Genomic DNA, 72,089 nt, shown 5'->3' with positions numbered 1-72,089 from the left:
CATTAGGTCATTCTTAAACTAAACTAAGCACAAAATGTTTGATATTATATATATGGAAATGAACAACTTTAACAGATCAAAATGTAGACTTTTTATTTCATTTAAATGTGCCGTGATTTTGTTTGTATTTTTGTTTAGTTGATGTCTACTTTACACTCTCTGGTGTGTTTCTCTTGCATATTTTATCTCTGCCTCATTAGTTGAACTGTTTTGCATCATTTTTGTGGTCAACGCCTTCACACGTTTGACCAATCAGAAGATCTGATCATGTTAGACGTAAATGTTTACGTTTTATTCATGATTTGTGAGGTACATTCATTCTCTGTATTTGATCCATCCTTCAATGAGGAAAGCTATCAGGAGCAGAAAGCAACTGCCCAACTCAGGGCTTGGTCAGGACTTGGTCAGGACTTGTGGTCGGGACTTGTGGTCGGGACTTGTGGTCAGGACTTGTGGTCAGGACTTGTGGTCAGGACTTGTGGTCAGGACTTGGTCAGGACTTAGTCAGGACTTGGTCAGGTCTTGTGGTTAGGTCTTGGTCAGGACTTGTGGTCGGGACTTGTGGTCAGGACTTGGTCGGGACTTGGTTAGGACTTGTGGTCGGGACTTGTGGTCAGGACTTGGTCGGGACTTGGTTAGGACTTGTGGTCGGGACTTGGTCAGGACTTGGTCAGGTCTTGTGGTTAGGTCTTGGTCAGGACTTGTGGTCGGGACTTGTGGTCAGGACTTGGTCGGGACTTGGTTAGGACTTGTGGTCGGGACTTGGTCAGGACTTGGTCAGGTCTTGTGGTTAGGTCTTGGTCAGGACTTGTGGTCGGGACTTGTGGTCAGGACTTGGTCGGGACTTGGTTAGGACTTGTGGTCGGGACTTGGTCAGGACTTGGTCAGGTCTTGTGGTTAGGTCTTGGTCAGGACTTGTGGTCGGGACTTGTGGTCAGGACTTGGTCGGGACTTGGTTAGGACTTGTGGTCGGGACTTGGTCAGGACTTGGTCAGGTCTTGTGGTTAGGTCTTGAGGTCAGGTCTTGGTCAGGTCTTGTGGTTAGGTCTTGAGGTCAGGTCTTGGTCGGGACTTGTGGTCAGGACTTGGTCGGGACTTAGTCAGGACTTGGTCAGGACTTGGTCAGGTCTTGTGGTTAGGTCTTGGTCAGGTCTTGGTCAGGTCTTGTGGTTAGGTCTTGAGGTCAGGTCTTGGTCAGGTCTTGTGGTTAGGTCTTGAGGTCAGGTCTTGGTCGGGACTTGTGGTCAGGACTTGGTCGGGACTTAGTCAGGACTTGGTCAGGACTTGGTCAGGTCTTGTGGTTAGGTCTTGGTCAGGTCTTGGTCAGGTCTTGGTCAGGTCTTGGTCAGGACTTGGTCGGGACTTGGTCAGGTCTTGTGGTTAGGTCTTGGTCAGGTCTTGGTCAGGTCTTGGTCAGGTCTTGGTCAGGACTTGGTCGGGACTTGGTCAGGTCTTGTGGTTAGGTCTTGGTCAGGTCTTGGTCAGGTCTTGGTCAGGTCTTGGTCAGGACTTGGTCGGGACTTGGTCAGGTCTTGTGGTTAGGTCTTGAGGTCAGGTCTTGGTCAGGACTTGGTCGGGACTTGTGGTCAGGACTTGCATCTTGAATCTTTTCAAAGTAGGAGTCAAAGTACGGTGTCTTAGTCAAAACTACTCCAAAAAGTACAATTTATTTTAGAAAGTTACCCAAGTAAATCTGCTGAAGTTTAAATTAGGGTATTTGCGGGAAGTGCTAAGAAACTGACTGTAACTGATGATAAATGTCTTTGTTTTGAGGTCAAATCAGACCAACAGACGACAGATGTACAAATGCACCTTTTCCCCAAAGAATAAACCAGTAATAATCTGCCTGTTCACATTCTGTTCATGTTCAGCTGCGCCTTGTCTGGATCACGCTTTTATCTGATGATGCCTGTATCCACACGTCAAAATAAACAATTTCAAAAGGTAAAAACACGCAAAATAACTTACATTTTAAGACGTTGCTTCACTCCACGGTAAACTTTTTTCTATAATAGACCATTTCAACAAAGACGCACGTGGAAATCTTTCTTAAAACGCACACTATAACCTTCAGTTTATATGCTCTGAATAATCTGACAGACTCCAGAGCGAGCTGCTAATACTGACATGCATTTTCACTTTCAATGTTCCCAAAAGCTTTGACCTGTATTCTACAATCCAAAAACTACTATACTAGATTTACAGTAGAAAATACTTGAACAATTACACCGATGTATGTTTGTTGTATATTTAGCCTAACTTAAAAGAGCAACTAAGGATGTCAAGATTATTAGGTTAATCGATACAATAACATCATAAGAACCAAATAATAATAATCATGACAATTTTAGAGGCAAAATTAAGTCTTTTTGGTTCATTGCCCAAAAATAGACTTAAATGTACATTTTTATCTGGCTGTTTTAGTCAAATTTAACTTTATTTTGTCTTTCAAAAGGTTATTGTTATAAAAACCTGAGGAAAAGTAACATTTTAGACCCTGGGAATCAAAGAAAATTGAAGTAGTCCCAGTTTCAATCATTGTAAATAATTGTAAATAATCATGAGGTTTTTCTGACAATAATTGTAAACCATAAACTTGATATTGTGACATCCCTGGGTACAATTTAAACGTTTCTGTTCAAGAAACGTTGGTGCCATCTGCTCATCTCCTGGGATACATTGTTTTACCTAGAAATCAATCAATCAATCAATGTCACTTGTTCCCAAGAGGGAAGTCGAGCACACAGAGCCGTTGATCGGAACAATAATAGAAACGCTCAAACAAAGGTCTCAGCAGCAGGACTCGTCAGGTTTAGGGTCATAAGATCCAGTTACTTGTTGTCCTGAGGGCTGTTACTCTCCTCCAGGGGGGCAGTCCAGGGTCAGCAGGTGAACTCTGGAAACACAACAGGAAAGTGCTCTTCCTCTTCCTCACTGAGCTCTGTTGTTTCCGCAGGGATGGAAGATTCAGGTATTCATACGAACGACATCAAGTACTTTTGGGGGCTACATTTTGATGAGGTTGCACTTCTTAATTGGATAAAAAAACGTATACAATTGAATTTTTTTAGGATAAGACAAATGTGTACAAAGCAATTGACTTTTTAAAACTGAACTATTCACAAACTGGGCTAAAAAGTGGAGGCAGTTTGATCTGAACGCATCAATGACCCGATGACGTAAGAACAGCGTGGATTGATTAACTCTTACACAATTAATGTAAATGTGGAGCCCACCATGTCATTAGTGAAGACTGCACTCGTCACTGTGAACTCACTGCCACGTGTTTGTGGTTGTCTGCTCCTGATTGTGTTTGTTTTCTTTGCTGCAGAACAGAAACCTCCCAACAACCAGCCTCGTCAAATGTGTGTTGAACCTTTCCTGTATAAAAAAAAGTGAAATAAAGTTAAAATTAAGATTCAAACTATTCAGATCACAGTATGGATGAAGTGCAAACATAGTCTGATCAAATCTAACAAATGACTATTTCATTTAAATTTCATTACAGATGCATTTTGTACGTTCATAAAGTTCAAGTTTAACTGAAGTGGCTTTATGACAAATATTACACACAGAGCAGGTTTTTGATTGAGTGTAATTGTCTGCGGTTTGTCACAGTGGTTATTTAAAGTCACAATGCATAAGAGGAAGGTTGATACAGTGAAGAGCTCAGGCATCCGTGTACGTGACCGTCCCAGGTGGAATCACTGCTGAACAGCGCCGCCAGGAGGACAGAATGGACACTGCAAGGCGCTCATGAAACTGAATTAGAGCTGGGAAATTGAAGGGGGGGAAATTGCACACAGACTGGAAAGGGACAAATTTGAAAAAAATCAAATAAATAAATAAATAATAACTACAGCTGGTTCTCTTTTGTTACAGCTGATCATTACATTTATCAATACTTTGATCCAAACCATCAATAGACCAACATTAACCAAAAATAAAAAAAATTGACGTATTATAGCCTCCACTTGATATGACTGAAGTTAAAGAAAAATATGATTTGAATGTTAATTGCGTGTTTGCATCTTATGTTTGTACTGGGAGTTGTCCATCTGTTCGACCCCTTGTGTGGAAAATGAATAACTAATAATGCACTAGATTTGCTTTTTTTGTCAAACACAATCAATATGCAATTTTGTGCTTTTGCCATTGTGTCATTGGGCAATAACAGCACATATGAATGAATATTGCATTTTGATTAACATTTTTTAATGCACTTATTAGGCGCTGATATCCGCAATCCCATGAAATGATTTTGTGTATTTGTTCACATTTGCTTGGACAAAAAGAAGGGCCAAGTTCTACAAGGTCAAACTTGTGAACTGGGTCACACGTTTATTAATTATAAAACGTTAACATCTTGTTGTCTCGTTCGAGAGAAATGTGTCTCATCCTTCCCCTAATATTTTATTTTAAATTAATGTAATAGAGGTAAAAGATTTAAATATATAATTGACACAACAGTTTAGAAACAATATTTTAGAACTGTGGAATATCCTAATTTTGATTTACCACAGGGACACAGAAAACAAATCTTAAATATTATTGTTACGCTTAGACAGCGTTCCGATGTGAAGAGCAATATATAACTTTACTCTAAAAAGGTTTAGATGGATAATAAAAACAAAATTTTAGACAGAATCTTTTAAAACCATTTCCTTGTAATCACAGAAAACACTCTCAAAACAAATCAATCGATGGTATGGTTTCATCTGTTTTCTCTGCACTTTTACCTGCATACATAAAAGGTAAAAGAATAAGATAAGATAAGATAATCCTTTAATATCCACACAAGGGGAAATTTCGTTGTTATAACGCAGTAGAAACAGGAGGAAAGGACAGATTATAGGAAGTTTCAAAACACACTCTTAATAGAACTCTTATGAACAAAAACAAAAAACTCTTATTAACAAAACTCCTCTCCTCTTAATAGGAATGGAGGGGGGAAATGAAATAAAATAGATAATAAAAATAAAGATAAAAATCAGATAATGATAATAAAATAATGATAATAGAATAAAATAAAAATAAAATAAAATAAAGTAAAAATAACTAGCACAAGACTAGGTAATACTGTTAGCAGGTAAGTAAACCGTATTAAAAAACAAAATAGAACACTCTTAATTACAGGTATTGCACATGGTTGATTCAGTATTGCACATGAATATGATGGTATTGCACATGGTTACATCAGTATTGCACATGTTCAGGGCTAGCAGTGTTTGTTATAAAGTCTGACAGCAGCAGGAAGGAAAGATCTGCGAAACCTTTCCTTCACACAGCGAGGGTGGATACAAACAAATATATAATAATAAATGTTAAATGTAGTTACATTATCATTTTGACATCACTGAGCCAAACAACACATGGCTCTGTGGTTTAATCTGTTATCTCTGTGGAGGTTTGGAGCAGCTCAGTCAAACAGAGCGAGACGTTTGTGATGCCGTAAACCAAAACACAGTCAACAGTGTTAATTGTCCCTAAGGTTTGTTTTTCAAATCAAATCAAATCAATTTATTTTTGTAAGGCCCAAAATCACAACAACAGTTGCCTCTGAGGGCCACAGGGAGAAATGAATCAACAATGTCTGTGGTGGCGATGAAGTCAGACAATGTCTGTGGTGGCGAGGGACGATGTCCCAGGGTCCTCTGTCCTTAGACTCTCCTTCTCGGCCAGGAAAAACTACCAAAAAACCTCTTTGGGAAAAAAGCGTAGAAACCTGGAGGAGTTCCAGTGAAGGAGAGATCCGACTCTCACAGACGGACAGACGGACACGAGGGAGACTGGAGCTGGACCCACTCTTCAGGCAGATGAGGGACCGTCTGAGTCGAGCTGGACCCACTCTTCAGGCAGAAGAGGGACCGTCTGAGTCGAGCTGGACCCACTCTTCAGGCAGAAGAGGGACCGTCGGAGGCGAGCTGGACCCACTCTTCAGGCAGAAGAGGGACCGTCGGAGGCGAGCTGGACCCACTCTTCAGGCAGAAGAGGGACCGTCGGAGGCGAGCTGGACCCACTCTTCAGGCAGATGAGGGACCGTCTGAGGCGAGCTGGACCCACTCTTCAGGCAGATGAGGGACCGTCGGAGGCGAGCTGGACCCACTCTTCAGGCAGATGAGGGACCGTCCACACAGGGCAGGGACCACTTCACCAGGGGAGGGGCATCTGGAGTACAAAATTACACCTGCGTCGCCTGGAAACGTCTCGGTCACTGCTAAGGCAACAGAAGAGGTAAGACTAAACATTAACTTGAACAGCCAAAAGTTTGCAGTAGAATTGGAACATATTTCTGACATTTTTAGAAGTTTTTTATGTTGGTTTATATTAAAGTTCATAAATATAACCAAGATTTATTCACTTAAGGGAAACCAATGAGGACCTTCTTGTTGTGAGGAAGGGGTCCAGACTTAAACGTACTATCTGTGCATGTATGAATAAACAATTCTCTTGAGTCTGGACAGTTCCTCACCTCCGGGTATCCTCCCACATTGTGCACATCGATCCCCAGCAGGTGTCCCAGACCATGGGGCATGAAGACGGAGCCCATGTGGACCTTCATCATGTCTTCTACGCGACTGGTCAGGATGGCGAGCTTCAGCAGCTCCTCCAGGTGAATACGGTCGGCGAGACGGTGCATGTCAGTCCACTTCACCCCTTCACAAAAAGAGAAGTTCTCGTGTAGTTTTGTATTAAACTAATAAAAAAAGAAAAAGTCTACTCCGGCATGCGTGGTATTCCAACTGTAAATGTTAAACCTGGTTTAAGGGCGGCCATGGCGGCTCTGGAGGACTTGAGGCCAGCTTCATAGATGGCTCTTTGGTCCGCGGTGAATTTACCGTTGGCAGGAAATGAGCAGGTGATGTAGCAGTAGTATTCTCCACCCACATCAAAGAGGCTGTATGCAAGACACAAGGCATTGGCAGATAAAGGACGTGTAATGCCAACAAGAACAGTTCACATTCATCATTTTAGATTTATCATTTATCTGTTTGTGATTTAATTGATAACAAAGCAGTCAAACATGTCTAACAGCAAGGCAGGGTATGTATGAGACAACAGCTCCCCCTCCTGGATACTATAGCACATGACACACATCTATCACACAAAAGGAAATTGCTCTGAATTGATTTACCACATGTCTGCATCCATAATGGTCTTGTCTTTTGGGGCTCCAGCATGTCCATAGTGAAGAATGGAAGAATTGTGTCCCCTATTAGAAATTATCAATTAATAAAACAAATTATTATATTATTAATAATTAAACAAATATTGTTAGAGAGACATCTGAAAGATCTCAATTTTATATGAGGGCTTCACTACTGGCTAGTTCAGTAGAGTTGTGATCGCGGAGTGGGCATCGGTCAGAATGCACTGAGGCTTTACTTCCTTTATTGATGATAATGAGCATACATGTGTCTTGATGTGTGTGTGTGTGTGTGTGTTTCTGTAAACAAACAGATAAACATAATATTAGAAACAATTCCCATATACAGTAATCTTCTAAGAATAATACAAGCAGTGCTCTAATACTAATACTAACACTGATAAGCTGTGATGACTTAAATAACAATGTATAAACAATCATAATATAGTTTCCAACAGCACATAAACGAACCCCCTGCAGCCTCGTGAAAAGGTTGGTTAGGCCTCAAAGCTTCTACTACTAATAATGTATTAACAAATAATAATCAAACTACCATAATGGCACCCAAGGAAACATATTTCAACAGAAATATGTTTAAGGCTGACGTAAGAATACAGAGACCCAAGTAATATCAGTGAGATAATAGCTAAAGAACACAGAATGATAGGGGTTAGTTTAGCATTAGCGTTAGCGCTTAGCTCTTAGCTTCCAGCTAATACAGGTCATATGCAGGTCAAACATCGGTAACAACTAGGGTTGCCAACCGTCCCAAATTATGGGTGGTTTTGATTTGTCCCGTCCGGGACAGCTCCAGTCCCGTATTCCAATCACAGCCTTGTCGGCCAATAATTGGCTACTGCAAACGCGCTACGCAGACATTTACCAGACATTTATTCATATCAAGAGGGAAACTGAAGGTAAAGCGCGTTTAAACTGAGGCGCACGGATTTTGGAGTTTGGCGTGAGGAGAAAAACCCATCTGCTGCTGCTGTGCACGGACAGGTGCAGACAGGTGCACGGACAGGTGCAGACAGGTGCACGGACAGGTGCAGACAGGTGCACGGACAGGTGCAGACAGGTGCACGGACAGGTAAGGAGAACGTGAGCTGATGTTGAACGAGCATCATTCTTGTGAGGGTTGAGTAGGAGAAGCAAACAATATCCATGGAAGAAGTAACTTTCTTTGTTAATTTAAAATTCTTATTTATGCCCCACACATAAGCTCATAGATTAGGGGCAGTATTTCTCAAACTAAGAATGATTTGTTTGTCATTTACTGCAGGGTAAGAGGAGGTCCATGAAACAGACAGAGACACAGACAACTGAGGATAACAACAGAGACACAGTCAAGAAGACAATACAGTGTAAGAAACAGAAACGGGTCAGGAGAGCAACACCAATACAATTATGTAGGAGAGAAAAACTGAAGACAGATGGATAATAACAACAAGTTCTACACCCGTTAAATGACATGTTTTAAAAGCTTAAATGTCAGATTTATAATAAAATGTTAATATAACTTACATAAATGTATTTTTTCCCCTTCAATATGATATGGCCTCATGTACTGCTCAGAACTGGGATAAATTCGTTTGACAGTGGTTGGTTTAAGCCTAAAGCTTTTCAGTATCTGCAGCATATGGTTTTAGTCTAATGCTAACATGACATTTGAGAGAAACTTGTAAAAAATGTCTTCGCTATTCCCATGAACAATACATCCAAGCAAGTACAGTAGTGGTGCCAACATTACACTGAATTAGTAGGTTTATGATATGACTAATAAAACCTTGCAATTTCCATTATTGTTGGTCAGCTGGCGCACCTGGGGTTTTGGGGTTGAGATAGTTGGCAACCCTACTCATGACTGGTAATGTCTGTTTTACTTTGACTAAAGACTACCACCTGGTGGGCATAGCAGGAAAATGCAGTTTCGGGGAAGTGGGAAGAGGAGGAGGTAATATATTATCTGGATAGGGTATTGCTTGCCTAAACATGTCGCAACCGGCCACCTGCAGCAAAATAAAATAAATCGAGCGACCCAGAAAGCTTTTTGCCATCGAGTGCAATGGAACGAAAAACAGCTCATGTTTGGCTGACAGGCACCTACAGCTTGTAGAAATGTAAGATATAGCGGCAACTTTTAAACCTTTTTTCCGGTCACTAACTTTTTCTCGGTTTAAAATTCTTCAGTTGTCTTTAAAACGCATGTTAAGATGTTAACTTCATCTACGCTCTAGCTCCCCGCTCCAACCCAGCTCGTGCGCTGACTCGTCAGAGCAGTGACCGTCCAGACCAATCAGCGTGTGTAGGTGAACGAGCTGAAGTGCCATGAACGAGCCGCAGGCTTAAAACTATGGATCCATCTGCTTCCGCTTATCTGGGGCCGGGTCGCGGGTGCAGCAGTCTAAGCAGGGACTCCAAGACGTCCTTCGCCCCAGACAACTCCAACTCCACCAGGGGGATCTCGAGGCGTTCCCAGGCCAGCCGAGAGAAATAGTCCCTCCAACGTGTCCACATGGCCGAAATACCTCCCCAGGGGGGTGCTCCCGGAGCACACCCTGAGGGACACGGTCGAAAGCCTTCTCCAGATCCACAAAGCACATGTGGACTGGTTGGGCAAACTCCCATGAACCCTCGAGCACCCGATGGAGGGTATAGAGCTGGTCCAGTGTTCCACGACCAGGACGAAGACCGCTCTGCTCCTCCTGAATCCGAGGTTCGACTATCGGTCGGATTCTCCTCTCCAGCACCTTGGAATAGACCTTACCCGGGAGGCTGAGGAGTGTGATCCCTCTGTAGTTGGAACACACCCTCCGGTCCCCCTTCTTGAACAGAGGGACCACCACCCCGGTCTGCCAGTCCAGAGGCACGGTCCCCGACCGCCACGCGATGTTGCAGAGACGTGTCAACCAAGACAGTCCTACAACATCCAGATACTTTAGGTCCTCAGGGCGGATCTCATCCACCTCCGGAGCCCTGCCACCGAGGAGTTTGCGAACAACCTCAGTGACTTCAGCTTGGGTGATGGATGAGCCAGCCTCTGAGTCCCCGGTCTCTACTTCCTCTTCGGAAGACGTGACTGAGGGATTAAGAAGATCCTCAAAGTATTCCTTCCACCGACCGACGACATCCCCAGTCGAGGTCAGCAGGCCTCCACCCTCACCGTAAGGCACTGGTAAGGCACTGCTTCCCCCTCCTGAGGCGGTTTGCCAGAATTTCTTTGGGGCAGACCGATAGTCCTAATTTAGTCCTGATTTAATCCTGATTTAGTCCTGGTTTAGTCCTGATTTAATCCTGGTTTAGTCCTGATTTAGTCCTGATTTAATCCTGGTTTAGTCCTGATTTAGTCCTGGTTTAGTTCTGATTTAATCCTGGTTTAGTCCTGGTTTAGGCCTGATTTAATCCTGGTTTAGTCCTGATTTAATCCTGGTTTAGTCCTGATTTAATCCTGGTTTAGGCCTGAATTAATCCTGATTTAGTCCTGGTTTAGTCCTGATTTAATCCTGGTTTAGTCCTGATTTAATCCTGGTTTAGGCCTGATTTAATCCTGATTTAGTCCTGGTTTAGTCCTGATTTAATCCTGGTTTAGGCCTGAATTAGTCCTGGTTTAGTCCTGATTTAATCCTGGTTTAGTCCTGATTTAATCCTGGTTTAGGCCTGATTTAATCCTGGTTTAGTCCTGATTTAATCCTGGTTTAGGCCTGAATTAATCCTGATTTAGTCCTGGTTTAATCCTGATTTAATCCTGGTTTAGTCCTGATTTAATCCTGGTTTAGTCCTGATTTAATCCTGGTTTAGGCCTGATTTAATCCTGATTTAGTCCTGGTTTAGTCCTGATTTAATCCTGGTTTAGGCCTGAATTAGTCCTGGTTTAGTCCTGATTTAATCCTGGTTTAGTCCTGATTTAATCCTGGTTTAGGCCTGATTTAATCCTGGTTTAGGCCTGAATTAGTCCTGGTTTAGTCCTGATTTAATCCTGGTTTAGTCCTGATTTAATCCTGGTTTAGGCCTGATTTAGTCCCGGTTTAGTCCTGGTTTAGTCCTGATTTAATCCTGGTTTAGTCCTGATTTAATCCTGGTTTAGGCCTGATTTAATCCTGATTTAGTCATTATTGATCCAGGTTTTCATTGTTTAAAACATTTCTGCATTGTTTTCATTGGGTGCGTTCACACAAAAAACAACTTTGAGACTGAACTCAGAACTAAACCTGGACTGGAACTGGATAAAACCGATTCAACATCAGGACTAAACTGGCCTCAAACAACACAGACAAGGAACTTGAGCAGCCAAAAATTACTACAATAAAAGTCCCAAAATAACAACTGCATTTTAGGGCATTAGTGATTAATCGCAGCTAATCGATTATTGTGTTTTTGTCTCAAACCTAATGGCTAATATACATTGAATACCAAGTTGATTGTTCTTGTTAACAGATTAGTTCTTTTTGCGGTGTTGTTTTAAGAGAGATTCACCACCACAAAAAGGGCCTATTGTCAACTAAATTAGTAATCAATCGATAATCGGTCTAAACAGTACATAGACCCCCACAACTGACCATGAGCTTAAATACGAGGTGTAAATTCAGTGTTTCTATTTAAAAAAAAACCTTTGTTTGTACATATACTTCATCAGGATGTCCTCAAGCGGCATCACTTTAGCTTCACCTGGGCCTAATTTAGTAACAACGCTTTTATTCACCATCTTTTACGATCCAAACAACTAATCAATTCATCAGAAGAGTAGCTAGAGTGCCGCGTTTACCATTTGACCTTTCTTTTTTCCAGCACTGTTTCTCCAAACAGCGGTGCTTTCCTGCCACCGAGTAAAGAACCGGCCTGGTCCAAATCATCAGTAATTAACTTTCCATTAAACTCAAAGGTCTGACCCTCCTCTTTCACAATAATGAGAGGATTTAGTGTTTATGTGCACACTTTGGCCCCCTTCACAGACCATCCATTCATGCACAGTAGACTATAACACAGCCTTGTGAGCGCGGGCCGGGCAGCGCTTGGCCAATATAAAGTAGGTGTGATTTTGGGCCCATGTGTTTCTTTTTTGGAGCAGGAAAAGAGGCAGGGATTTTGGGGGAGTTGGTCTTTTGCATAGACCAGTGTGCTTTTTAGGAGGACGGAGAAGGGGAGTGAAAGGGAAAAGGAAAGGGAGGAGGAGGAGGGACAGTTATGGAGAAACTGTACAGAAACGAGCTGACTTTACACGGAGACTGTTCGCTGTTGTAGAGGAATAACTTTGCCCCACTTCGCAGCTGTAGCTTGAACACAACATGCTGGATTATGGTGAGTTCAAGGACACAAAAACACGTGTGCGATTTCTGTTTCATTCAGTGCAGTATGTTTTTTTTCGTGCTCAAAAAGGAGTGAGAAGAAGTGTGAACGTATAAACTGTTTGTTGACTGCATTATAACTTTGATATGTGAAGCAGCGTTTTCCTATTTAGGGTTAGGATAGAAGTTTTGTGTTTTTACAGCTTTCAGTGCTACAGAAAATAGTACTCTGACTTTTTGTCAATGTTTTGCAGAAGAAGAACAGTTTCTTAAAGTTGAACTGGTTCCTTAAATGAAAGATTATATTGCAAAACACAAATTTAATGTTGTTTATGTCTTGCTTTATTATAGGTTTAAATTTGACTACAAACTTTAGTATTTTGGATTTGAAGATTAACATATGTGTCTGTATAAACTGCTCCATGTAGAATTCTCTTTTTGGCTTTTTGTAATTTAAATTAGGTTTCTGTGTTGGTGAGATTTATAGGTACAGAGCCGGTTTTGGGGGGAAAGCTGTTCTTTTATGTGTGTTAAGAGTTCTTAAGGATAAGGCTTTTTTAACCATAGCTCTAAACCAGAAGTTTACACTGACTAATCCTGAACTAAATGAATCAAATCAGACAAATCTTGAACGAAATTGCCAATGTAAAATGTTAAACTTTGAGAATGTGATTGTGTGCCTTGTGTGGTCCTGTACGGTATTTATTTTACACATTTTTTGCTATTTTATGCTTTTACTTTGATGGTTTCACTCTTTTGGAACTAGATTGACATGAGCAGTTATTATTGCTCTTGTTGTGCGTTTGTGCAGCCCTTTGGAAACAGTTTTTGTTTATAAAATGTGCTTTATAAAAATAAAGTGGATTCTGATGTGCGATTAATACACATAATTCTAATCAATGCTGCACAATCCACCACTTTAGAGTTGTGTCCAGCTTTTCTCCGAGCAGTGTCCTCAGATATACTCAGCATTTGCACAGACAGACTCATAAACGGCATAAAAGGTTTAAACTCTCCTTTGACCTGAGGGATTTGTCTCGTAATGCTAGAAAAATCCTTTTAGAGAGTCTGATTTTGTATTTGGATGTGGGATAATGTAATAAGGCTGTTGTGGTCGTTTCTGATGTTGCACTTCAGTATTTTTAAGGCAAGACACTACTATTTCTTTCCCAATGTTGTCGTTTTTTGATCCGTTGGCTCTCTCGACACGTAAGCGTTCACGTGGAAACAACAAAACTGTCAAATCTGAGCAGTGTTTTATTCATTCATTCATTTTCTGCCGCTTGTACCCGTTGGGGGTGGTGGGGGACTGGAGCACGTCCCACCTGCAGCGTCTCGCCATAAATGTTGAATGTGATATTTTCATACAAAACAGTGGAGATTATTGTGTGGTTTGGTTGTAAATGGGTGGGTTTTGGGGCGTTTTTAATACTGTTTGTTAATCTGTGACAGCAAACGGTAAAACCTTTATGAGATTATTGGTCCCTGTTTAGAAAATGAATAAGCTAATTAGAGCGTTAGTAAAAGATTGATGAGTAAAGACGTTCTAACAGAAATTGTTAAGGTAAAGGGATTTCTTTTTGAGTAAACGTTATATTTAATGCTCCAAACTTGCTTCAAAACTAAAATAACATCAGTATTATCAGTTAATACATTAGGCTGACAGTGGCCAACTTGTCGCAGACAAGTTGGCCACTGTCCAGGGTGTACCCCGCCTAAGGCCCGAAGTCACTGGCAAGGCAAGGCAAGGCAAGTTTATTTGTAGAGCACATTTCATACACAAGGCAATTCAAAGTGCTTCACACAGCAGGAAAAATGCATTCAAATCACAAAGAAATTACAGAAATACAATAAAATTAACTAAATTAAAAATTATCAATCCAACTGATTTTCTAAACTAATAAAATCACAAACAAAAGAGAAGAGTGCAAAGAAAAAATCCCTTCAGTCATATGCGCAGCTAAACAAAACTGTTTTTAGCTTAGATTTGAACATTGTCAGAGTAGAAGCCTGTCTCACATCTTCAGGAAGACTGTTCCAGATTTTAGCTGCATAAAACTGAAATGCAGATTCCCCATGTTTTGTCCTGACTCTGGGCACCAGCAAGAGGCCGGTCCCTGAGGTCCTCAGAGTCCGAGATGGTTCATATGGCACTAACATATCCAAGATGTACTTTGGTGCTAGGCCATGGAGAGACTTGTACACAAGCAGAGCTGCTTTAAAGTCTATTCTCTGAGCCACAGGGAGCCAGTGCAGAGACCTGAGAACAGGACTAATGTGATGGTACTTCCTGGTTCTAGTCAGGACCCGAGCAGCAGCGTTCTGGATGTACTGCAGCTGTTTTACAGCTCGTTTGGAGAGGCCAGTGAGCGGCCGTTACAGTAGTCTAATCTACTGGAGACAAACGCATGGATAAGTCTCTCTAAATCTGGTTTTGACACTATATTTTTGATTTTGGCAATGTTTTTTAGATGGTAAAAAGCTGCTGATGTTATTGATTTGACGTGGTTATTAAAGTTCAAGTCTGAGTCCATTATTACCCCCAGATTTCTAATTTGGTTTGTAGGTTTTAGAGCGAGACTCTGGAGGTGACCGCTAACACTTTCCCTTTGTTTCTGTGGGCCAAAAACGATTATTTCAGTCACTGGGATAGGCTCCAGTCACCCGCGACCCCGAAAGGGACCAAGCGGTAGAAAATAGATGGATGGACATTAGGCTTTGATGCTTTTTGAGTAGAATTATAGCTGCTGTCCTTATTAGTCTACTATTTTATATAATTTAGTGAGTTGTTCTTATGGTCTCTTTATATTCACACGGCTCAACTCAAAGATTAAAGAAAAGTGCATTTTTCTGTAATCTTAAAAAGGCTTAACAGTAATTCTCAGAGAAAACAGTCTGGAAACTGGCTTTACATAATACTCTTTTGTCAATTGTGTTTAACTCGAGAAATGTGAATTTGCTCAACGCCGCATTAACGTGAATGAAACGAATGTTCGCTTCACATTTGCCAAAACACAGCATTAAATTTGAGACAAACTGGGACTAAAACAGGGCTAAAGCAGGACCAGAACAGGAAGACTAGACTGGGGTCAAAACCAAGACCAAACCAGGTCAAGTGTGAAAGAAATAAAGAAGTTTGAGCTGAAGATTGTGAGGTTTTAGAGCTGCTGAGACAAGAAAGGTTCATAAATGCAGCAAATTCAGACGTGTGGAATAAACCAAGTGATTTTTAAACGCGTTAAGTTTGGAAACATTGGAAAATAAGACCATGAATTAAGACTTATAAAGAACTACAAATATAAAATGATTTAACAATAGCATTGAAATAGAGCACACCATTTACTAAAACATGCAAACTGCACTTTATGTGTATATTCACAATACAAAGATCATTTAATTTAAGGAGAAACAAAGGAAATATCTTCTTCTGTAGTAGAAAGAAAGAAAATACATTTCAAGTTTTGCATCTTGTTATAGTTTTTAGACACATATCTATCCGGCAAAATGACTTCTTCATGTCGTCCCAATACAAAAAGTCAGCGGTTGTATTTTGCCACCACAAAATATGAATGTTTTTAATGTTTAAAACAGCAAACTCTGAGGACAATGAATTGCAGCGCACGAGCGACTCAAACTACCATAATCCAAAGCTAAAAAACGGTGCATGAATCACCATACGACACGAGGCGCACCATGGAGCACGTCCAGAGTTCAGACAGGTCAGAGCCAGACCCCCGGACCTCTGCTGTTTACGCCACAGGAACAGCTCCAGAGACGCAGAATGAGGGGGGGGGGGGCGCTCTCATTCCTCACTGACACGACGACTTCACCGCTCTGTGAGAAGAACACGAGCTCAGTCAAGTTCAGGACCGACTCTGACTCAAACCAGCTCGGGTGAACTCACACTTCCAGGTATTTGTGGTGCGATTTGACTTGGAAGTACGTTTTTAGAGTTTCAGTGATAAAGGAGTTATGTGCACTTGCAACTGTGACGATCGAGCACATTTTCTTATCAAATAATTCGTTGTACTTTTAGTGTGTATGTTCATCGTTTGTTTATGTGGTTGATTTTGATGCTTTTCTGTGCATCTTTGCGCTTTTTGCACATGTCTTTCCAATCTGCAAATGGCAAATAAACTAACTATATGAAGCAGCTGTTTGTTTAGCGATCCGTTTACTAAAATATAGGCTTCTAAATCTACTTTTGGACATCTTAAGTAATTGATCTTTCACTCGTGTTCACAGCAGTATTTATGGTAGTTTTCACACCATACTTTTACTTCTACTTGAGAGATATTTCATAGCCGCATTTTACACACTGAAAATGTGTTCTAGTGACAATAATTTGACATGAAATATGAAAAGGTTCGAACATTTGCACTTCTTTACACCTTCAGACATCATTTTTTGTGTCTCTATTCTTGAACTCATAAATCTGAATTGAAGTACATTTTACATCCAGGGACATAAGGGGTTATTAACATTTTGAGACACATATCGAAGCAAAACGTACATGAACAATATGTACAATAAAGGATTTTACCAATTGACCGTAATTCCAGCAAACACCTCTAACTGTACCTTTATCATTTTTTATTTTATTTGAGAACTTCATCTAGTTTTTGTATTTAGTTTTTTTTGAGAAACTTGTGTTTAGTGACATTCATGTCCAGGTTGTGACTTAAGTCATTGGTAAAGAGTTCTGCCAAAGATCTTCATGCATTTGACTTAATTTCAAGATGAAAGGAATACAATATAATAAATAATCAAATTGTGAGTGGAGCTCATGATTCCATTTAGTGGCGGTAAGAAGAAGAAAAAACTATCCATGGATTTCAGTCACGTGACTTATTTGTTGTCACTGCAATTTTGAAGACGTCCCACCTCTCCGCTGTTAGATGAAAAACAGCATGACATTGAAAATGAAGCTGACACTTCAAGAAGACACCCGTTATGGGTTTGGATCTTTATCTACAGCAGCGAGTCACTGACAAGAAACTTTTGTGCACATTTTCATCTGCTCTTCCTCGTCCATGAGCCTTCTGCACCGGACGAGCCCTCAAAACTTTCAAGAGCACTTTGTGTCTGATCCTAAAATATAACAGCCGGACAGTTCTATCTGCAAATGGGCTAAAATGTATCATAGCCACACAGTAATGTGTAAACTAGCATTAGCATTAGCTGCTAAAGACCTGAAACAAACAGTGTCTGGAGTGATTTCTATAAGTCTACTGGTCCCTCCTGACCACAGTCATACATTTCTGGACAAACGGGGTCTTTGGGGATGTTACAGAGGAGGAATCCTCTTCTGTAACATCCACAAAGACCCCGTCTCCTTTGAGACTTTTGTCTCCTCAAGATGACAGTCACGTCACTTCAGACCCATGAATAAGAGAATTGTTGCGCATATGGTTATTTTAGCCTCTTTCCCCGAGTCACAGATCACATTGACTTGAATTGTTGCTTGGTCTGAACCTGTGGGTGTTGTTGGTGTGTTTGTGGTGGGTCTCAGGTGGTTGTTGTTGTTTTTCCTGCAGGTATCGGTGCTCGGTCTCTCACACAGAGCCCGCCTCTGTCCCCCTGATGCCCCGCCCTCTGCGTCTGTGAAAGGAGCTCTGTAACGTCCACAGAGGGAGCATTCAATCAGCTTGTATGAATATTCACTCACAGCTTTACGCTCTGGAGTCGAGACTGCTTCAGGTCAATGCGCTGCAGTGAGTCGTGGCATTTAAATCATTGTAAAGCTAAAGATGGGGAATGTCGTGTTACGTCTAAAAAGGCTTCTCATTGACAGAGGTGGCGAGTAACAAAGTATTTGTACTTCGTGACTGTACTTGGGGAGATTTTTCAGGTAGTTTACTTGAATATTAACATTTTTTGGCAATGTTTTTCCTTCTACTCTTACTTACTTTTTAACAAGCATCATTGTTAACAAGCTAAAATGTCTTATTGTCTTATCTCTGACTTATACCTTTTTACCACGGAGTAACTAATTCATTGTAAGTAATTAATTGAGAACTCATAATTCAATTGATACATTTTTAACACAGTTCCATCAACTATGCTGTTACTTTTTTACTTTAAGTACATTTACAATGGTGTATTTTTATTTTTTACTGAACTTCAGTATTTTTGCCTCCTCTGCTCATTGATCTGACTTAAGATTTTACTTTCAGAAGCTGTTAGGCCTTTTGTGACAGCAAATACTGAAGCATGATATATTACAGCAAATAATACGATAATATTGAAACTACTTTATGCCACTGAAACTTTAAAGCAGGATATTCTCTGTAAACATTTTTGAAAAGATTAAGTACCTTTTAGTATGTATAATTACACACAGAAGCTACCAATTTGTCCCTCTCCAGCTCAAATCTTACCATATAGTGAAAAAAATAACCAATAACTCCCTGCTTGTGCAAAGAAAATGTACACACAATAAGTATTGAGCCCCAAAACATGTTCCAGTTTGTGTTTATTAAAACCTTTTGTAGAGTATTTTTTGCCACAAGCTGGACTGAATGGAATAAGAACACACACATTTTGTCAAGACTAAAATGCTCTAGTCAGTACAATCTTCTGCACCAGGCCGTTTCAAAATGACATGTGAAAATTAATTAGCATCAAGATGTTAAAGGCTAATGTTTTTTATGAGTCAAGAGTTTCCTATAGTTTTGAAAGTTGGGGGCATTTCACATCAGGCCTGGTGTTACGCAGTCTGTGAGTTTCCCATGTTTTAATGTGAGAAAGAGGAAAGTTGGAGCCGCTCCTGATGACATAAGAAGAGGGCGGGACAACTCTGAAACAAGTGCTTTGTATTAGACTAAAGGACAACTTTATTCTGAACTGACAATATGAAATACTTTGAATTTACCAACATCCCAAAGTTATGCTTAAGGAAAATGCTTTTTCCCCTTCTTGTATTTCCATTAATCCAATAGCAGGAGCGCTTATCAACTTATAGAGTTCATAAAGCTTTCCATTTTGTCTTCTGGATTTCATAAAAGTGCAAATTAGACGGCTTGAATTTCAACAGGAATGGCATGTTGATTGCTTATAGTATTTTTACTATGATTATTGTATTTTATCCTTACGAGACAGTACTTTGACACATGTGAGAAGGAATATTGGGTTGTCAACGTATCCACTGGTAAAATATGGGTCACTGAGAGAAGAAAGGCTAAAAGCATCATCTGGTATTGTCCTGAACTGAACCTGATGTGGAAAGATCTGGTTCTGTCCTAGTCTCAAACTTATTTTTGCATTTGTCCTGCTTTAGATCTAGTTCTGGAGTCACAGATGGACCCTGGAAAACTAAATATTTGTGTCACTCCAGGTTGAATATAAATGCAGAATCAGACGCAGCAGCGAAAGAGTTTCATTTACTTGTAAACACCTGAAGGTCAAGTAAACACCTGAAGGTCAGAGTAAACACCTGAAGGTCGGAGTAAACACCTGAAGGTCAGAACACCTGAAGGTCAGAGTAAACACCTGAAGGTCAGAGTAAACACCTGAAGGTCAGAACACCAGAAGGTTGGAGTAAACACCTGAAGGTCGGAGTAAACACCTGAAGGTCGGAGTAAACACCTGAAGGTCAGAGTAAACACCTGAAGGTCAAAACACCTGAAGGTCGGAGTAAACACCTGAAGGTCAGAACACCTGAAGGTCGGAGTAAACACCTGAAGGTCGGAGTAAACACCTGAAGGTCAGAACACCTGAAGGTCAGAGTAAACACCTGAAGGTCAGAGTAAACACCTGAAGGTCAAAGTAAACACCTGAAGGTCGGAGTAAACACCTGAAGATCAGAGTAAACACCTGAAGATCAGAGTAAACACCTGAAGGTCAGAACACCTGAAGGTTGGAGTAAACACCTGAAGGTCGGAGTAAACACCTGAAGGTCGGAGTAAACACCTGAAGGTCAGAGTAAACACCTGAAGGTCAGAGTAAACACCTGAAGGTCAAAACATCTGAAGGTCGGAGTAAACACCTGAAGGTCAGAACACCTGAAGGTCGGAGTAAACACCTGAAGGTCAAAACACCTGAAGGTCGGAGTAAACACCTGAAGGTCAGAACACCTGAAGGTCGGAGTAAACACCTGAAGGTCGGAGTAAACACCTGAAGGTCAGAACACCTGAAGGTCAGAGTAAACACCTGAAGGTCAGAACGCCTGAAGGTCAGAGTAAACACCTGAAGGTCAGAACACCTGAAGGTCGGAGTAAACACCTGAAGGTCGGAGTAAACACCTGAAGGTCAGAACACCTGAAGGTCAGAGTAAACACCTGAAGGTCAGAACGCCTGAAGGTCAGAGTAAACACCTGAAGGTCAGAACACCTGAAGGTCGGAGTAAACACCTGAAGGTCAGAACACCTGAAGGTCGGAGTAAACACCTGAAGGTCGGAGTAAACACCTGAAGGTCGGAGTAAACACCTGAAGGTCAGAACACCTGAAGGTCAGAGTAAACACCTGAAGGTCAGAACGCCTGAAGGTCAGAGTAAACACCTGAAGGTCAGAACACCTGAAGGTCGGAGTAAACACCTGAAGGTCGGAGTAAACACCTGAAGGTCGGAGTAAACACCTGAAGGTCAGAGTAAACACCTGAAGGTCAGAGTAAACACCTGAAGGTCAGAGTAAACACAGCACAGTTTCACAGTTTCATAGTTTCACAGTTTCACAGTCTCCACAAACATGTTCAGGTGAACGAGGAAAACCTTACCCAGTTTGGAAAGAGAACTAATAGTAATTTTGATTTGGAATTCATGTTTTTATAGATGCACTCATTTTTGGAGTGAAGGGTCCGCCACCTGCTTGTCTCCATGGTGACTTCATTGCTTTGCCTGGAAGTTTCCACATTCCACTTTTCTTTTTCTTTCTTTTTTAAAAAACTTTTAAGCATGTTATAGCTTTCTTCTCTCATCAAAAACATGTCGGGACAAACCAGCTTCTGTTTTTCTCCATGGTAATTCCCTCTGCTGCCAGTAGATGGAGTTCTAACACCAAATCTAACCGATTTTATGTAATTATCATTTTCAGTGGTAAAAAATATGTTCAAATACTCAAGAACATATTTAAAGGATAATGACCTACAAATAATGCATCATTATTATATGGTTTCTAAGTTTAATGCCTTAATGTACAACAACATTCCAGGAAAAGCTATAACATCTCCATGGAGACAAGTGTGAGACGAGTGCACTTTTCAAAATACACATCTGAGGGAAAAGTGAATCATGAATTTAAAAAACTAATCAGAGAATCCCACACATTTCAACAGAATTTGCAGGTTTTATACATAAAAATAAGACGTATTTTCCGGACTATATGTTGCACCGGAGTATAAGTCGCACCAGCCAAAAAATGCATAATAGAGAAGAAAAAAACATAAATAAGTTGAACTGGAGTATGAAATAAGGTTGCAAGTGTGAAAATAACAAGTATAAGTATATAAGTATAAATACAAGTATAAGTCGCACCCCAGTCAAAACTATGAAAAAGGTGCAATTTGTAGTCCGGAAAATACAATATATATATACTGAATATACTGTTACAAACTTAATTTAACATACTTGGGGTTGTTTACGAGGTTGTCTTCTCTGCTCCATATTTGAGCCTCACAAAAACACTCACAACACAGTTTCAAGTATCCCAGATATGTGAAGTCAAAGGTAGAGATCTGGAGGTCTTCTGTGCTGTTCTAAGTCCGTAAATTGCGACTATACATATGAATCTTTCCGCTGCATAAACAGTCTAATCAAGTGCCTTGATCACTACCATAAAAACAATACAGGAGGAATAATATACAGGAAGTCTTCAGGCTCTATATGGAACCAAATGAGCTGAGCATTGACGTATTCACACGGCAAACAGACTTGAAGATAAAAATACTTTGTCCGTGAGCGGCACATGGTTGGAGCAGACAGATGAAGTATCTCAGATAAGTGAGCGATACAGAGCAATGACCCGCAGCCTGCTTCTGCCTCTGGATTCTCATGATCTCATTCACACACAAGGTCCTTTGTCAGAACAGCCAGGACTCGTTCAGACAAGAAGCTACGGAATTAGAGACATTTCATTCTTTGAACTTATATAACGTCGAGCTTATCCATCTTGTGTTCCTTAATTCACACGTTGTTTTTTAACTCTTAAATGCGTTGAAAAACTAGGATGCTTTGCTGATTTGACCTGTGACTTGACCTGATGGTGCCACCCGCTTGTCTCCGTGGAGATATCACTTTAAGCCGTGCGTTGGAACCTTTTGCAAAGCAGTGACACTGATGTATCCACTGCCGTCTGAAAAGTTACATAGTGCGATTTAAGAATAATAAAACGTCTATTTAAAGGTGCTGTACTGCCTTGAAAAGGGTCTAAGTCAGTTTTGAGCGGTCCAAAGCTAAACTTTCACTTTCTAAAGCATTCCAAGCACACTTTTTATATAGATTACAAGCACTTTTCACAACTTTGAGAAACCAGGACAAGTTTTGCTGTAACAAGCAAGATAACCGCACACTTCCTGTTTTTTGAAGCTCAAAACGCTTTATAATTGAATGCAAACAGCGCACAGCCGTCTCATTTTGACCCTAGCAACTGCTTTTACGATCCGTACTGGAGCAAAACATGGGTACAGCCTCTTCAGGAACTACACCGATCCGTTTGTAATCACTTAAGAGAGATAATGTTACATGGTTTCACAGAAAGCACAACGCTGATGCAACTAAAACAGCTGCATCAGCATTATCACGTTTAGCTGGGTTATTCTGTGATACTAGATGAAATAAAATAGTATATTATTTACAAATCTCCAACCGCCTGTCATAAAAGAGCAAAAGCCATAGATGATTTTTATGTGTTTATGGAAAGCTCGATATGGGGCAATAAGCCTGACTTTTGTGGAACAACCTCCATGTTTTAGAGATCAACCACGTCTTGACCGACCACAAATCTTAATCACTACGAGGTGCGAGCCACGAGCCGACTTCGACACTGCTCGTGAGAGTGTTATTGCCGCTCTGTGAACCTAAACCCCCGTAATGGTCTGAAGAGCTCAGTAATGTTTATGAACGCCGGTGTAGATCAGGGGTAATGCTCTCTGCTCTCTCTGGAGTGAGGCTGCATCACTTATGGGCCAGTAATGGGACCAGAACAGCTGTGGCTTCCTCCATTATGAAACCAGGGATCAGGACTTGATTGACAGTTACAGAAGGGCTTATGGACCATGATGTCAGCCATGTAAATATCAGAGACCCATCAATATTTAAAGGAGACATATTGTCTTTTGAGAGCTTTTATCCACGTTTTAATCCATGTTTTCCCTTCTTGACGTTGTATTGAGGTGGAGTCGTGCTTGTTGGAGTCGACGCTGTTGCTCCGACCGCCTTCGTTTTCATTCCCGTTACGTTGCATCGTTGTGTTTTTTTTCCTGTCCCGAAGTCTTTCATTTACACGACAGTTGCAGCAGGAAATGGGGAGAGAGTTGGTAGAGACATTCAGTAACTAGTGAGGGCAAGAATTGAACACATGACTCAGCGGTGGTAACAATCGCACATGTGCAACGCCCCTAAACATGTCTGAAATGTGAAAAGATTATCCTCGTGTGTCAGATTATGAATATAGCAGACAATGTCTTTAATATTGACGAAATGCAAGGATTGTCTTTCGTTTACAGGAATAAAACAGTTCTTTATATCACCAGCGTGATATAAAGAACTGTCCTTCACAAAGAGGAGCTGATGATTTCAAGATATACACTTTTTAAATAATCCAAAAAATAAAGTTTATTATTGTATCATTAAGGACAGTATCACAAAAAAATAAACCTTAAACCTCATTTAACATAATATTACAATCTCTGTCCACCTTTGTCACTTTATGTTTGAGTCGGGAGCATGTAATGTTGGGAATCGCGGCTTAACACTGCTTAACACAGCTCAACACAGCTTAACACAGCTTAACACTGTTTAACACTTTAACACTGTTTAACACTGTTTAACACCAACACTGTTTAACACTGCTCAACACAGTTTAACACTGCTTAACACAGCTTAACACTGTTTAACACAGCTTAACACTGCTTAACACTGCTTAACACTGCTTAACACAGCTTAACACTGTTTAACACAGTTAAACACAGCTTAACACTGCTTAACACTGTTTAACACAGTTTAACACTACTTAACACTGCTCAACACTGCTTAACACTGCTTAACACAGCTTAACACTGTTTAACACAGTTTAACACTGCTCAACACTGCTCAACATTGCTCAACACTGCTCAACACTGCTTAGCACTGCTTAACTCAGCTTAACACTGTTTAACACAGTTAAACACAGCTTAACACTGCTTAACACTGTTTAACACAGTTTAACACTACTTAACACTGCTCAACACTGCTTAACACTGCTTAACACAGCTTAACACTGTTTAACACAGTTTAACACTGCTCAACACTGCTCAACATTGCTCAACACTGCTCAACACTGCTTAGCACTGCTTAACACAGCTTAACACTGTTTAACACAGCTTAACACTGCTTAACACTGCTTAACACTGCTTAACACAGCTTAACACTGTTTAACACAGTTTAACACTGCTCAACACTGCTCAACACTGCTTAACACAGTTTAACACTGCTTAACACTGCTCAACACTGCTCAACACTGCTCAACACGGCTTAACACAGCTGAACACAGTTTAACACTGCTTAACACTGCTTAACACAGTTTAACACTGCTTAACACTGTTTAACACAGTTTAACACAGTTTAACACTGCTCAACACTGCTCAACACTGCTCAACACTGCTCAACACTGCTCAACACTGCTCAACACAGCTTAACACAGTTTAACACTGCTTAATTCATCTTAACACATCTTAACACAGCTTAACACTGCTCAGCACTGCTTGACACTGCTCAGCACTGCTTGACACTGCTCAGCACTGCTCAACACTGCTCAACATTGCTTAACATTGCTTAACACTGCTTATCACTGCTTAACATTGCTTCTAACACTTCTTTATGCTCATATAAACTTTTAACCTTCCTCTGACCGTCATAGTTCAATGTAATTTTTTTTGTTCTTCCGACTGCCAAAACATGTTGCAAATTGTGCAGATAACAATCAGATTGACTAAAAAGACAGTTTTTGCAGTTTGCAGACGTATGGAAGCCTGAAGGGACATTTGTGTTTTCATAAAGGGCGAAGCACAGAAACTACAAACCATGTCCACAAATATAGGCTCCTGTGGGAAGATGTGGAGAGCATTCATCTGTTTTCTTTTGGGGTTATCCACACTATAAATCTGTGCGGTCGTCTTTTGAGCCTCTTGACTTGTACCTTGTGACCGCTGCAGCTACAATTTTCAAAAACAGAAAGTAAAAGTGAATTTACGGTTTCATAATTTTAAGCAAAGGCAGCCAAGGAATTTTGGGACTTAAAAGACTTATTATAGTTAACCTCGTGATTTTGTGCTTTTACTTGATCGCTGTTTTAACTAGACATTTTTAAACCAGAAAAGCTGCCGTTCTGATCCAAATGTCAAACCAGTTCTGTTGTTGTGTCCTTGAGCAACACATTTAACGTACCATGTCCAAATGTAAGCAGATGCTTATCACAAGTGTGTGGAGTGAATGAGTCATGCAACATAAACAGAAGTGGGCCAAGAATTGAACTAAAGTCAGAGCAATGTTACTTCAAAATAATATCACACAAGTACAATATACAAATCTAAGAAAATATTCAAATCAATTAAATCCTCAGAGTGATAATAACTGTTTGGACGTAACATCTGATAAAACATTAAAGAAATAATGCACAAACTCTTGTATTATCAAAAGTTAGACATTAAAATGAGGAAAAACTCAATCTGATCTGAAAAAGCAGTGCAAGAAACACAAATGTCAGAATTAAGTCAATGTTATAGAAGTATTCATAGTAAGAGTGAGCCAACCTTTTACTCAAGTATACGAGTACTGCTATGTCAAACTAAAGAGTAGGAGTACAAGTTTGAAAACGACTCTGAGAAGTGCAATTTCTTTAAAAAAAAAAACATTACTGAGTTAAATGTAAACATGACAACTACCCCCTTCTGTTCATTAATCTATTCATGCATCTCAATTTGACCTATTGACATGAGAGCCGTGTACGTTTCTGCAGATAAGTCATTTTCCCATAAGTCATAAGGCAAACACGTTCAAGAGCTCGAACAGAAAAGCTCTTGTGTCCTCCTCTGCTCCGTTTCTCAGAACAACACTCTCCCCACACGCACTTCACTCACGCACTCGCTCTCTGCAGCCGTCTGACGCTCCCATAACTGGATTTTGTAATTGCCCTCCAGAGCGGCCGTGCGCATTAGGCTCCTCCGGGCCGGCGGCGGTGGCGGAGGGGGGTGGGCTGCTGCTGCTGCTGTCCGCGCGCTCGCACATGCACGCCCCGCTGACTGCTGCCATGCCCCAGCGCTGCTCCCACCACCACCACCAGAGACGAAGGGTCAGCTGCAGCGGCGGCGGCGGCGGCGGCGGCGGCGGCACGGCAACGGCGGTGGCAGCGGCTCGGAGGATGGAGCGCAGGCGGAGGGAGCAGCAGCTGCGCAAAGGCAACGACAACAACAACAGCAGCAGCAGCAGCAGCAGCGGCGGCAGTCGAGGAGTCAATCACACCGGGACCAACCACAACAACCAGCGCTCCAAGAAGCTGGCCATGCTCTCCAGGTACGAGGGGCTTTGCAGGGGGCCACTGGAGGTGGAGCGGGGGACAGGCGGGTGTAGCTGTGCGTGATGATGGAATAATACTCAATTGTGTGAGTAAAAGTACAGATCCAGGAGCAAAACAATTTGGTAAAAGTATTAAAGAGCAACTTAAAAAAGGTGTAGAAAGTCATTTGAACAGATTTTGAGAACTTTTAAAGCAGTGTGATTCTGATGAAGAAAAGAAAATAACATCTTTCCCACATGATAAAAGATGTAGGAAAGATGTCTAAAATCTTTACTTTTCAATCCAGTAAAACATTTGGTGGATTAGAAAGTACCTGTTCTCAAATAAGTACAAGTAAAAAGTATCCACTGTAAAATGTACTGTAAGTGACGTACATATACCTAGTACTTTTACTTCTACTTTTGTTCTTCACTGGCAATAGCTTGACCAGGTGTGGGTAAAAGTAGCCAAAATTGTACTTGGGTAAAAGTAATGTTACTTCAAAATAATATTGCTCAAGGAGAAGTACAAACTTGTGGTCCGAGAAACTACCGAATTTGAAAAGTCGTATAATATGAAACTCATATTGGAAGAAAAAATATTAAATAATGAACACAATTTCAATCTGGTAATTTGAAAGGATATTAAAAAATGAGCAAAAGTTATCTGAATGAGCAGTACAAGAAACACATACATAAAGCGTTTGACTGAAGTAGTAAAACTATTGTATTGTGGAGCGTATCTGTGTGGAGTTTGCATGTTCTACCCGTGTCTGTTGAAAACATGTACAATAAAATAAATCAATATATAAAAAGTAGGGCAGCCTGGAGGTGGTTTTAACACTTTTATCTTTTATCGATAACATGTTTTACATCCAGGACATTAACAGGGGGCCACAGGGGGCGGAGCTAAGGTCGAGATCCACACTCATGTTGACCCCTGTGACACGCCGCGGTGCCTAGCTTTCCAAAGAATACATCAGTATTTGTAATATCCGAAGGTGACGATGCAGATTTAAAAAAATATTTCAATATTGTCACTGACCAAGGGAAAATACCAAAACATGTACTCAAGTAGAACTGAATATGTTGTAGCCTAGTGCAAAGTAATTGTTTTTGTTCGTACCATTTAAAGTTGTAGATCGAGGTACTTTCAATCTACCTTACATTATGGGTCACAGGCGGCGCGCAGTCTGACAAACAGAAAACACTTCACTCACGCAGGATCATGCTGAAGACTATAGGGCTTATTAGCAATGCCAGGAATTGAACCCACAACGTCTTTGTCTGACATAATGGAACAAACCTTTATTTCTTAACCTGATGTTGACAAAATAACCCACAGTCTCTTTAACATAGTTCAGAATGAGCACAGCCAGGATTTGTAAGAAAGCTTTTTGCTCAGTCCAGCGTCAGTGATGGTCCACACATGGTCCAGTGATGGTCCACACACGGTCCAGTGATGGTCCACACACGGTCCAGTGATGGTCCACACACCGTCCAGTGATGGTCCACACACACACGGTCTAGTGATGGTCCACACACGGTCCAGTGATGGTCCACACACCGTCCAGTGATGGTCCACATACACACGGTCCAGTGATGGTCCACACACAGTCCAGTGATGGTCCACACACCGTCCAGTGATGGTCCACACATGGTCCAGTGATGGTCCACACGCGGTCCAGTGATGGTCCACACACACACGGTCCATTGATGGTCCACACACGGTCCAGTGATGGTCAACACATGGTCCAGTGATGGTCCACACGCGGTCCAGTGATGGTCCACACACACACGGTCCAGTGATGGTCCACACACACACGGTCCAGTGATGGTCCACACACACACGGTCCAGTGATGGTCCACACACGGTCCAGTGATGGTCCACACACACACGGTCCAGTGATGGTCCGCACACACACCGTCCAGTGATGGTCCACACACACACACGGTCCAGTGATGGTCCACACACGGTCCAGTGATGGTCCACACACCGTCCAGTGATGGCCCACACACACACGGTCCAGTGATGGTCCACACACATGGTCCAGTGATGGTCCACACACACACGGTCCAGTGATGGTCCACACACACACGGTCCAGTGATGGTCCACACACACACGGTCCAGTGATGGTCCACACACACACACGGTCCAGTGATGGTCCACACACGGTCCAGTGATGGTCCACACACCGTCCAGTGATGGCCCACACACACACGGTCCAGTGATGGTCCACACACATGGTCCAGTGATGGTCCACACACACACGGTCCAGTGATGGTCCACACACACACGGTCCAGTGATGGTCCACACACCGTCCAGTGATGGTCCACACACACACACGGTCCAGTGATGGTCCACACACATGGTCCAGTGATGGTCCACACACACACACGGTCCAGTGATGGTCCACACACGGTCCAGTGATGGTCCACACACACACACGGTCCAGTGATGGTCCACACACACACACGGTCCAGTGATGGTCCACACACGGTCCAGTGATGGTCCACACACACACGGTCCAGTGATGGTCCGCACACACATGGTCCAGTGATGGTCCACACACACACGGTCCAGTGATGGTCCACACACGGTCCAGTGATGGTCCACACACACACACGGTCCAGTGATGGTCCACACACGGTCCAGTGATGGTCCACACACACACACGGTCCAGTGATGGTCCGCACACACATGGTCCAGTGATGGTCCACACACACATGGTCCAGTGATGGTCCACACACACACACGGTCCAGTGATGGTCCGCACACACATGGTCCAGTGATGGTCCACACACACACGGTCCAGTGATGGTCCGCACACACATGGTCCAGTGATGGTCCACACACACACGGTCCAGTGATGGTCCGCACACACACGGTCCAGTGATGGTCCACACACACACGGTCCAGTGATGGTCCGCACACACATGGTCCAGTGATGGTCCACACACACACGGTCCAGTGATGGTCCGCACACACATGGTCCAGTGATGGTCCACACACACACGGTCCAGTGATGGTCCAACATGCACATTCCACTTTGTCAAAGAGCCATTCATGTTGTTTGTCGTCCCTGAGATCGGAAGAGCAAACTGGAAACGAGGCTCCACCACACATTGGTCAACACATAATGTATTTTCAGCATGTGTCTTTTTCCAATTGCATAATGTTTTTGGAAAATCTTAAAGAAGCCTAAATGATGTCTGATAATAACTGTGTTGAGCTGCGTGTTTGAGTTTAATGTTAATCTATTAAATAGTTTTGTTTCATTCACAAATTGTTCCTGTTTCCTTGGTGCAGTAGCCTACACCAGCTTTCACTGCTGTAGTTCAATTATTTCATTTGGCTAAACTAAGCTTGAAGTCTGGATTATGTGTATGGACTTTAAAAACCTGGAGGAGCTTCATTATTAGTTGGTGACATAGCAGTGGAGAGGAGATGGACTATAAGCAGGATTTCTGTGTTTTTAATTAGAATGTAATATTTTAGACATTCTTTGTTGCTTAAGAGACTTTCAGTTACAGACTTTTAAAAGCTCTAGAAAAGTTATTTTTTAATAAATTATTCTGTTGGACATCAATAAACTAATTTCTATAATCTCTTTTCTGCAGGTCTTTAATCCTGTGCCACTCCAAAACCAGCGATGACCTCAGCCCGGAGGAGAGGACGTCCCAGGACATGTCAGATGCCTTCAGGACGTGGGGGTCCGACTGGGGGGCGGAGCTAAACACTGGAGTCCAAACAACCTGTCGACCAATGGAGAATGAACAATTGTGGACCAACTCTCATCCCACAACCCCAGAGAAACCGATGGAGACGGACAATCACAGAAGTGACGCTCTCAGGGAGAACAAGAAGGGGCTGAGGAGGTCTTTCAGCATCAAGGTAAACTACTCGAGTATTCATTCTGTTCACGCAGTTTAGTTTATTTAAAACAAAAACACATAAAGAAACATAAAACTTGCCCCTAAAATGTCCAGAAAACTAGGCAACATGGATGTTATAAGCATCTGTTCCACCTTCTCAGTTTGATTTGTGACCGATACTGCTTTGCCTGGAATGTTCCACAGTATGGCATTCAAGTTCTTGCTATTATCCAGTTACAGAAGTGTAATTAGCCTAAAAACATGTCGTCTTCATCCTGAGAGTGGTCTCTCCACAGATCTGACATGTTACTTGATGCTTTAATGCCTTACTCTGGGCAAAGCAATGACACATCTCTGGAAATAGTAGCAGGTGGCGGACAATCCTCCAGAAAAGTTACAGAGTGAACCTTTACCTTTCACAACTAGTTCAATCAATCAAGTGAATATAAATGTATGTGAAAACAGACCAGTTTGATTTGGTCCAGACTAAAGAACCGCACCGAGACCACCTCCAGACCACCTCCAGACCACCTCCAGACCACCACCGAGACCACCTCCAGACCACCTCCGAGACCACCTCCAGACCACCTCCGAGACCACCTCCGAGACCACCTCCAGACCACCTCCGAGACCACCACCGAGACCACCTCCAGACCACCACCGAGACCACCTCCAGACCACCTCCGAGACCACCTCCAGACCACCTCCGAGACCACCTCCGAGACCACCTCCAGACCACCTCCAGACAACCTCCGAGACCACCTCCGAGATCACCTCCAGACCACCTCCAGACCACCTCCGAGACCACCTCCGAGATCACCTCCAGACCACCTCCGAGACCACCACCGAGACCACCTCCGAGACCACCTCCAGACCACCTCCGAGACCACCTCCGAGATCACCTCCAGACCACCTCCGAGACCACCACCGAGACCACCTCCGAGACCACCTCCGAGACCACCTCCAGACCACCTCCAGACCACCTCCAGACCACCTCCAGACCACCTCCGAGACCACCTCTGAGACCACCACCGAGACCACCACCGAGACCACCTCCGAGACCACCTCCGAGACCACCTCCGAGACCACCTCCAGACCACCTCCGAGACCACCTCTGAGACCACCACCGAGACCACCTCCAGACCACCTCTGAGACCACCTCCGAGACCACCTCCAGACCACCTCCGAGACCACCTCTGAGACCACCACCGAGACCACCTCCAGACCATCTCCGAGACCACCTCCGAGACCACCTCCAGACCATCACTGAGACCACCTCCGAGACCACCTCCAGACCACCTCCCAGACCACCACCGAAACCACCTCCGAGACCACCTCCAGACCACCTACAGACCACCTACAGACCACCTCCGAGACCACCTCCAGACTACCTCCAGACCACCTCCAGACCACCTCCGAGACCACCTCCAGACCACCTCCCAGACCACCACCGAGACCACCACCAGACCATCTCCAGACCACCTACAGACCACCTCCAGACCACCTCCAGACCACCTCCAGACGACAGAGGGGCAGTACCTCAAAGGCCCACATCTGCACCCTGAAATAGAATATAACAAGTGATTGTAATTGTGATGACTGTATTGTAATTGTAATTGTAAATATGGATTTTCTGAAACAGTTGAAATACAATAAAATGGATTTGTTCTCTTGCCGTACCTTTAGTTCTGAGCGTGTGGGACTATAATCCAAGGCCTAAACCTGCACCAGATTAGACTAAAACAAGTCTACATCTCGACTAAACTCGGCTCAAACCAGGACCAACAAGTGATGCTGTCTAGACTTTAGATGACATTTTTTACTTTCCACCATTGGATTATACTAGTTCACATTTAGCACTTGCATTAGCCAATAAAAACTAAATAGAATAAAAACAGAATGGTCATTTGGAACTACACATACTGCACACACGAGCCTCATGTCTGTTCCACTGAGTCGAGTCATGTAGCGTAAGTCGTTTATGTTCACGACTTTATTGTGAACAAGCTCGGGTTTCAAAAGCAGCGGATTCCCATCGGACTGAGCCGCAACATTCATCTTCGTTAGTGCCGAACGATATTGTAACGAGACTGGACCGAAGGCGCTGTTGCACGTTCAGTACAATTAAGACTCTTTGCTTTTCAGAGTGAATGTTATTTGTGTTCATATTTGAATAACTTCAGAGGAAACACACACAGAACTGTACTTTTCCACGGTGTAAATTGAAGTTGGATGACTTTATCACTTTATTTGTCTTTATTTTTTTCATTGTGATGATTCTTATTTGAAACGTGAATGACCAAAAATGATACAGTAGAGCAGTCATGGCGATTCCTGCATTTTTCTGAATGATTACGCTGCTGACTTTTGTTTTTCTATTACTGTATTTTCTGCACTATAAATCGCACCTTTTTTCATAGTTTTGCCCGGGGTGCGACTTATACTTATGTTTATACTTTTATACTTATACTCCGGAGCGACTTATATGTGATATTATTTCACCCTGGAGAGACAAAGAGACCACGAGAATGGACTGTTTAGCAAGCTTTATTCGTGAGTTATTTGGCGCTCAGACCCCGGCGGAAGACTTTGCAATCATGGGCACTCCATGATCTATTTGTATTAGATGTCTCCCCCCGGAGCCTGGAGACTGGTGGTGGTAGATGTTAAGAGGAGGTAGAGGATGAGGGGAATGCAGAGGAGGAGCTGGGGAGGTGGTGGGTCGCAGTACGGTTTGAGCGGCCGAGCCATCTGCCTGAGGGCTTAAATGCGACCGCCTGGTGCTGATTGGGAGCGGGGAGGAGTCACGTGAGAGCGTTGATTGGGGATGAGGAGCAGGTGCGAGGGCCATGATGCAGACGCCCCTTGACCTTTCACCCTCCTTCTTTGGCCAGGAAAAACTGCATAGCCTCTTTGGGATAAGCGCAGAAACCTGGGAGAGTCCATGGTGAAGTGAGGGATCTGACTCTCACAGACGGACAGGCCACGCCCGCTTGAGTGCGATGATGGCGCTGGGGTGAGGGGTCCTTCCATGGAGGCCTTGATGTAGATGGATGGAGTTAGGTCTTCCAGGCTGAATTTACGCAGGCTTCATTTGTTATTTTCACACTTGCAATCGCATTTCATACTCCAATGCAACTTATATATGTTTTTTTCTTTATTATGCATTTTTTGGGCTGGTGCGACTTATACTTCGGTGCGACTTATAGTCCAAAAAATACAGTATCCAAAGCATGCTCGATATTTCATTTTGCCATTTTTCTTGTCTACAATTCAACGTAATCTTGAGGTAAAAGATCAGGCGTGTCACAATAGTTACAACATTGACTTATCCTTCATCAGCTGGAGCAGTATTTATCTATAGTTTTGTTTGTATGCAGTAAAGAGTCTTATTATGGCGTCTAGCTAATGACTCACGTGTTCTATTCTGCTATTTATTTATTGCAGCTCGTGTTTTCTTCACGTTATGATTCTTTGAAAAGGGTTCACTGGGATTGTCCTGCTTTAAGGTTACAACTTTAGCGTTTATTGTGATATTTTCTGTAGCAATATATCGTGACGGGCTCCAAGATAACGTTGCACCCACCTCAGTGGTCGTGAAACGTCTCTACACTTTTGTCTGGACTGTCGTGCGGCTCGAGTTGCTCAAGACCGCTCCCAAATGTGCAGGAAAATGTAACAGCGATACGATTCTGTTAAGTTTAATCAGAATCAGAATCAGAAAAAGGTTTATTGCCAATGTCAGTGAATAAAAGCGTGATTCACAAACTAGGAACTTTCTTCGGGGATAACAAACAAATATAATAGCTACAAATAAATAAATGAATAAAAATAAAGCATGAATAGAAATTGGGTTAGCTAAATAAGATAAAAAAATAAACTTATACTAAATACTTTGACTGGATTTATACACATTAAGCACATTTTAAACACGCAGGCGCATTAACGTTTGAGAGATGAGTGAAATAATGTTTGTACAAGTCGTTTTTGTGCATAATCAGATTCATTTGTTGTTTATGTCATCTTAAAGAAATTGAAATGTGTTTGTTTGTCAGAATATTACGTTTATTTTGAGCCGTTGAACTGATATCTTCACAAAGCTTGTTTTATATTTCTTCTCTCAGTAAAAACACAGCGTCGCATGTTTGTCTATTGCTGTAAATATCTGTGAATTAGTCAGATCTGTGTTTTTGGCTGTCAACAGGAATGTCACAGTATCAAATGTTTGTGCCATGATTATTGTGAGAAACAACAGCGAAATCTTTCATTTTCTTTCATTCTCATGGTCTGACATGTTTCTATTCCTCAAGTTTGTGACCGGCTTTTTGGAATTTAACTCTGAATGACAAAAAGAAGTTAAATTTGACAAAAACGGCCAGATAAAAAGGTCATTTACGTTTAAGTCTATTTTTTGGGCTATAGATTGAACAAAAAAGGCTCCATTTTGCTTTTAAAATTGTCACGATTATTATTTTTCCCCTCCATCCCTTGTTGGGAAATGGGAGATTTTGTCTATAGGAGTTTTTGTTTATAGAAGATCTTCTATTGAAAGTGTTTTTCAGACTTCCTATAAGTGATCTGTTCTGTTCTTCTGTATCTACCTCTGTATCTACCTGCGTTGCAACAATGAAATTTCCCCATGTGGGACAATAAAGGATTATCTTATCTTATCTTATTATCGATTAACCCAATAACCATGACATCCCTAGTTGTTATTTTTGTTTTATTGGCCTTTATTTAACGAACCAGGATTGTCCCAGTGTCATTCAGAGTCTCTTTTCCAGACAATGACACAGTTGTTCATGTTTTAGTTATTATGATTTAGTTATTTTTCTGTAAGGACACTTTTTCAGACTTAAAACGACAGCAGTCAGATTGTAATGGAACTGAAATATTAAATGCATGTGTTTGCTGTCTCTTTTGTAGGTGTGTAAATTCAGCTGAAATTCAATTAGGTTAATCAATAAGCATGATTATTAAGAACATAATGTAAGGACCACAAAAATAATAATCATGATAATTTCAGAAGCAAAATTAAGTCTGTTTTGTTCAATCTCTCGTCCTAAATGCTAAAAACGTTATTTTATCTGGCTTTTTGTCAATGTTTACTTTATTTTGTCTTGCAGAAAGTTTCATTTCATAAACTTGAGGAACAGCAAAATGCCATGTCAATATCAGACAATGACAATGAAAGGAAATTAAAGATTTCACTGTTGATTGATCACAGTTGAAATAATCGTGAATAATCGTTAAATCGTGATCAAGAATAATCAAATAAATCGAATGTACTTTGAGACTGAAGACTTCTTGTACTTTAAAGCAGCATTCTCAACATTTTATAATCTATTTTCTTTGCAAACAGAACAATTTTAACGCACAATCTGATATCTGAATGACCCAAATAATCTGGATTACGACTTCGCCAATAATGATCTCGTGGATGTGTGTCTTCGTTGTTAAATCCGTGCGTTTGCGGTGAATTGAATCCACCTCGATGTCGATCTATGACGTGGTGTGTGTGTTTAGGAGAGCAGCATCTGGCGCATGTGTGTGGCAGCTCGGCCCCACGAGGAGGCGAAGGGGCCGCACACGTCTGATAACGGCGTCCAGACGGAGCCCAGGGCCGAGTCAGCGCAACTGCAGAGGTAAAACGCACAAACAAGACCATAAAACGCACAACCCATGTGGAAATATTACAACAACAAAAAAGGAAAACTGTACTTGAAGGTGGGGGATATAAAACAGGATGTTATTGTAGTTGTCATATGTCAAGTATATATTTTATGATTTAAACACTTCAGAATGGTACAGAAAGTGTAATCTTGTTCTTCTATATCTACCTCTGTATCTTCCTGCGTTGCACCAATGAAATTTCCCCATGTGGGACAATAAAGGAATATCTTATCTTATCTTATCTTCTAGTCAAAGGTCTGAAGTGACATTTCTGCACTTTTGTGGTTCATTTTAAAGTGCCTCTGACAGGTTTTTACGATTTTCAAATTTTGACTTTATTTAGTGTATTTATACCTGTTGTACATATAAATTATTGTATACACCACTCGATTAGGTATTTGTGGGAAAAAACTAAATAAATATCTGTTGAAAATGACAGGATGTGACATCACACTAGGGACACTCATTCCAGTCAAAGTTTATGCAGGATTTACACAAAGAAACAACTTTTTGACATACTAAACATTAATTCAACTAAATAACGTCGCTCCCATATACTTTTATTTGTCAAATAATTAAAAAAAATCTGACATTAGAGGTTATTGCCCAGTGTTTGTTGGGTTATTTACAAGTGGGATTTATCGATAACAAACAGGAAGAGAAAATATAAACTCAAAAAAAATGCTTTTCTGTGATAACATCTTTATAATACTTTAGCAAAATTCTACATATATTTATCTTAACTGCATTTTAATTCTGTGTGCTGCCCGACCTGTCAGGCAAACGATTATTTAAGGTCGATGCATATTTTGTGCGATGACAAAGCACATTCCTGTTGCTAAAATTGTTAAAACATTGTGTGAATATTGTTTAAAATGATAATTTTGCTCATCGATTAGTCTGGGCAATTATTCTTTCCTTTAAACAATTAGTAAACATCAGATAAAGTTAAGATTATGCTGTTTGATGTCATCCTGATAGCTTTTTTGATCAGAAAGGCTACAATTACACCGGTTCTGTGCGATTTTGATGTAATTCCTGCTCTGTACAGGTCATAAGACATCATAAAACATCTTCCCTCACACGTGACCTGTTTTGGAGTCTGTTTATTGACCAGTTAACGATGATTTCACTGTGAAATTATCAACATTGTTATCAAGATATTCAACATTGCCAATATCGCCCACCGTTTACTGCACTATTGCACTATTGATTTTCATAAAGTTCTGCGTTCTGTGTGCGTGTGCTAGCTCTCTGCTCGGTGGTGACGCCTGCGTTTCTCCACAGGGCCCCGCTCAGCACAGACAAACTGGCTCCGTCTAACAGCCGGGGCCTGAGCGGCGGCGGCGGCTGGGCGGAGCTGGAGAGAGCGAGGAGCGTCCACGTCAAAGCCTGCTGCAAGGTAAGAGTCACAACATGAGAATGGACAACAAACAAGAGACGTGTTTAGAAATGAAGACATAATAATAATAATAATAATAATAATAATAATAACTTTCATTTATATAGCGCTTTTCAGTGACCCAAAGACGCTGAACATATATAAAAAAGGGGGGGTATTTACAGACAGGGGGGGACAGCACGTACAATACACAATAATATACAGATAAAATGAACAAGACAGAAGAAGTAGAGAGAAAAAGATGGGGATGTAACAGGGGGTAGAAGTGTAGGCAATGGGGTAGAGGAGGCTAGGGGTAGAGGAGGCTAGGGGTAGAGGAGGCTAGGGGTAGGGGAGGTCATATGAACACGGCCGGGCACTTTTTGTCCTGAACGCTGCTCAAATCGATTCACAAGGGAAATTACGCGGTTATGAAACATCAACGTCACTCATTTTGTCTTCTTCAGAAACATCCAGCTTCTTCTAAATGGATTGAACCCAAGTCTGCAGATACGTCTCTTAAATTGTATTCCATGTAAGCGTTTATTTGGATGTAACTTTTCTCTTGAACATATTTAGCATTTGTGTCTTTATATTTGTTTATATCAAACCTCTCCATAGATCTGACCTGTAACGTGGCCTGGTGTCTTCTGTGCTGTGAAACATTTCAAACAAAATCGTATGGCTGACCGTCAGAAAAGTTACAGACTACATCTCTAAGCCCTTTATTTGTTTTAATAGGTCAATTTATTTAACTTTAATGATCTTGCATTTATATTTTTTATACTTTTGTGATCGGCCTTAAATTGCAAACTCTCCATTTTGGACAGAGAGTTTATATTTTCATTGTATTATTTTTATAGAACAGTAAAAACAAATGGAATGATAAAATCTGAAGAAAATAAGTGACCAAAACTTGACTTGATAATTGAAAAATGTAATGGAGTTTAAAGATTTGAGTGAGTTTGACAACATTTTTCAGTCTTCAAATCAAATATGTTCAGCTGTGTTTTTTTGTTTTGATTGAAAACACGTGAAAATTACTTTTAATATAAAGTAATTTTATGAAAAAGACTTTCAATCAGAGCCATTTAACACAAACAAGTCACAGTTCATCCTTTAAAGCTTAAAATCTGCTCCAAACCACGTGTTTTACTGACAATGGATTAAAAACACTGATCATTTGAAATAATTGGATCTCGAGTAGATTAAAGGGTGATTAATTGTTCAGCTCGTAATTGAAATCCCCATTATTTTGTGGGAAAGTACAGACCTGATATTTTATTATTGATGTTTGTATCACTCTTGCATCACTTTTGTTTAAATTCCTAGATTAAATTCAGGTAAATGTGACAGGAAACCTCCTTAAAAAACACTTAACATTTATTGTTTCCATTTGTTTTAGGTCGTGTTGTCAATTTTAAGTAAAAAACAACAGCAAATATTTTAAAAAATGTCACCAGAAACTCGAGCCAATGGATGGAAAAAAATACTCAAATGCTAATTAATCTTCCCACTTTACTGAATTCCCCTTATGTGCAGTAGATTAGAAACGTTTCTTTACTCCCAAAGTGTAATTCATTTTCAATTACAACAATGAAAAGCCCAGTCCCATGTGTCTATAACAAACTGATGGTGCTGGTTTGGACTTGGGGACACGGCGTTGAGGTGGCTCCGCTCAGGGCTCGGTCCCGTGCCACAAACGTCCCCTCAAACCGCCGCAGACTTTAATGTGGCGAGGACAAACGTTAGGCCCAAACCAGACGAGTTCACGTGCAGCCAGTAAAAGTCAAACACCCGCTGTTCGGTTATGTAACAGATTTAGACTCACCAAAGCGTTGTTTAGCCCCGTTTGAAAGCAGAGTCGAAGCGTGAAGGCAAATCAAAATGTAAAGCCGGAATGAACATTTATGTTTTAATTGTGCCGTTCAGATGTCATATTTTCACCCTGAACATGTTGAAAATATGACCAGAAACTGAAATGTAAAAAAGTACTGCAAAACTGGTACAAAAACCCTGCATTTCTGAGGTGTAAACTGAATAAAACTGGATATTTTGTTGGTTGCAGATGGATTTATTTTACTTGAATAGTTGCAGTCATTGTGATTTGTTGATTGCGACCAGTGTTTTTGTGTCTCATTCATTCATTCATTTTCTACCGCTTTTTCCCTTTCGGGGTCGCGGGTGACTGGAGCCTATCCTAGTGACTTTGGGCCTTAGGCGGGGTACACCCTGGACAGTGGCCAACTTGTCGCAGGGTTAACACAGAGACATAGACACACAGATAACCATTCACTCTCACATGCAGACTCATGTGATGATGTGATGTTGGTCTGTTTATGTTTTTGTGTCTCAAATATCAATATTCATGCTTATAATAGTTTTTTTTTACTCTAGTCTTGTTCTATTCGAAGTTTAGTTCTGTTTTCAGACCTAGTTTAGCGTCACTTTTAATGTGGCGCAGCAAGTTTATACAAGATCCGTCCACATTTACACTCAACATCACCACGGGGACTAAACCAGAACTGGAACAGGGCCAGACTTGGATTTTACTGATTTATAAACCTGGACTGAAAATTTCATAAATCTAACCAAGATTTATTCACTTAAAAAGAAAAAAAAAACGGAATTATCTGATTTTAAGACATTTCTACTAAATAAGCGCTAAATAAGTACAATTATTAAGCTTATTTTACAAATTCCTAAAATAAGTAAAATTCACTTATGTCAAGGAGATTTTGGCCTGAAAGTGTATGTTTTTCTAGTTAGTGTAATATTGCAGTGAGGACTTAACTTGGGCAGGTCTTATACCAAACTTCTTTTATTGATGTAGAATTTCAGGCTCAGTGTATTGTTGAACTAAACTTTTTAATAGATTGAGAATATTCATCTAGTCTGTTTTAATAGAAAACCCAGTGTCTGATACTGAAGAAACAAAAACAAAAAACCTAGTATGATAGATTTGTTTGATTTTCTAATTTTGACTTTAATTTGGTGTATTTATACTTGTTGACAAGAAGTGACGTCACACTAGGGATACTCATTCTAGTCAAAGTTTATGCACAATTTACACAAAGAAACAACTTTTTGGACTCTCTAAACATGAATTCAACATAATCAAGAGTTGCTCTCATATTTTTTATTCGTCAAATAAATAAAAAAAATTACATTAGATGACTTTCTGCCCAGTTTTTGCTGGGTAATTTTCTAGTGTGATGTCATTGATTAAAAACAGGAAGTGAAATTATAAACCTGAAAAATTTGCTATTCTGTGATCATTTTAAAAATATATTTTTTTAGCAAAATTCTAAATATTATTCATCTTAACTGCATTTTAGTTCAATGAGTCGTCCGACCTGTCAGAGGCACTTTAAGTAGAGATTGGCAACTGACAAAACTGAATATCTTTTGTCGCGTCCTCATATGATTATCAAACGATATTTCTACAATCAGAACAGAAAACATGTCTTATAATGTATTTGTTTTGATTAATTGTCAGTATCATTGATAAAAGGGCTGTAAAACTGGCTACAAAGGAACATAAACATCACTATAACTTTTTTTATTTTAATTTCTGCTGCATTTTGAGATGGCTGTACAAACAATTATCAGTAATTTGATCATTTCAATGAAGTACTGTTACAATCTATAGTAAATATGTTCTTTACTTAAATGCAGAGACAAAAGTATAGAGACAAAGTTGCTGCTTTTCCCCTGTAGTTGCAGAGTTTGTGTGGGACGGACAGGAATGTGGCGGCGGAGCAGTCAGAAAATAGCAAACCCACACGGACACAGAGGGAGCACCGAGGCTGGAGTTCTGTCCCGCACGTTTGCTTTACAGTCGCTCCACCAAAACGACACTGCACATTCAGACGCTGTGTGGTTTATATCAGATGTAAAGAATACGCCCAGGGTTTTTACAAAGGCAGTCGAAGCGGTTAGAAATTCACGGTGCATAATTTATGAAGTCTGTGGCGTTTGCATGTTCTCCCTGTGTCTGGTCAGGAGGAGGAGCAGCACTTTTCAAGCTCATAATCTTAAAACAAGTGAAATGTGCCCTTTATTTTCTACTTTCACTCCTTTACTTAACTTATATTCTCTCTGGTACAACTCGTTCTTTGTGATTTTTTTGTGTGTTTTTATGTATTTATTCTTTCTGTTGTTCTTGTTGTTGTGTTGTCGCTCTGTTTTTGTTACATGTTCTATTAAAAAATAAAATTGCCAAAAAAAAAAGAAACATACTATATAACTACTGCTGTAAAACAAGACCCTTTTCGTAAGAAGACATTTGTGTTTTCTTCTAACATTTAGTATTAAACTATAGCATTTATAGCTGGTGTTTTTACATTTTGTTCTGTGTAAACCATAATATTGATCTAAAAAGTGTCGGTGTAATCCCTCATAATTGATCTAAAACTGCTCAATAATAGAAACAGTTTCAAAACTGCAGAACTACTAACTTCACAGTGATATTTCAGCCTAACAAACAAATGCTAAGTGACCTTTGTTGAACCCTACTGTACAAAAGATGTGTGACCTGGAGTCTGTATTTTTGAGTAATCTCACGTAAATACAGAGAAGTGGGCGGGGATAGGGGGTTTAGACAAAAACAGACATTTCTTGAGTATGCAGGGATCAAACACGGGACAATGCAGGATAACTCCAACATGAATGAAATAAATCAATATAAAACGTATTCTCTGTTGTTTTGTATAATGCCTCGTCCTCCAGGATCTTTTACAATAACTTAAGTATTTATTATCCACATGATCTCTTTATTTATTGTCACACATGTGCTGAGACAAAAGCTGAACATTATAGTTTCGTTTCAGGACGTTTCCACATGCGAGGACACGTTTCACTCTCGCAGCCTCAGCGCGAGTCCTCTTCACCAGAGTTTCTCTCCGGACGCTCTATCTCTGCCCGGATACACGGAGGACGAGCCGCTCGCCAACAACAACCACCTCAAGGTAACCATTAGGACCATGTTCATTCGTGACAAGAACGTGTGTGTAGTTTTGTAATACTTATACATCATCAACTAGGAACAAGCTCTGCACAGAAGAATGTCAGATTCAAAATTCCATCTGGATTTCTTTGTTAAATATATGAATGAGTAAAGCTGGAGGGAGCGTCTGATTGAGCTTTTGTTGGGTTTTGACAATTCCTTTTTCAAATCTGAAGGTAAATTAGCTAAAAATTAGATTAAGAAACTTGTAATGAAGTAAAAAGGTCAAAGCAGAATCCATCTAAAAGTCTTATTAGAAATATTTTTGTATTTTAAGGTAATTGTTTATTTGTGGGTTTGGCGAACGAGCTGATCCTGATTGATTGAATGATTGATTCATTAAGTACATTAAGTATTTGATAAATATTCTTTTTAAGTACAGCGTTTTATCAGATGGTGGACAAATCATGGAACGTCCTAAGCATAGAAGGTTTAACCACATTGTCCAATCTGCAACTAAAGATGTTTTATTATTAACTGAATCAACAGCCATAGATTTGTAACTTCAATATCAAATAAGAGATGACAAAATCCTGTAATTGCATCTAATATGTCAACAAAATGAAGCAAGACATTTTAACCTGTCTCCATCAACTTTTCATAATTACTGTATGTCTTTATTTTCACCATTTTTACACATAGAATGACTTATTTCAGTGGCGTGCGGTCAGGGCAATCAAGGCAAGCAGTGATTGACCAATACAATCTAAAATGAACGTGTGTCACAACTATAATTGCTCCGAAATATATTAAAATAAACCCGTTTTCCCCTCACTTCTGCTGCTGAAGCTCGGATGGAATTTTGACTGTGTTTTTAGTGCCCACTACAGGCCGCTGTGTAGTACTGCATGGGAAGCTTGGTTCTTCTTCTCCCTTTTATCTCCCTTTTATTTTTTTTAACTTTTGCATGTAAAAGCTATCCACTAAATATTGACTGCTTGCCGGTACATAAAAGTCATCGCACGCTACAGACTTATTTATTTATATATGCAAACATTAATAATACATTTTCTCTTAAACTGACATGAATAAACTACAGAAGACGTTTCAAATCGATATCTCTAAAAGTAAGATTTGTCCCTATATTCACCTGCAGTGTATCTCACCTTAAACTTTAAAATACTCCTCCTCACCTTCAAAGCTCTTCACCACCTTGCCCCCCCCTACCTGTCTGACCTCCTCATCCCCCACCGCCCCTCCCGAGCTCTCCGATCCTCCTCCTCTCTCACCCTGACTGCACCAACATCCCGACTCAAAAGTTTTGGCGACAGAGCATTCTCCCGAACAGCACCCCGACTCTGGAACTCCCTCCCCCAACCTGTCCGCCACTCTCCCTCACTCACAACATTCAAATCCCGCCTAAAAACATACCTCTTCACCCAAGCTTATGACCTCCCCTACCCCTAGCCTCCTCTACCCCATTGCCTACACTTCTACCCCCTGTTACATCCCCATCTTTTTCTCTCTACTTCTTCTGTCTTGTTCATTTTATCTGTATATTAATGTGTTCTGTACGTGTTGTCCCCCCTGTCTGTAAATACCCCCCCTTTTTTATTATGTTCAGCGTCTTTGGGTCACTGAAAAGCGCTATATAAATAAAAGTTATTATTATTATTATTATTATTAACATCAATATCACTGTCGTTATTAGCAAAAGCAGTTGATTTGATAGCGTTGACCTGGGGTGGATTGGTCAAAGTTACAAAAATGAATGTGTGGGAAAACCGTCGCTTTAGCCGCTCGCGTGTGGCGTTTCAGTTGCCGATCCCCGAGGTGAACGAGGACCGATACTGGGAGACGGAGAAGACCAAGCTGATTCCGCCCGGACACAACGACAACAACGAGATGAACCACGCGGCTACAAGTAAGTCCTAAAGCACACGCCCGAACCAAAGCAGTTAATCACATGTCGTACACTTACTCGTACTGGACAGAAGGACAATCAGAGGAAGGAAATAACTCATGACATATACTCACGGTACTGGAATTTAGTCGATTTTGGTCTTTTTTGAGTCGATTTTTGTAAATATTTTTCTTTAAAAACATAAATCAACAAAAACAAACAGGTCAAGGCCAGGCTGAAACTAAATTTAGAAATAAAAACAGAGAATAAGAAGGGGAGGCATCCAATCAAACTAAAGTTAAAACACACTAAGTCTAAACTAAAAGTCCCATTTGTCCACACTGAAAATTTCATTCCATAGATGCTCAGAATGTCATGAACTTACTAAATTGTGCCTGTAAATGTCTCGCACAAAACATAATTTTACCCCAAAATTAACTACAAATGAGCAGAACTATGACTTCATGTCCTTGTTTGGAAGTGAACACTAAACATTTCTGTTCAGAAACTCTAACTATTACAAACCATTTTCTTTTTATTGGTATTAATCATAGAAAATATACTTTATATTCTAATTTTGCAAAACAACAGTTGCAACAATTGACAATATTTGTCAATTTTTTTGACATATCTGTGCCTCTAATCACAAGAAGAACTGAAGAGCGTTGTCTTGAAGGTCATTGTCCATCCAAGACCAACTTATTACATTTTTTAGTTGTAGTTTGATCTGAAATTACTGCAGCGTTTCTCAAACAGATCCTATTTTTACGTTATTACGAGAACCATTGACAGTTTGTTTGACTGAATATTTTGATCTTCACGTTTATATATTTAGTGATTTCTTTTGCCTAATCGCCTCTCCACGTAACTTTCCTCGCCGCCGCTGTAGCCGGGGTCCATCCGTACTGGATCGGCGACCTGGAGACCATCATCATGAAGAACCCGGAGCTGTACGGAAACAGGAAGTCCCTGTCGCAGCAGCTGGAGATGTTCCACAACAGCACGCGGGTAATTCATATCTCTACCGACCCTTTGGAGGACTGTGAATAAAAAACATTCAAAATTCAGTATTTGGAGGCAAAAAGTGACGTGGAACATGATGTGATTTCGATGGAGAAACTGGGATTAAACTTAATGTATATAAAAAATGATGGTTTAATCACATTCACTGTTGTATTTGACATGATTTGTGTATTCATCAGGAGAATACGATCGTTTTTACATTTTAATCTACAGATATATTATATACTTTACCGTGAATGCTGCTAGATCATGTGGATTTTTTCATCTTTCGCAATAGAAAAACAATCTAGCTGACATTTCTAACCAAGAAATTCGAATTTGTTTCTTATTTTTTGTTATAAAGCTCACTGTAATCACTGAACATGTGTTACGGGTTGACTTCATTTGGCTCCAGTTGCCCACATTCCGTAACAAACGTTCTCCTGATCAACATTTTAAAAGGTTAATCGGGCCACCTTTCTGTGAGGAGTGTCTGGATGGGTTTCCTCATGTGAATAATAACCTGTTTAAACGTTTCAGTGTGTTTCCCGTCCATCTCGATCCCTCAGTTCAGCTCAGCTCCTTCACTCCAGCAGCAGCAGCGCACAAGCGTTTATCATCTGTAACATCGTCCTCATGAAGGGCCAGGGGAAGGTAGGACATATCATATTATACACAAATACTCACAGTACTAACCACTTTTAGTTGCGTACACATAGTGGCAAAGGGGTTAGTTGTCTTGCCTTACAGCTAGAGGTGAGAGATATATGTTGGAAAAATGTATAATAAATGCATATAATGTATGCAAAAGTTGTTTTGGAGATATATATACAATTAAAAAGATTAAAAATGACTTCAAAAAGAGACATAAACATGTTCAATCTGCAGTACAAGGGCACAACGCAGTATTTCTACACCTTTGTGGTTAATTTTATAGTTAATACTTAGCAACAAGTTAATCGATTAATCGCATAGTTATTATGGAAATAGTTTTCAATTAATTGTCATTAACTGAGCCCTACATTCATGTTTTATACGTGAATCTGACATCTACAGGCACATTTAAGACTGAATATTTGTTTGTTATTGACACTAACTTCCGTCAACTTGGCCCACGCCACTCTGCTTCCGTAGTCTGATCTTCTGCTTCCGTTGTCTGATCTTCTGTTTCCGTTGTCTGATCTTCTGTTTCCGTTGTCTGATCTTCTGTCTTTGTTGTCAGATCTTCTACTTCCGTAGTCTGATCTTCTGTTTCCGTTGTCTGATCTTCTGTTTCCGTTGTCTGATCTTCTGTCTTTGTTGTCAGATCTTCTACTTCCGTAGTCTGATCTTCTGTTTCCGTTGTCTGATCTTCTGTTTCCGTTGTCTGATCTTCTGTCTTTGTTGTCAGATCTTCTACTTCCGTAGTCTGATCTTCTGTTTCCGTTGTCTGATCTTCTGTTTCCGTTGTCTGATCTTCTGTTTTCGTAGTCTGATCTTCTGTTTTCGTAGTCTGATCTTCTGTTTTCGTAGTCTGATCTTCTGTTTTCGTAGTCTGATCTTCTGTTTTCGTAGTCTGATCTTCTGTTTTCGTAGTCTGATCTTCTGTTTTTGTAGTCTGATCTTCTGTTTCCGTTGTCTGATCTTCTGTCTTTGTTGTCTGATCTTCTGTCTTTGTTGTCTGATCTTCTACTTCCGTAGTCTGATCTTCTACTTCTGTAGTCTGATCTTCTGTTTCCGTAGTCTGATCTTCTGTTTTCGTAGTCTAATCTTCTACTTCTGTAGTCTGATCTTCTGTTTCCGTAGTCTGATCTTCTGTTTTCGTTGTCTGATCTTCTGTTTTCTTTGTGTGATCTTCTACTTCCGTAGCCTGATCTTCTGTTTCCGTAGTCTGATCTTCTACTTCCGTAGTCTGATCTTCTGTTTCCGTAGTCTGATCTTCTACTTCCGTAGTCTGATCTTCTGTTTCCGTAGTCTGATCTTCTGTTTTCGTAGTCTGATCTTCTGTTTTCGTTGTCTGATCTTCTGTCTTTGTTGTCTGATCTTCTACTTCTGTAGTCTGATCTTCTGTTTTCGTTGTCTGATCTTCTGTTTTCGTTGTCTGATCTTCTGTCTTTGTTGTCTGATCTTCTACTTCCGTAGTCTGATCTTCTGTTTTCGTAGTCTGATCTTCTGTTTCCGTAGTCTGATCTTCTGTTTTCGTTGTCTGATCTTCTGTCTTTGTTGTCTGATCTTCTACTTCCGTAGTCTGATCTTCTGTTTTCGTTGTCTGATCTTCTGTTTTCGTAGTCTGATCTTCTGTTTTCGTAGTCTGATCTTCTGTTTCCGTTGTCTGATCTTCTGTCTTTGTTGTCTGATCTTCTGTCTTTGTTGTCTGATCTTCTACTTCCGTAGTCTGATCTTCTACTTCTGTAGTCTGATCTTCTGTTTCCGTAGTCTGATCTTCTGTTTTCGTAGTCTAATCTTCTACTTCTGTAGTCTGATCTTCTGTTTCCGTAGTCTGATCTTCTGTTTTCGTTGTCTGATCTTCTGTTTTCTTTGTGTGATCTTCTACTTCCGTAGTCTGATCTTCTACTTCCGTAGTCTGATCTTCTGTTTCCGTAGTCTGATCTTCTACTTCCGTAGTCTGATCTTCTGTTTCCGTAGTCTGATCTTCTGTTTTCGTAGTCTGATCTTCTGTTTTCGTTGTCTGATCTTCTGTCTTTGTTGTCTGATCTTCTACTTCTGTTGTCTGATCTTCTGTTTTCGTTGTCTGATCTTCTGTTTTCGTTGTCTGATCTTCTGTCTTTGTTGTCTGATCTTCTGTTTTCGTAGTCTGATCTTCTGTTTTCGTTGTCTGATCTTCTGTCTTTGTTGTCTGATCTTCTACTTCCGTAGTCTGATCTTCTGTTTTCGTAGTCTGATCTTCTGTTTCCGTAGTCTGATCTTCTGTTTTCGTTGTCTGATCTTCTGTCTTTGTTGTCTGATCTTCTACTTCCGTAGTCTGATCTTCTGTTTTCGTTGTCTGATCTTCTGTTTTCGTAGTCTGATCTTCTGTTTTCGTAGTCTGATCTTCTGTTTCCGTAGTCTGATCTTCTGTTTTCGTTGTCTGATCTTCTACTTCCGTAGTCTGATCTTCTGTTTTCGTAGTCTGATCTTCTGTTTCCGTAGTCTGATCTTCTGTTTTCGTTGTCTGATCTTCTGTCTTTGTTGTCTGATCTTCTACTTCCGTAGTCTGATCTTCTGTTTTCGTTGTCTGATCTTCTGTTTTCGTAGTCTGATCTTCTGTTTTCGTTGTCTGATCTTCTGTTTTCGTAGTCTGATCTTCTGTTTTCGTAGTCTGATCTTCTGTTTCCGTAGTCTGATCTTCTGTTTTCGTTGTCTGATCTTCTACTTCCGTAGTCTGATCTTCTGTTTTCGTAGTCTGATCTTCTGTTTCCGTAGTCTGATCTTCTGTTTTCGTTGTCTGATCTTCTGTCTTTGTTGTCTGATCTTCTACTTCCGTAGTCTGATCTTCTGTTTTCGTTGTCTGATCTTCTGTTTTCGTAGTCTGATCTTCTGTTTTCGTAGTCTGATCTTCTGTTGCGTCTCCAGGGCCTCGGCTTCAGTATCGTGGGAGGTAAAGACAGCATGTACGGCCCGATGGGGATCTACGTCAAAACCATCTTCCCCGGAGGAGCAGCAGCAGCCGATGGGCGACTGCAGGAAGGTGGAGAAATGGCTTTTTTGGGGACTGTGTACATATTGTTTACTTTTGCCTGTATTCAATGTCGTTGTTTTGTTTTTCAGGGGATGAAGTTCTGGAGCTGAACGGAGAGTCGCTTCACGGTCTGACTCACGACGAGGCCCTCAACAAATTCAAAGTAGGCAGATTAATGATCGTAATCCTTAAAATATCAGCTTTTTTGTTTTTATAAAGGTACAAATTAACTACATGTTTTTAATACTTTAGAGCAGGAGTTTTCACACTTTTCAGGCTGGGACCCCAAAACACCCATGTAACCGACTCGGGACCCCCACAGTAAAATGAAATAGACATCTGTAATAATTTCAAGTTGTAAACCTTTTTAAATTGGATTAATTTATATTTATTTTAGTAGTTTATTGTGTTATTTGACCCAATTTCACTCAAATATACTGTTTTCAATAAGATATAGACTTAATACAGTGTCATAATTTAAAATCTTACAATCATCTGGTGACTTTGGGAATCACTGCTTTAGATTATGGACAGTTTTTGTCGTTTTGTTAATAATTGCGATGTTCATTCTCACAATAATCGTTACACTAACATTTGAAAACTTGACATCCCTACGGTGAACTCAATTAGTCTCTCGTTTTCCCACAGCAAATCCGCAAAGGCGTCCTGACCCTGGTGGTGCGCACGAGCCTCCGAGTGGACGCCCTGTGCGGCCCGTCGCAGATGGCCCTGTGCAGGTCGCGCTCGCTCAGTTCCACCGCCGCCGTGTCGCGAATGAGCGCAGACGTGGCCGTGCTCAGCTACCTGGGCGGCCCCGCGCCTCACCCGTCCCCCAGCTGCGCCCGGGACTCCCTGACCGTCCCCGAGCTCAGCCACAAGCCGCGGGACAGGGTCATGATGGAGATCGCCCTGCACAAAGGTCCAGTTATTTTGTTGTTGTTTTATGTAATACGAAAAAGCCAAGTGAAAACAAACAGGACAAACAAGACGAGAGAGTGAAAAGGACAAAAACTAAAAGAGTAGTCCAATAAAAGTCCGTTTGGCATGCAGTATGTGCCCTTTTGTATCTGTATGATATAAGCACAAGCTTGATTACACAAAACAAAAGAAAATTGTAAAACAAAAATAGATGTACATTTATTTATTTCTATAAATGATTAAACCATCTATTAAACCATCAAACCAACCAGCTGACCATAAATACATGTATATGATTAACAAATAACAATTTGTGAACTTTTGGATGGAAGTTGAAATGCCTGAATTTCAATAACGTTTTTCTACTTAAGACCACTCCTGGACAAATGAGTGATTATACGTTTTCCCGTTTTATTTTTTGTAACTTAATTCTTCCCCTCAATTATATTTGCACACTTATTTTGAGATTGTTTGCTGTTTTACCTGTAGTTTAGACCTCGTCAAACATCTTATATGTCTTGTATTTGTTTCTCTTCTGTCAAACGCTCCTAGAGTTGTTTACAATGTCCTCTCTGAACAGAATTATACATCACAAATATCACAAATACATCACAAATATACCGTAATCTAATCACAAGACTTACTACGATCCATAAAACCCTACTTCACTTATTTCTACTCTATTTCTAATCTATGAAGAGTATGCAACTGAATATTAAATATTAATAAATTAAATGTTTATACATAATAGATGAAGTGCAGCTGTTCTTTTTTTAAGAACAGTCTAATTATGTACTGCTCCCTAGTGGCTGTATCACACTGTTGCAGTGTGCTTATTAAATTAGGCATTTTGATTTTAATGTAAACTTTTTGATAATGATTACATGGTGATTTTACTTGTGTTGTTTCAGAGTCCGGGGTGGGTCTGGGGATTGGTCTGTGCTGCGTCCCGTCTGCGGATGGTTGTCCTGGGATCTACATCCACACTCTGTCGCCGGGATCTGTGGCCCACATGGACGGGAGACTACGGTGATGAGACATAACTCCTCCTAAAGTAGAGACCGGGATGTCACGGATATTAATCTGTACAAACTAGTATCAGAGCTAGATATTGATTCGAGCTGGCATCAGTGCTGACAAAATGGTCTAAATAGGGCAAAGTTGGACCGTTATCACGTAAATATTAATTGATTTATCATTACTTAGTGTTGAAAATTCTATTCTGTTGTCTATAAAGATCATGTTTTAATGCTTATTATGGTATCAAAATCTAGTTTAGTTTCAAATGTATTTTTTATGGCACAATATCTCATTAAAATGTTAAAATAAAGCAAATTAACCCAGTAAACTAGCCAAACATGAGTAATCAAAGTATGTATTGCACTTGGGCCAGAGGTTATGCATTTGGCGTTGTTCTTACCACCCTCTTCTCTCAATCTATCAATAATAAATGCATAATCTAATAAAATCATATGTTTAGTTACGGTCTTTGTGAAGAAACACTAAACAAAAACGACTGGTCATCCTGCTCTTTTAAATTCTTTGACCGCTGACATCATCATTTACCTCAAAATGTTCGATATATGACACACGATTCGGGCACGTAAATGCGCTGCTCGGGTTTCAGATTATAAATAACGTTCTGCTCTGCTCCTGTAGGTGCGGTGATGAGATTATGGAGATCAATGACACGGTGGTTTACAACATGGCGCTGAACGACGTGTACGCCGTCCTGAGCCAGTGCAGCCCCGGCCCGGTCCACATCACCATCAGCCGACACCCCGACCCAAAGGTACGGCCCGGGGATTATTCAAAACAACCACACAGCATTCAACAGGCAGAAATGTTTGAGTAGTGAACGTTTATTTGTCCCACAGCGAGGAAATTCAAAAACAGCAGCAGAATACAAATATGCAACAACAAATAGGGCTGTTGTAGTTTGAATTATAGATATTTTTGTTTTTTTGGGGCTTTTAACAAATAATCTTTCACCTGGAAACGGCAAAAGTGTCCAATCTGCACCTAATGATGTTTTATTCTTTCATCAACTCCACTTAGAAGAACTTTGAAGGCCGTTTTCTCCCACAAAGACATAAAGATCAGCCCTTTAAGTAGCACCTACGCACACCGAACTTTGTATTCTTGCACGTAACAAGACGTTGACAGAACGTACTAAAGGATTTGTTGATGTCTAATTCCAAGCCTGATTTATTAAAGTTTTAAATCTAAAAAGTGAGGCGAAATTTGAATTTTACCCAAATTTTACGCCAGATATAGTCTACTCAAAAACTAAATAAAAAATCCCCTCCGTAAATGTTTTTCCTCATCTAATATGAAGCAAGAAATTTAAACCTGGCTTTGTCCATTTTTCAGATTTTTATGTGCCAAATATGTAAAACTTTGGTCATTTTTACACAGAACATGCCTTGTTTTTACATGAATACATAACATGATAAAAAACTTGTAATACATTTTTTTCTCACATTTATGTCACTAAGTCACACATGAAGTTTCAAATTGATATATTTCAATTTTAAGTTTTTTTTTTCCTTTTCACCTCGTAATCCGACAACAGAAAAAAGAAAATTTGGTATAAGTTCAGTCTTTTGGAACCACAGCAAGTTTTGTTGAGCTTCATTTTGCAATATTTCAATAACTTCCTCCCAATTTGTCACCGGAAATGAGAAACTATCTATTTCTTGATATTGTTTCTTTGACATTTTATTTTATGTCTTGGCATCTGTAAATGTTACTTTTTAGTCATGAAAGGCAGTGTTGGCTGATTCTCAAAGTGCTCTTATTGAGTATTTTATTGAAGTCACATGTATACTATGCTTTGTGTTAGCGTCATGTACAAAATGAACTTTTTATGCACAAATGCTGCATTCATGCTCCTGTGGAAAGTCAGGGAATCCGCCCAACTTTCTGACCTCAAATACATCATTGACATTAAGTAACCGACTCATTCGGTTGCGTACTTAACATAGGCCTGCTGTGGTTTAAAATGGATGAACTAACACTTAAAAAAAAAAAGAAAGTGTTAGTTCATCCATACATAAGAAAGAAAACTTGTGTACAAACAGTTACATCAAAACTATACTAAACATAAATCAGTCAGGTGTCCAACCAGCAAGACCACAGCAATAAAGTGAAAACACAAAAGAGAGGGGGGAAAAGAAAATAACAATAACTCTAAATATAATACTAATTATTATAATAATAATAATAAAACAAAATAAATTACAACAACAAAGGAATAAAATATCAACACTTAAAATATTATAATGACCATCATTATAATTATTGCCACTATTGCATCATTAATCGTAATAAGAGATGACAGAAGATAGATGCAGTATATAGTAGAGGAGGACTAACACATATTTAATGTGTCAATGATAATACATAATTAAAACTAAACATGAAATATTAAAATATATTAGTAAATAGCCTTAATTTAGTTTGTATTTAGATGGATGACTTGTCTGTAGTAGATTATTAGTTTATACTGAGAAAAAAGAACAGACAGAAAAACAAAACGCAATGATTGTGTTATAAAATGGGCAGTGTGCCAGAGAGTCTGAATCAGCTCCAGATCCAAGTTTTATCCCAAATGAGAAGACGAAAGGAAAAGGATCCTCTACAGCTGAACAACATGTTTTCTTGACTTGTGTGTCGCTTGTTTGTCGCCAGGTGTCGGAGCAGCAGCTGAACGACGCCATCGCTCAGGCCGTGGAGAACAGCAAACTCAGGAAGGACAAGAGCCAGTGGAGCATCGACAGTGAGTGAACTAGAGACGGGTGGGTTCCTGGTTCGAGTCCCGCTTGGCCCCAATGGCTCATGCTGGTGCAAACCTGTGCCACCGTTTGCTCATTTCCTGTGAACTTGAGCTGCAATAAATTGAATTAAACACTTAAAGCACTCATTTAGCTATAATTTGTAAGTTACATTATTTATTTGAGCCTCTACAGCTCAAATCTTATCGTAGTACACAGGAATAACAGAACATTCCCCCTGGTGTAATCCAGACTTACGTTGGTGCTGGTGTGTGGCAGGTCTTCGTAAAGAGTCGTGCTCGTACCGGCAGCAGCGGTGCGACCGGTGTTCGGACCACAGCGTGACCCAGCTCCGGGCTCAGAGGAACATGACGCGCTCCTGCAGCGAAAACACCAACTGCAGAGACCGCACGCGCTGCCCGGCCCTCCACACGCATCATCAACAACAGCACAACCAATCAGCCACCAGGGTGCACAGCCTGGACCCGCCCACGGTAACCACGACATGCTCGGTGTAAAAGGGTTTCATTCACTCTTCTTTGGCTTTGTGGTTCAGGATTCTGGCTGATTTAGTCATTACTTATAACATAACATTAATTAAAGGCGGTATGGACGATTTTTCGGCGATTTGAGAACGCAGGCGGAAGTGCGCATGTGCACTCCCCCGTGTGGACTGATACAACACACACGTGCGTTTGTTTATTAGCGTGACGGATCGCATCGCATCGCTCGTCTCCCGTAGATTTCTGTCCACTTCTGCGTCAGCTCGAACTGTCTTTCTCCGTCTTCATTTTGCCCCGTACACTGAGGGAACTATATTATGATAGATCCATGCACTTAGACACGCGGAAACGTGGGGACGAGCCTGACGCGGCTGCAGGTGAGCGATAGGTGCGTTTTATGATTGATACGTGGCAGGACAAATGATTTATCCACGGCACGAGGAAATAAAAAATTTGCTGAAAAAAATCGTCCATACCACCTTTAAGTCCAATGCTACAAGGTGGATTTAATTGACAAACACAAATAAGACTTTATATATTAATAATCAATAATTTAGAATGTTTATGAATGTCCATCAACTGCTGCCTTCACTTTTTTAATAAAAGCTGATGCTAGGGGGAACACTTTGCATACAAGTTTAGCATTTTGTTCCGGGGTGGAGCTTGGCGTTCTAACTTTAGTGTTTTCTGATCATCTCCGGATCTGCACGTTCACATTACTCGCATAAACACTGCAGCCAGGCGTTTCTCTACATTATGGAAGCCACAGGCAAGTGCTCCCGGACTTGGTTTTCCTTCATCCACAGTTTAAGGTGCAGTTTGAAAGTGGACGGCGATGGACCTTTTTGTCAGATTCCAATCATCCTAGTCCCTTTGACAGAGAACATGCTGTCTTTGGTTTAAAGAAGTCCTTCAAAGGGGGATGATCCAGTCTGTGAAGAGCTCTAAATATATAACATGAGTCTTTAAAATTAATAAAACGAGCAGAACTGAGCAAACTATCTTTCCAGATCTTTCGATGTTTCCAGCGCCTTCAACACCATCCAGCCGCTGCTCCTGAGGGACAAGCTGGAGACGGCTGGTGTGGAGTACGACCTGGCAGAGTGGATCCTGGACTACCTCACAGACCGACCCCAGTTTGTGAGAGCCCAGGACTGTGTGTCTGACATTCGGACCTGCAGTGTGGGGGCGCCCCGGGGGCTTTACACTGCAGACTTCAGACATGACACGGCTGTGTCCTGCAGAAGTTCTCTGACGACTCTGCCATCATCGGACTCATCACGGACGTCGAGGATGCAGAGTACAGAGGACTGGCGCAGGACTTTGTGGACTGGTGTCAGCGGAACCACCTCCTCATCAACGCGGGGAAGACCAAGGAGATGGTGGTGGATTTCCGCAGACGCCACCCCACTGCCCCCTCACCAGTGAACATCCAGGGACGGGACATTGAGAGAGTGACTCATACAAGTACCTGGGTGTTCATCTGAACCACAAACTGGACTGGACTCATAACACAGACGCACTGTACAGGAAGAGCCAGAGTCGGCTCTACCTCCTGAGGAGACTCAGGTCTTTTGGAGTGACAGGGCCACTCCTGAAGACCTTCTACGACTCTGTGGTGGCATCAGCTCCTGTAGGTGTGGCCTGCTGGAGCAGCAGCGTCACAGAGAGGGAGAGGCTGGACAGAGTCATCAAGAAGTCCAGCTCCGTCCTGGGCTGTGCTCTGGACTCGGTGCAGGAGGTGGGGGACAGGAGGGTCCTGGCTAGATTCACATCTATGCTGGACCATGAGTGTCGCCCCCTGCAGGACACTCTGTCCGCTCTGGAGAGCAGCTTCAGTGAGAGACTGATCCACCCTCGCTGTGTGAAGGAGAGGTTTCACAGGTCTTTCCTTCCGGCTGCTGTCAGACTTTATAACAAACACTGTTAGTCCTACTGTGCAATTCATGTGCAATTACTGTCGTGATCACATGTAATGGTATTTATTTATTTTTATTTTTATTATTTTTCCCCTCCATCCCTTGTTGGGAAATGGGAGGTTTTGTCTATGGGAGTTTTTGTTTATTGGAGATCTTCTACTGAGAGTGTTTTTCAAACTTCCTATAAGTCTGTTTTTTTCTTCTGTATCTACCTCTGTATCTTCCTGCGTTGCATCAATGAAATTTCCCCATGTGGGACAATAAAGGAATATCTTAATCTTAATCTTATATTTATCTAAAACAAAGTACAGTGGTAAAATGAGTTAGACTTTTATGGCCTTCCATAGGTTTGAGTGACAAGGAGGTTAAACGGAGCTCTATTTGGGGAAAACCATGTGATGTTATGAAGACTCTTATATGTCTAAAGTTCTGTACATTAAAATTGACTGTGTGCGTGATCCTTCCCTAGACCTAAGCTCAGACGGGCGCCTGCTGAACATCATGACGACCGCTTTCTTTGCATTTAACTGTAAACACGAGGCCTTGACCCAGTTTTGAATATTGTCATTGTGAGTTTTAACGTTTGAGGCTTCCTGTGGGCTTTTTGCCCAGTAAAAATGACAGCATTGTCAGCAAGCAAGTTTTAAAACAACTAAAAAGTAATCTGAATTCACAAAAAGTTCCTACTTTAAATTAGATTGAGATGCAGAGGGACAATAACGTGCACCTTGACCTTAAACTGTCAGTGTGTTTTCTGCAGTGATCCGTGCTGTAAACAAAACCAAACGTAATCTCCACATCCAGCTCTGATTTGTTCTGTCTTTCTGGCAGTCGATGTCCGAAACGTGGTCCGACAACAGAAGGTCACTGCCTGTGGATCCGGACGAGGACTATAACATCCCGTACAACTGCCCCGCTGCGCACAAGTCCAGCCCGCTCACCCTGGACCTGGGGCTCCAGGGCAACAAGGTACTGTCCCACAATATATAACAACAAATACATAACAAATACCAAAACAAATACAAGTCTGATCAGATTAATGTGTTCATTTTACAGGTTTTTTATTCTAGAAAGTTAGAATCAGAATCAGTAAAGGTTTATTGCCATTGCCAATGAACAAAAATCACAAACATAGGAACTTGCTTTAGTGATTCGGTGCAACATGCTACGATAAACAACAATAAAACAACATATATGAAATCAAAAATGGCATGCATTAAAGAAAAACAATTTAAATTTACAAGGATAAAAATGAAATAGGGTTACTATGTAGACAAAATGTACAGTTAAATTTACAGTTGTAGTGCAGAAAGTGAACAGTGCAGTGAGTGACTAAATTAGTTAAAGTGACAGTGTTTAGGAAGTGTTCATGAGTCCAACGGCAGAGGGAAAGGGAGGTTCTGGTCTAGATGGACCGTAGCCTCCTGCCTGAGGGGAGTGGCCTCCTGCCTGAGGGGAGTGGCCTCCTGCCTGAGGGGAGTGGCCTCCTGCCTGAGGGGAGTGGCTCAAATTCAATTATTCAATCACAGGTTCATTTTTGGCTCAAAAATGGTTTCTGCAGCCCACTGTCTTGTCCAATTAAGTGTATTTGTGATATTAAATAATGCCGCGTGAAAGTTTGCTGACTTTGAAAGTGAAAATATGATGCTCACCTATAGTTCGATAATACGATTCATGTTGCTTGAAGTAACTCTCTTTTCTGTCATAACACAAACTAATGTGATTCTCTTCTAAAGTTTGTCTGCAGTATTTTCAAAGCCTTGCAGAAGCTCCTCAGGTTTATATTGCGAAATGTACGTTACGTCACTAACATTCTGCACGCCGCTCTAAAGGCTTTTTCTATCATATTTTTGCACTTAAGCTACTGCATGTTGTGTTTGTTTTGCACTAAAAACACTAAGGAAACTTAGAAGGAACTGATAAGTTAGACAGATGATCATTTAGAAAGCTTGGGTGCCTGATCTTTCAATGTGGACAGATTCAGAACAGTTTAATGAGACAGAAAAGACAACCAGTCTCATCCCTAAATAGTAATTTGCAGACAGTGTCAGAAAGTCTGTATATAATAATGTGTGGGAAAACTACTTTTATAACTTAAATAACTTATTTACTACTACTACTACTACTACTACTACTACTACCACTACTACCACTACTACTACTACTACTTAAACTTTTAACTTAGCATTATTTGTGTGACGTGAATGAATAATGCATGAAACTAAAAAGAAAGTGCTTACAAAATTAAGATCAAAAATTCTTCATGTTAGTTTATTACTGCCAAAAATGAAAATCATAATTACTTTTACTCATCCTCAAGGGGAAAAACGTCTGTAATATCTTGTTAATTAGAGAATGTTATGGCAAATCCATCAGAAATGTGCAAAAACGTGTGTGTAAATGTGGTGCTTTAGGTTCAGTTATTGTACTAAAAGTGAATGGACTTTAAAATGAAACACAAAAGTGCAGAAATGTCACTTATAATATCACTATTCTACTGAAAGATTACATTTATGCATATCATTGCAGCCTTTTGAATTAGTTTTGTTTGAATTTGCACGTTTGGGTTTACCATCGGTCTGGCATCTTCCTCTAAAAGCCACAAATCACACCAGTTTGAGCTCAGGAGATTACAAATGCTCAAAACATTTCCCTCAGATTGAAAATGACCTTACACAACACGCATATTTCCACAGTTTTTATGCATCTCCCACCGCTAATACTGCTTCCAAAACGACTTAATGCATGCGGTGATGTTTCTTGCATGCATTTTGACAGCCTGCACGTCTCTTCCTAGTCTTTGTGCCGTGGTAAAACCTCCATCTTGGCATTGATGGAGCTACATTGCGATGGAATGTGCAGCCGTTTGGAGCGGAAACAGGCGCGTTTGCACCTTTTTTTGCGGTTTCCATACTAAACCTTGTGTCACACTTGCTTCCTGTTTGTTCGTCAGGAAGAGGAAGAAGCTCGTGACGACTCTGAAGTCAGAGATCTGAGCTCCTGCAGTGAAGACGCTGAGCTCCTCACAGGTAAAAACAACTCTAAAACTAAGGAGTCAAACACAGCACCGCGGCGAGGAGTGATCCGAAATGCTTTATAAGTTATATTGGGCAGTGATATCTGATGGTTTGTGCTATAAATGTCCAGACAAAGTGGATTATTGCTCCATCAACACCATCACTGAATGCTTTTAGTCAGTGCAAAAGGACGAGCACTTACATTTCGGGGGATAATACGATTCTCAAAGGGAGAAAATCTGCAAAATGAAGGAAAAAGTATTTTACTTATAACAAATTCAGAGATGATTGTTTGTTTGTCATAAAATGTAAATTTTACTGTGCAGTTTTACAGTCAAAAGTCCCAATTTAGTTCCAAGACACTTGATGCTAATTGTATTGCTATATATTATATTATACGCTAATTTATTTAGTTTGAGTTTGCTTTAGTTTGAACAAGATGTGAGCAACTTAAGATGAACAAACAGGAAGTCCTGCAGCTCAGTTCCTTCTTTTGATTGCAACAAAACCCCAAAATATTCATCTAATGTATTTGTTTTTCGCTTCTATGCACATAAATAACACAACAGCTAGTTGATTTGAGGTGATATGTGGAACTGCTATAGAATTCAACATAAATTGCTGGTGTTAAGGTGTTTCGAATGGCCTGTACTGAACCTGAAGTGAACGACATGTTAGAAACTTTCAGCTTTACTCTCAAAGTCTCTCACTGATATTAAACCATGACAGAGAAACAACTGACAGGGAAAGTCACATGCAAATGCAGCTCAAATTGAATCTGACATGTCATTCAGTCTAGTCTGTTTCCCACAAATAGCTGCTTTTGTTGGGAATAAGTGGTTTTCCTGAACTAGAAGAAATAAAAGTCAAGTTCAGGCTCTTTAAGTGATCTTTGAGTGGGAAAATGAAGTTGCACAAGTTACTGTGATGTTACAAAAATTGAGCTTCATAAATCAATAATAATCTTTTATCCCAAAATTGTAACTTAGCTCAATCCATGTGTATTTACTGTTTAGTTAATTTATCTATTGTCTGTTTTACTACCAGTATTCTAACTATTCTTATTATTCATACTATTCTTACTATTATTATTATTATTACTATTCTTACTATTCTTACTATTCTTACTATTCTTACTATTCTTACTATTCTTATTATTATTACTATTATTACTATTCTTACTATTCTTACTATTCTTATTATTACTATTCTTACTATTCTTACTATTCTTACTTTTCTTACTATTCTTATTATTCTTACTATTCTTACTATTCTTATTATTCTTACTATTATTACTATTCTTATTATTATTACTATTATTACTCTTCTTACTCTTCCCATGATCCTTCTTTTTCATGAGACAAACATATATCAAACACTCCAATCAACATTCACAATACATTTTAAATACATTCTAAATACATTTTGCTATTTAATTATAGGAACGCCATATGAACAGAGGAGGTCAGTAACAAAGTGCTTACTTAAAGTGCCTATGACAGGAGAGTGTAGTGAACATAACTATATTTCAGATTTTACAAAACATTTTGCCTATTTGTCCCCAGTTTGACAAGTTTTGTAAAGTTTATAATTGTACTTCCTGGTAGGACAATAGCGGCAAATATGATGTAAGTAGAAGTAATTCGACAAATGTTACCAAGCAACCAGACTGTAAACGAGCCAAAATCCATGTAAATTACACAACAGTTATGATTTGACAAACACTAATACCATATAACGCCTTTATTTTGTTGAATGATCGTTTAAACTGTCAGAAAAGTGTGTCAGAAACCGTCTCTGTGTTTTCAATGGCACGTCGCACATTGATGACATCACAGAAAGATTCTGTTAAACTTTGATGTTCTTCACAAACTTCCACGTCACGGATATAAAATTCTGATAAATATTGAGCACAGGTTCTATAACATCAAACTAAGTCAAATAGAATACTTTCTACTCCACTACATTTCTGAGTTTTCCACAATGTTTCTGTCCCGTTCAAAGCCTTTTGCGGTTGCCATTAGCGACCTGCTGCAGACGTGTTGTACAGTTTGTCACTCATCATTTTGTAACTTGGCTTTAATCGATTTTAGATCTCTGCAGTTTTAACAAGCTTTGGGTTTTCTTATTCTTGTGTTTGTTTTGGAAATAGCAAATATCCAAAATGTTGGGTAATTGATTTCCTTTTTCCAATGTACCTATCATGAGCAAATGTCTTTCTAATCTAATATTTTACATACTTTATACTAGTTTTACCGGCCGCATCTTGTCTTTACAAGTAGCTGACTGTATTTTAATTCTTTTTAAAACGTATTTAAAATGATTTGTAAACTGTGCATTCAGTCATTCTACAGAGAATACTTCAGTACTTAAACTTAAATAATAATTTGACTACTTTTATTTGTGTTGGAATAATATTTGACCAGATGTATTAGTACTTTTACTCAAGTAATGGAAAGCAGTACTTTGACCAGCTCCGCATATAAAACCATACTATTTACACACAAATATGTTTCAGTTATAGACATTTTACCTGAAACTGGTAAATAACCATTAATTGTATTTTCTTCAACAGGTGATTCTTCGCTTGCTTCTCAAAACAAGAAGACCGCTCTGAGGAGACAGGGACGCTTCGAGACCCTCACCCCAGAACCGCCGCAGGACCCCTGGGTTCGCCTCGCAGACTCCTCCCCCAAACGAGACCGTCCTCTGGATCTCAACCGCCTCCCGCCGCCCACGAGCACCGCCCGCCCCGCCCACAACACGTCGGGAAACATGGGCGACGAGGAAACCGGGCTGGACGTCAACGGCAATGCTAGTTTCATCAAAGAAAATGATGAAAATAAGCTTGAATTGATCGGTCCCGGGTCCAAACAGGGGCCTCCAGTCGCACCAAAACCCACCTGGTATCGCCAAAGCCTGAGGAAAATCCGCGAAGAGCAAGATCAGAAGAAGACGACAAAATCTTGCGTTGATCCGCCGCCTTCGATCGGCTACAGCCGGAGTTTTGGCACAAGAGTGCAGACGTCCGGCACCAACTTGTCTATAAGGCAGAAAATACACTCTTTTGAGACATTTTCGACTCCAGGAAGTCCTGAGAAGGGGACGGTCGGTAAGAAGCAAGTGTCTGCATCCAATTCACTTCCGTCGGTTGAAAAAGAGGCCAAAATCCAGTCGGCGAACATCAGTAGGAAAGGCGAAACCAAAGATATCAACGCAAACGAATCGATCACAGAAAACATCAAAGAAAATTCAAGTTCAACCACAAATACTGCCGCCATTGCGTGTCCAGACGTAGCGCAAATTGACCAACATTTGCCAACGATAACGGCAACCCAAGAAACAAAGGATTCCTCTTTCGTGCTCGACGACGCAACGGATGAAACGGCACAAGTTTGCAAAGGCGACGTTTCGGATGAGATGGCGGTGAGCTCGGCGGGCGAAGAGAAGAGGCCGGATCCTGTGGGAGAGAGTGCGAAGGAAACAGAAACGTCCACAAACTCGACACCTGCTGATGTCGGCATGTCTAAAGCCTGTGAAGGAGAAAGTCTGGGGAAGATCCTGGCCTTCAGTCACCAGGTACAGACAAACACACTAAATACAATGTGTTTTATCTTATTATTTACATTAAAGGAGCTGTACCTGATGACGTGTCCTTTTATATGAAACGTTTACGTCGTTTAAGTGGGCGGGGTTAACAGTTTAAAGCCCAGTTGGCCCAGTTTTTTTCATCTTAATTGGGGCTTAGTTTGGTGGGTTACTCCCTGTGGTAAATATTTATAATAGTGTTACATCTGGCAAGTTGCAGTTGGTGAAGAAAATTTGGCACATACAAATTTAAGTCGTTTTATGTGCAAAAAAATCTAAAATTCACCATTTGGGACTTTAAATTAGAAAAAAATGGACATAGACAAGTTTAAATGTCTTGTTTCATTTTGTTGACACATTGGATACTAAAGAAATTACGGAAGGGAAATTAATAAACTAGATATGACTGTAAATCTCAAATCAACAAATCCTTCAGTACTTTCTGTCAAAATCTGGTTAAATAAAGAAAATGTAGGTGTGTGTAGGTTCTACTTAAAGGGTTGATCTTTAGTGGATGCATTTAAATGATAAAAACAAATTAGGTTCAGATTGAAGACTTTTGTTGTTTCCACATGAAAGCCTGTATGTGAGAGAGCAAACTGATAAAAAATAATAATAATAAAGTTTTGTCTGCAGCGTCTTTAAAATGAAGTCCCTGCTCCCTCTGCCCCGTCTCTTGCAGGTGTCCCATGCTTTGATGCGCTCTCTCCCACTGCCCCACAGTCACAGTCCTCCTCAGTCTCAGGACCCTCTGGACCCAAAGCCTGAGTCCGGGGACAAACCCAGAGCTGAACCAGGACTGGACTCGGGTTTCTCTGTCAGGTCAGACCTCCCTCTCAGACACTTTTTCTCTTACACGTCTTTACTTCGCCCCATTAATAAAAAGTAACTACTGTGATTCATTACATCTCCACGCTCACAGATTCATACATAAACTCTTTCACTTTCTCCTCCTCCAGCTCAACCTCAGAAACGTTATGGATGATCGTAGTTTTTGTCGACATCTAGTGGACAAATGTGATAAAAGCTGTGTGAAAATGAGATTAGGCTAAACTGCTCATTGACAGTGAAATTTCAACTTTCAGAAGGAGCAGAGTACATTATTTACCTCTTTTAGGCGACAAAAGAGACGATGTCGCCTTAAGGAGGTAAATAAAGTCATCTTCTTAGTTTTGAAGTTTGACATTTCAGCATCATGACAACACTAAGATTTAGTGTTGGCCTGTCCTGTAAAAGTCTAGGAAATTGCACAATCTCATACTAGACTAGGATCATTTTAAAACGGCTCTGGAAAGGTCCAACTTTGCTCTATTCGTGTGATTTAGTAGTATCGATACTCAATAATAGCCGTAGTATCGATTAGTATCTGTCTTTTTATACTTTTGAGCCTATTAAGTCCACATGAATTATGATCAAATCCAGGAAAATTGTGATATACAGTAAATATTTTGTCTCTGTCTGTCTTGTTTTTATTAAATTCTAGTTTTTTATTGTCCCAAAAGCATACATGAACAATAAAATATGTCCCAGCTTGAGTCCTTGGTATGTGAGGGTCAGAAAGAGACTTGCAAAAGGAGCTCCCAAGATTATCTACAGAACATACAGTGTATTTAGTGGTAAAAATGTATTTCTATTGTGCTTTTTAAATGATTGTGTACAGATAATATACATATACGTAATTATTTGGCCCGCACACATTGTTTGTAACGGTTATTTAACACACGGTTCTGCTCTTGACGTTGGGAAGAAGTGTGAAACCTTTCCATTTTCCTCCCAGTTTGGCCGAGCTGAGGGATTGCTCCATGAACCAGGGAGAGTTTTCAGGAGCCCAGTCCGTCCTCTCCGTGCTCCAATCACAGGAAGTGCAGCAGCTCATACAGGAAGTGCAAGCTCTCGACGCGGAAGAACTCAAGGTACGACAAACACACAACGCTATTCTTCTTTTTGAACCTCATGAACTCAAACTGGTGGCGTTTGTTTGGCTCTGTGCAGCAGCTGGAGGACGTCCACGTGGTGATTCTGCACAAAGAGGAAGGGGCAGGACTGGGCTTCACCATCGCTGGAGGGTCAGACCTGGAGAACAAGGAGCCTACGGTGAGAACGGCTCAGTATCAGGGCGGATGGTGGGATGGATCAGATTTCAATCAAACTTGTCCGTCATTATGAAGCTTAATATTAAATGCCACATACATTTAAAAAACATCTAAAAACTAAATATAACCAGAACATAACTAGAGAAAGGAAAATGATTAAAAGACCAATCTCAAATTAACTTTTTAGGTGATTTTGTTCAATTTTATCTGGTGTCGTCCGTTTCGCAGCTTTTTGTTTGTAAAAAATACCAGATTGGAGACATCTGGAGCGGTGCATAGTGTGAGATTGAGATCATAATGTGATTTTAACTGACAAACTGGGAATAACCTCCAGAATAAGAACAATCAGAGCAGTGTTTCATTTTACTCCACATTTTTGTTCTCGTTTGTGTTTGTTTAGAATGAGTAAAACAATTATGTAGTCTCCTTTAAAAGCTCTTTAAGCCGTAGTTTAGACCTACAATAGTCCTGGTTTAGACCTGGTTTAGACCTGGTTTGGACCTGTTTTGGACCTGGTTTGGACCAGAATTGGACCTGTTTCTGACCTGTTTTGGACCTGGTTTGGACCAGAATTGGACCTGTTTGGACCTGTTTTGGACCTGGTTTGAACCTGGTTTGAACCTGGTTTGGACCTGTATTGGACCTGTATTGGACCTGTATTGGACCTGGTTTGGATCCGTTTTGGACCTGGTTTGGACCTGGTTTGGATCTGTTTTGGACCTGTATTGGACCTGGTTTTGACCTGTTTTGGACCTGTTTTGGACCTGTTTTGGACCTGTATTGGACCTGGTTTGGACCTGGTTTGGACCTGGTTTGGACCTGTTTTGGACCTGTATTGGACCTGGTTTGGACCTGGTTTGGACCTGGTTTGGACCTGTTTTGGACCTGTTTTGGACCTGGTTTGGACCAGAATTGGACCTGTTTGGACCTGTTTTGGACCTGGTTTGGACCTGTTTTGGACCTGGTTTGGACCTGGTTTGGACCTGTTTTGGACCTGGTTTGGACCAGAATTGGACCTGGTTTGGACCTGTTTTGGACCTGGTTTGGACCTGTTTTGGACCTGGTTTGGACCTGGTTTGGACCTGTTTTGGACCTGGTTTGGACCTGGTTTGGACCTGGTTTGGACCTGGTTTGGACCTGGTTTGGACCCGGTGGCACACGGGGGGCCAAAAGTGTGAAACGCCTCAGATCCACTGATCGAGGGGGTTTTGGCAAATGATAAAAGTGACATCAGAACCTGGTTTAAAGACTCTGAGCAGCATTTCTGATGAAGGAAAGTTTTATTGGACACATTCTGACACAAATGTTGACCTCACAATGTAGTTTGTCACATCTGCAGCTGTATTACCACAGACTACCTTGTACACCTTCTACCTTCTACACTTGAAATTCAGATTTGTAGCTTTTTGTTTCTTCTTTTTAAAACCACTGGCGTTTATATCTGATCTCACTTTATCTTTGAAAATGTGCCTACTTCACTTTACCGTCAGTCGCCTTCATTCTGTCATTTTGAACCTTCTGATGACTTTTACCAAGAGTTTAATTCAATCTAACATTGTCCAGCCCTACTCATCATTGTGCCACTATAGAAGTATAAGCAAGTATGTTACACTTTGTTAGAACTAAAGCGACGCTGGTTTGGAGAAGAAAACAAACACACCCTCATCATGTATCTTCTTTGTTCCCAGGTCCACAGAGTGTTCCCCAGTGGGCTGGCGGCTCAGGAGGGCACCATTCAGAAGGGGGACCAGGTTTTGTCAATAAACGGACAGAGTTTGAGCGGCGCAACGCACTCGGACGCCACGGCGACTCTGCGTCAGGCGCGGACCCTCGGCGTGGCTGTGGTGGTGGTGTGTAAGAGGCCGGAGGAGGTGGAAGGGGGCGTCCAGGAGGAGAGCGCTGCCGCAGGGAACACGGGTAAGTACCGCCTGATGCCACGCTGCCATTCACACTTTGGAACGTGTTTTTATTGTTTTCAACCGCTCTCAAAGTCGTCTTTAAAGTGATGCGTGTTCGAGTCATCTTTATTGTCCTGTGTTTAATATACTTCTCTCTGAATTTACACATTCCCACTTCTGTACGCTTCTTACCAGTGGTGGAAAGTAACAAAGTACAAAAGAATATTGATGAAATTCACCAGAAAAATTAAGAAACTGACTCGAGTTGACCTTTGTGGACCAAATTCTATATCAAAATCACCACATTTAACATTTTTAAAAGCTCTCAGAATCGGCGTGAAATACTTTTACTGCACTTTTGGTGTCTGTACTTTGCAGTGCATAGGTTTTACCTTTGACTTCATTACGTTTGAGACTAATATGTTTATGTTCTACTCATTTGAGCCCTTTCTGACCGGAGCACATGCAACTGTTTCAAACCAATAAAAATGTAGTAATAATTAATTTTGCACATGAAATTGGACAAAATGAATGAAATAAATAGCAACATATTTCCCTAAATTTAAGTAAATGACAATCCAATCCAATCCCAGTCCAACACTAGACCAAAGTCCAAATTAAAACAATTAAAAGAAGCAAAACGGGACCAAAACAAAGAATATAAAGACAAGAAAAATGAGATCTGGAGCAGTCAGAGCCATGATCAACATGTAAAAATTAAACAAAGACATGATTTCATTTACGCAACTGTGTCACATATAAGTTTCACATACAAGTTTATTCTTTTATACGACGTTGGATCTAAGCAGTGGGGCTGATGGGGGAATCGTTGTGCTTTTCCGCTGTGGTTGAATGACAGTAAAGTGAAAGGTGGTGGTGGTTGTGTTCCAGTGGAGCAGGAGGGAGATCTCATCACCGTGAGGCTGGACAAAGGCTGTGGGGGAGTCGGCTTCACTTTAGAGGGAGGAAGAGGCTCCATCCACGGAGACAAGCCGCTCGTCATCAACAGGATATTCACAGGTACAAACAAACAAACAAACAAACAAACAAGTCATAACTGAGCTGTTTAGAAGGATGCTAGAACTCAGGGCAAGACAACAGCGCCATCTTGTGGACAAATGCCACAGACACAGCTTTAGCTTTGGTGGTTGTTTCCCTTCTCTGCCTCAGGTTTGGCATATTTAGACTGTAATGAGATGAGACTCTCTTTTAAAAAGCACCTGAAAGCACTTGTTTGTTTTTGGTTGATATGTATTTAATAGGGTGCACGGTGGCAAAGGCGGTTAGCGCTCTTGCCTCCCAAGAAGGAGATCATGGGTTCGATTCCTGGACCAGACCAACATCACATGATCTCTCTGGGTGGAGATTGCATGTTCTCCTCGTGTTACCGTGGGTTCTCTCCGGGTTCTCCGGCTCCTCCCACAGTCCAAAGACATGCATGTGTTAGGTAAAATTGGTGACTCTAAATTGGCCCTAGTGAATGAATGTGAGCGTGAACTGTCTGTAATGTCTGTGTCTCTGTGTCGGCCTTGTGACAAGTTGGCCACTGTCCAGGGTGCACCCCGCCTAAAGCCCGAAGTCACTGGGATAGGCTCCAGTCACCCGCGACCCCGAAAGGGAACAAGCGGTAGAAAATGGATGGATGGATGGATGTATTTAATAGTTTTATGTTTTTATGTTTTAATTTCCGTCAATAGCCTTATTTTTTATGTATTTATATTCTTTCTTTGAGACTGTTACACATAATAACCCAGATACAGACACAAAAGAAAGTCATTTGTGCTCAAACGTTCCAGTAAAAGCCTTTCCCCGGTCATTTAAAGCACATTTGAACATTAATATATTTCTGCACATGATACAACGAAATACAATATTTTTCACATAATTGACATTTCTCTCAGAACATATTGAAACATACGATCCATAGGTCTCAGAATGATGGAACATTTGGATTGTTGCCATAACGAATATTTTTGGAATGGAAAAAGCGCTCAAAATGTTGCATAAAACAGGAAACCTAAATGTAAAGTGTTTTCATCTGAACACAATGTCATCATAGTGGTATTTTAATAATCGTAAATGCTATTTGGAATGAGCATATTCTGATTTTCTTCAATAATACACTTTAGTTTATTCAAATCAGTTGTGAAAATAAGCATTAAGAGGTTATTAAATGAACAGTCAGTGGGTTTCTAAAATATCTTTTTTTGTTTTCTAGTCAAATTCCTTCCATTGACTCCTTTGTGGTTTATCACACACACATATAGTTCATGACTTATCTCAATAACTCCCATCTAATGATACACTTTATCTGTGAGTATCTTTATCTAGAAGCCTCCAGTCTCCATTTTAAACTTTTATTTAGTCGATCATTTGCTTAAAAGTCAAATAATGTTACAGTTTAAAAGTGCCAAAAGTGTCTTTAGTTGGTGAACCGTGGTGGAAAAAGAGCTTTTATTCAGAAACCAGACCCAGAAGTGAATTCATCAAAAGAACCGTTCTCTTTGTACCAGATTAAACTACTGTTTTTACAGAACAAATCATGTTTAAAGTAGTGCTGAATATTTAAGTGAATATATTTGTGCCGGATAAATTGGCACAAGCTCATATTTAAATTGTATAAGATAAGATAAGATAAGATATTCCTTTATTGTCCCACATGGGGAAATTTCATTGGTGCAACGCAGGTAGATACAGAGGTAGATCCAGAAGAACAGAACAGATCACTTATAGGAAGTCTGAAAAACACTTTCAGTAAAAGATCTCCTATAAATAAATAAAAACTCCCATAGACAAATAAATAAATAAATACCATTTCATGTGATCCCGACAGTAATTGCACATGAATATGTGTCACGACAGCACATAGATTGCACATGAAAATGTCTGATGTCTTCAAGATCTGGTTCAAACTGTATATTTTAGATGTTATGGAGTAGACTAGCAACCAGGGAAAAGCTAATGAGATCAAAAGAAAGAAAGAAAGAAAGTTGCAGTGCAAATACAGAGTTATGTAAATATAATACAATTGTACTCGCACTTTTCATTCAGAGTTTCTCAGAGCTATAGTAAAGTCAGGTTAAATATGACACATTGTAAACAGCATCATACACATTAGTCCTTACTCGTGTTGACACAATCACACTTTATGACATAATAATATATTTATGACATAATAATATATTCAAACGCCTTTTGTGGTGGTCAGCCGGAGCCGCGGAGCAGAGCAGTCTTCAGCCGGGACTCGAGCTCGTGGCAGTCCAGGGTCTCAACATTGGGGACATGACCCGCTTCGAGGCCTGGAACTACATCAAGGGGTTACCTGAGGGCGTCGTCACGGTTACGGTCAGGAGGCCGGCCCAGTGATGTGATCCTTCACGACGGACGTTATAAAAGTACATTTCTCATGCATTTTCCCCCTAAGACTTGAAGAAAGTAATTTATGTGCGAGTTTAAATGGACAATAAAGGCCTAAACCCAGAGCCACTTCATATGCACATTTTATGATCAAAAACTGTGTCCAAAGTGCTGTACAAATCCAATTCAAGCGTTCAAACTTTAGATTAAAACATTTTAAAAAACAGTAACAAGAACAAACTAAAACATTACAGCTCAAATTTCTTTCTAACTTTGTAATTTATCAAGTTTAAAGGCTGATTTTTACAGTCTTAAAATGTGAATAACAGAACTAGTTTCTTTTCAACGCTTTATATTCCTCACATTTTTATTCTTACCTCCAAAACAGTACAGTATTCATTGGTTTTTAGTTTTTTTTACACATAGTTCAGGTCCGTCTTGGTACAATTTTATTTATGTAACACCATTTCACAACATTAACAGATCATGTAAAAGTCATAAAGGATAATGAAGAAATATGTCTAAAATGTATTTATGTTTATTTCAAAGCAAAGTCTAAGATTTAATAAAGAGTCCAACAAACCATGTGTTTCATGTCTTGCTTAGAATTACTTTTTAGTGCTTTTTTGTATGTAATGGGTAAAGAAAGGCGTTTGACAGGCTTTTATGATTCTCTAATTTGCCAAAACAAATTGATGACTCAATCAAAGTTAAGGCTGCTCTTCTTTTCAGAGTTTGTAGAAGTCGTAAAGAAATGAAATGCCAGATGTTTTTGTTTTAATATTTAGGTAGTTAATAAAAAAACAACTTTATATTTTTACTCAACACACAAAATAAGCCAAAACATACAACCAGAAATGAAAAAAAAATCTGTTTTGGTGAAGCTGATGAGAAGCTTTTACAGGAAGAACAGACCTTGATGGACTTGGACAAACCAGGAAGCGTCCAGGAAGCGTCCAGGAAGCGTCCAGGACGGTCTCCAGTGCCTTGGATACTGTGCAGCCTCATCTCAAGGACAGGAAGCTGCACATGTGGAATGTGAATCCCCGTTTGATGCTGTGGGTGCTTTCCTCCCGGACAGAACCAGAGCAGGAGGTTCAGTGGTCTCTCCTGACCTTTTCACATTACACACAGTTCCATTTTATTTTTATTTTATTCTATTATCATTATTTTATTATTATTATCTGATTTTTATCTTTATTTTTAATTTTAATTTTTATTATCTATTATATTTGATTTTATTTCCCCCCCTCCATTCCTATTAAGATAGGAGAGGAGTTTTGTTAATAAGAGTTTTTTTTGTTTTTGTTCATAAGAGTTCTACTAAGAGTGTGTTTTTTGAAACTTCCTATAATCTGTCCTTTCCTCCTGTTTCTACTGCATTATAACAACGAAATTTCCCCTTGTGTGGATATTAAAGGATTATCTTATAGTTCTTATACTGGTTTAATTAAGTCTGTTTTA

General features: G+C 40.5%; 1 protein-coding gene across 2 annotated transcripts; it reads left to right on the top strand.

Annotated features, from left to right (window-relative positions):
• Positions 1-12,355: 12,355 nt before the first annotated feature.
• Positions 12,356-71,210, top strand: LOC140380891 (pro-interleukin-16-like). Of its 2 annotated transcripts, XM_072464864.1 has the most exons (26): positions 12,356-12,442; positions 26,759-27,131; positions 30,737-31,010; positions 36,518-36,636; positions 37,952-38,066; positions 42,878-43,015; positions 44,812-44,917; positions 45,786-45,904; positions 46,439-46,552; positions 49,451-49,565; positions 49,646-49,719; positions 50,205-50,475; positions 51,386-51,503; positions 52,134-52,266; positions 54,168-54,255; positions 54,530-54,744; positions 57,504-57,641; positions 58,409-58,465; positions 59,626-59,701; positions 62,265-63,268; positions 63,960-64,099; positions 65,055-65,190; positions 65,270-65,371; positions 67,059-67,287; positions 68,160-68,288; positions 70,477-71,210. In XM_072464864.1, the coding sequence occupies exons 1-26, from the start codon at positions 12,430-12,432 to the stop codon at positions 70,632-70,634; spliced, it is 4,554 nt and encodes a 1,517-aa protein (XP_072320965.1). In that variant the 5' UTR covers positions 12,356-12,429; the 3' UTR covers positions 70,635-71,210. The 2 variants fall into 2 exon arrangements, with proteins under 2 accessions (XP_072320965.1, XP_072320966.1); XM_072464865.1 differs by lacking the exon at positions 58,409-58,465.
• The last annotated feature ends 879 nt before the right edge of the window (positions 71,211-72,089 follow it).

The sequence above is a fragment of the Eucyclogobius newberryi genome, unplaced genomic scaffold (genome assembly GCF_026437365.1).
Source record: "Eucyclogobius newberryi isolate DKJ021-1_F unplaced genomic scaffold, fEucNew1.0.hap1 SCAF_5, whole genome shotgun sequence".
Classification (NCBI taxonomy): Eukaryota; Metazoa; Chordata; class Actinopteri; order Gobiiformes; family Gobiidae; genus Eucyclogobius; species Eucyclogobius newberryi.
The sequence above is the reverse complement of the archived record's forward strand: the minus strand, read 5'-3'. Positions and strand labels throughout refer to the sequence as shown.

What these genes read in the sequence shown, in the direction of transcription:
- LOC140380891 (XM_072464864.1), top strand. An exon ending in ACGTCAAAGCCTGCTGCAAG is followed by an intron (nt 38,067 to 42,877) that starts GTAAGAGTCACA and finishes GTTTCGTTTCAG; the next exon opens with GACGTTTCCACATGCGAGGA. An exon ending in CACATGGACGGGAGACTACG is followed by an intron (nt 51,504 to 52,133) that starts GTGATGAGACAT and finishes CTGCTCCTGTAG; the next exon opens with GTGCGGTGATGAGATTATGG.